The sequence below is a fragment of the Lathyrus oleraceus genome, chromosome 2, assembly GCF_024323335.1.
Source record: "Lathyrus oleraceus cultivar Zhongwan6 chromosome 2, CAAS_Psat_ZW6_1.0, whole genome shotgun sequence".
NCBI classification, from domain to species: Eukaryota; Viridiplantae; Streptophyta; class Magnoliopsida; order Fabales; family Fabaceae; genus Lathyrus; species Lathyrus oleraceus.
The window spans coordinates 190702856-190774944 of record NC_066580.1 but is presented as its reverse complement, the minus strand read 5'-3'; the positions used below and the strand labels follow the sequence as shown (position 1 = coordinate 190774944).

Below are 72089 nucleotides of genomic sequence, written 5' to 3'. Positions count from 1 at the left end.
TGTTTCGGACACCTATTGTAGTTCATTCCCCTTACTGACCACCTAAGATAAAAAAAAAGGAGTGAAAAATATTATTTACTGTTAATTTAAATAATAGATATAATTAACAAAATGGTAAATAGTAAAGTGGTAGACTTACTTGGTTGCAAAGGGGAACGCGAATGGACGCTCATTTTCTGGGGCGAGCGACGACATCCTAGACCACCCCCAAGCTTGAAGCAAATAAGCACATGAAAAAAAAGTACAGGTATTCTTTTTTGCATTTTTACACAATGCACTATATAGATGGGCCAACACAGCTGAACCCCAACTATAAGTGTTTACCTTATTGATGTTGCGTAATAAAGGTAAATACATTATATTCACAGAATTACCTGTACTTTCTGGAAACAAAAAGTTACCAAATAAAATCATAATATAACCCCGAGCTTTTATTATCTTCTCATACTCGATTGAATCTTCAGACAGTACTATACTGTTATAATATTGTCTAAGGTATTTTAAATTTATACCTTGCCCCCTTGCTTGACTGGATGTGTCTCCCTCAGGTTCGTCGTCTAACAAAGGGGCACCCAGTAATTCATTGCATATGTCGTTGACATGGTTAACTTTCCCATTGACTGCCTTTCCATCTATACGAAGACCCAACAGCATGTACACGTCCTCAAGTGTAACGGTACACTCACCAATCGGAAGGTGAAATGTGTGGGTCTCGGGTCTCCACCTCTCCAACAAAGCTAGGATGAACTTGTAGTCCACCGAGTACGAAACAATGTTTAGGAGATTTCCAAATCCACATCCTCTAATATATGGTTCTATTAAAGGATCGTGGGGTACATATTCATGTACACGACATCTAAACCGCTTCGGATCCTAATAACAAAAAAACAAAAATACAATTAGTAGAAGAAATACATTCTAAAAGAGATTTGAAAGGTATAACACAAAGAACACAGAGATATTACAAGTAATCCATAAATAGTAACTAAAAGAGAGAGATAACATACAAATGTCGAGATATTCTCGATTGTGCCTCTGTGTTCATCGCCCATAGTTAACAAAGACATGATTCGATTTTGCAAAGCTTAAGTTTGTTAGATGAAAGAAATGTGGTAGAAGGAAAGAGTGTGATGAAGATGGTTTGATAATGTTGATATGAGAGGGTATTTATAGATGAATAAATGAGTAGGTTTAGAAACTATAATGAATTATGATTGGTTGCATGCAAAGGCATATGAGGTTAAAAACCTAGTGAATGACAAAAAACAAAAGACAAATGAATGACACAAAGTGAATGACTAAAATGGCATAGCATGGAAGGAAATCACGCAAAGTGAATGACAAAAGTAGCATAAGGGAATCTAGTAGGCGCATGTGAAGAAATCACATGCAATAGGAGGATGAGCCCTTCCTAATGGCGCCTACATGTGATTTTTCACATGCAAGGAAGGGGCGCCCTTCCTCTAGGCGCCTTAGTGTAAGGCTTAGGAAGAGGCGCCCTTCCTAATGGCGCCTATGCATTATTTAAGGAAGAGGCGCCCAAACCATTGGCGCCTATGTTTTTGCCAAGGGAATGGGCGCCTATGTTCAGTGTTAGGTCACAGAATAAATTAGGGCACAGAGATTCTTGATTCTCTCTGTATTGAGTATTCTTTTCACTCTTCCCTCTGCAATCTTTTCACTCTTCCCTCTGCGTGGAAGTACAGTCAAGTCTGTTTTCAGTCTTTCCTTTGCGTGCAAGTATAGTCAAGTATGTACAGACTATTATGAATTTATTAATGCATTGGCCAAGTATTTATGTTGTGCGGTTGAACAAGATTTACAAATCATTTAGTTCAATTCCATTCAACACAATGTCTTCCACACAACAATATATGATCAGTGCACATGTTGACGGTGAAATATTTGATCATCAGTTGTTCGGTTTTTGTTTTCGAGACACACAGGTGACTCGTTTTACAATAAATCGGCGATCAAATTTTTCACACCTAAAACAAAGAATAGAAAAGAAGTTGCAGTCCAATAATGTCGGTCAGATCATCTATAAAAATCCAGTTTGTTTTGCAGATAACCAGGTAAAATTCTATCAGAGGAAGATTCGAGATGATGATGATGTTCAACATATGTTTGGCAGTCACGAACAATGCGGTTATAACGATATAGAGTTGTATATATTACCACATCAACAACAGGAGTCCCAGTATATTAATCAGTCACAAGTGTTTTGTGAGACTGATGACGAACAAGTTGAGGTGAATGTTCTCGACGATGAAGAAGAGGAACCTGAGATCATCGTTGATTCGATGGTGAACGCTGAAGAGGAAGAGGAGGCAATACCAGTAGGTCATGTATATTGCCCACCCCAACACATGACAAGGTTAAATTTGGGTTCGGATGAACCTTCGAGAGATGTATGGTACAATCCTTACGTGCAAATGCAAGGATCTCTGAAACAAGGAGACACATTTCGCACAAAAGAGGAATGTGTAAAAGCCATAAAAAAATTACACATGGAACTATCAGCAGATTTCAGAGTTGACAGAACTGACGCATTGAGGTATAAAATTTATTGTCCGAATGAGCACTGTCTTTTTAAGTTGTCAGCTTCGTACAGGAAGAGGAAGGAGTCTTGGGAGATTGGATCAATGGGTCCAGATCACACATGCATCCTGACCAACCCAATGCAGGATCATCGTAAATTAAGCTCCCAACTAATATGCGATGAAATATTGTCTGTCATTGCCGATAATCCGTCTTTAAAGGTGAGTACAATAATCTCGCATATTAGGGCAGAGTACAACTACACACCATCATATAGGAAGGCATGGATAGCTAGAACAAAAGCTGTTGAAAAAGTGTTTGGCAATTGGGAGGAATCTTACAAACAACTTCCAAAATACATGTTCGCTCTAAAACACTATGCTCCCGGTACAATTTTCAAGATGGAAACATTGCCCGCATATACACCAAATGGTATATGTGCTGTTGGAAATAGAATATTTCACCGTCTATTTGGGCGTATCAACCGTGTATCACAGGTTTTTCTTTCTGTAAACCAATTATACAAATTGATGGTACATGGTTGTATGGAAAATACAAAGGAACGTTATTGATGGCAGTGGCACAAGATGGGAACAGCAATATTTTTCCGATCGCCTTTGCCTTAGTTGAAGGGGAGACAGCTGAGGGATGGAGTTTTTTCCTAAGAAATCTCCGATTGCACGTAGCACCTCAACCTAACTTGTGTTTGATCTCTGATAGACACCCCTCAATCATCAGTGCATATAATAACATTGACAATGGCTGACAAAATCCTCTTTCGACGCATGTGTTTTGTATTAGACATATTGCTCAGAATTTCATGCGAGAAATCAAAGATAAGACGTTGCGTAAGAAGGTTGTCAATGCAGGTTACGCATTGACGGAACCTTCTTTCAAACACTACCGCGACGAAATAAGATTGTCGAACGAAGATGCGGTTAGGTGGATTGATAGTATTCCGTTGGAGAAGTGGACTAGGGCATACGACGGCGGACAACGTTGGGCCCACATGACAACAAATCTTGTGGAATCAATGAACTCTGTCTTCAAAGGAATTCGTAACCTACCAATAACCGCTTTGGTCCAAGCTACATATTTCAGGCTTGGGGCGTTGTTTGAAACCAGACGCTCAAAATGGAGTTCCGTGTTGCAATCTAAACAGTTGTTTAGTGATGCTTCAATGAAATTCATCAAACATGAAGCTGCCAAAGCAAACACACACGTGGTTATGGTATTTGACCGAACAAAAGGTTGGTTTAGTGTTGCCGAGTCCATGGATCACAATGAGGGCATGCCAATGGGACAGTACAGAGTTGAATTAGATAGAGGTTGGTGCGACTGTGGAAGGTTCCAAGCCTTTCGTACCCCCTGCTCCTATGTCATAGCGGCGTGCTCAAAGGTTCGAAGAGATCCATCCTACTTGCTATCTGAAGTTTACAAAGTCGCCAGCCTTTCAAATGTTTATAAAATTAGTTTTTCAGTAGTGGCAAAAGAGGATTATTGGCCAGAATATCAAGGGGACATCATCTGGCACAACGAAGTTATGCGAAGGAAGAAAAAGGGTCTCCCTAACAGCACCCGAATTCGAACCGAAATGGATACGGCGAACAAAATGGTTAGACTATGTAGTTCATGCCGTCAACCAGGTCACAATCGTAATAACTGTCCTAGTGTTAGAACTAGCACAACCAGATAAATTCAGATGTACGTCTATTGCTATATATGGAAACTTAAATTTATTTCAAAGTACCTCTGTTGCAATATATGGAAAATTAATTTTACTTCATAGTAGACGGCTTTGACGAAAAGACAGTTGTTCATAAAAAATAACACAAACAATTAAAACAACTAGAATACAAAAACTATGCGATTACAACCATCAAAACAATTTTGAACATGTACTGCATCATCCTACGAGCGTCTTGGTCGGTCTTAATATCCACCCATTCACGCACTTCTCCGCTTTGGTTGAACGTGGACACAAGCCATTGTATTCTTCTAATCCGTTCACCCTCTCCAATTTCTCCCTCTAACCAACTATACAACGTCCGATTAAGACGTTCAAAAGTATCTGTGTTCCAAAGTCGAACCTGTATCGGAGCCGCAACGGCAAAAAATATTACATCAGCATTTCGTTTTTGAATATATCTAGACATTGTTAAAACAAAGAAAATTAAAAATGGTGGTTGCACTAGACTAGAAGATGAGTTTGAGTGAAAATATAAACTGAGAGATGAATTTGACTGAAAATTTGTATACAAGGTGATCGTATTTATAGAGGCGATAAATCAGACACAGAAGAGACACAGAAGGGGCACCTAAAAAAACACACAAAAGGCACCTAAAAAAAACCCTAGGGCACACACACAGGCGCCAACCCTAGGGGCGCCTCCCTTAGTGGGAGGCTAAGGCGCCAACCCTAGGGGCGCCTCCCTTAAGGGGCACACAAGGGCGCCAACCCTAGGGGCGCCTCCCTTATGGGGGCTTTAACTAGGGCGCCTACCCCTTTGGCGCCTCCCTTTAAGGCTCCAAAAAATTTTAAGGGATGCGCCAACTCCTCCGGCGCATCCCTTATAAAACATGGTTATTTTGGGAAATTTTTTGAAAACCCGGTTATTATCGTATTTTATTTCGAAAACATGGTTATTTTAAAAAAAAAATCGTTAGGTTCTTCATCTTGACTCGGTAATCTTCCATTTTCATTTATCCTTTTTTGGTGCTATGTATCTCAGATTTGAGATAAGTAATTTGTGACCTTCTGTGAGCACCAGCTAGACTTTGAGCTTCCTCCCAAAGTTTCATTGAGGTTACACAGTGTAATTGTATTAGATCTAGAGCCTTCAAGACTTAAAAGCTATGATGCCAAGATAGAAAACTGTGTAGTTGTATATTGATTGTATTGCATAATATGATGGACATTCACACATATATATAATGATAGCTTGGTCAACAAGATTTCAGAATCAAGATAATAATAATTGTTATATCCCAATATAGAAATTATTAATGTTAGGCTAATAATGACTTGTTAATTACAATAAAATACAATCAATTCCATTGTGATATGATTCAAATATCAAGGGATTATGTCTAACTATACCAGTTGTTATTTGTATTTTTAGCCAAAATAAATTGATCCATTATGAAATATCTTATCATTTTATATTTTTTATAACATTTAAAAAATCCAAAATTTTATTATTTAATTAAAAAATAATTAAACACTCGTATTAAAATGTATAATAGTTTAAAGAAGATTAAAATGAAAATTCATTGAAATAAAATAGTCATCTAATCCATTTATTTTTCTAATTATAAATAAATAACTAAAAATAAGCAATTTAGAAATATTGATAGGTGGATGTTTTTTTATGTAAAATTATTGCTAAACCATAATATTTTAATATCAATTATAAGGTAAATTATAATAAGATAATTTTTTTAGTACCATGAATTTAAGATAGAAATCAGTATCTTTAATACAAATTGTTTAAAATTTAAATTTATTTTAAAATAAAATAAAATATGAAAGTGAAGTGGCATCAAATTGACATGTTTGATTGATTAAGGATACAACCACATGTACCCAATAAAATTCAACTGTACGGAGTCTTCGTCTAATAATAATGATTTAGGGATAAACTACTTTTTTAAGTACCACCCTAATCCGCGAAGCAAAACATTATAAAATACAACAAACAATAAAGAAATATTGTTGTTTCAATCAAACTTGAATCGTTGTTTGTCCTCAAGTAACTTGCCTGCAACTACATATTTCAATAGAAAATAAGTCGCGCAATAATAATTAAACATCATCATATGACTTTTTCGTTACCTAAGCATCGTTCTAGTTTCCAACTCCCATCCGTCAAATTCGTAAAATATCCTCAAACATTGACGAGTACTCAACCTATCTCTTAGCTCACTTTGACTCACTCAATGGATAGAGTTATATCTCGATCAACATGCAAAATAAATTATGTGTAGCTTGATCATGTTCTAATATAATTCATCACGGAAATCACAACACACACATTTGAGGTCTTTTTAGGTTGTATCTTGGTTTATGTTCGGGTAGGATATTTTTAGGAAGGTAGGTTTAACTATTTGGAGTTAGGTGTCTAGTTCTCATTCTATCATCATACCCCTTTTGTTCCTTCTTGACGGTACTAGAGATTTGGTCATGATTATGCACTTTTATATTCTTTTACTCTCTTTTTTAAGAAGGGTCTTTTTCCACTTCTTATTTTCTCAAAAAAATTTAATTTTGACCAATTTTCTCTAGTACACCAACCCCAAAATTAAACTTTGCTCACTTCCAAGAGTAATCTCAAACTTAATCTTTTTCATACACTTTAGGAACTATATTTCTACCTACCTCCAAAGAGAGGATGGAAAGAAAATATCTTTCAAGTCATATGACTAAGAATTTTAGGCTATGTCACTGAAAGAAAGGCTAAGCTCAAAGTGGTTGACAAATGGATATTCCTATTACTACATGGTGGTTTAAAAAGGCTCAAAGTTATAAATAAAGAAATGCCTTAGTGCGTGTTAGTCAAACCAGATGAACTTAACCGAAAATAGATCAAACAGATAAAACAATAATGCATGATACATTCAAAAAGAAATAAAAATGAACACTAGAATTTATTTGGCTCAAACTTTACTAGATTAAGATGAGGTATCTGATGGTTGAGTACAAGTCCTTTGATTTTTTTCTCATCGTTTTCCTTCAAGTTGCAATTTCCTATTTTGATGATCAAGTTCCATTTGGATCATTTGTTCAATGCTAAAGTGCTAACTTGCAAACCTGAAGAAAAAAAGCAGCTACAAACTTGTTTATTAAAGACAAACATAAATTTATTTGGGAACCAAGTATTGTAGCTAATACTCTAGATTGACTTGAGAGATTGACTTGTTGGGCGTAAAAGGGAAACGTGGAAATTAATAAAAATTTAGAAAACTCCAAATTAACATGTCATTGGAACTGAAAAAGTCTTGCACGTCTTGCATAGTGATGTTGAAGTATTGGTTTTATTTGGTCCATTATATCCTCGTCTGATTGATGCTAATGCTCTAGAGGAGCGGCTTCGCTTTGGATCCATTCCCTGAAATAACAACAAAAACACTAGAAAGTGCAAAGAAATTCGAAAAAACAATAATAGGATTATAGAGAGTTTTTTGTCTCTCTTTCTTCTTTCAATCCCTTTCTCAAGTCTTTCTCCTACAACTTCTAAATGTGACATTCTACAAAACAAAAACAATTAATTGAAATAAATTTAAATTTAAATTTTTTAAATGAAATAAAAATTTATCTGATGGGTTGTCTCCCATTAATAGCTTCTTTAAGGTTATAAGCTTGACCTTTCAATTTTTGTGTTAGGGCGACAAATATAATACGAAAAACACATCATCCTTCTTCTTCCTTTTGTTTGGTGGGAATTTCATTATTTTCATAATTTGAAGGGTTTTCTTCCATATTTTCTATAGCTTGATAACATTGAACAAGGCATAAATCCCATTCAATACTTCATCTATTTATCCTCTTTTGTCAACCTTGTTGCTAGGTGTAGGATTGTTCTTTTGTTGAAGATCTTGTAGTTGGACATCTAAGACTAAACGAATTATTGAAATTTAAGCTTCATCCAAAACGAGATAATCTTCATCTTGCCTTCTGGATCTTTTCCCACATATCTTTTTCACATATATTGCTTTTATTCTTTCTTCTATTTCTTTATCAAGTGTTGTTCACTTTTCTTTTTCTTTCTATTTTCCAACTACTCATTCATCGACTACCTTGCATTCCTGTTTGAATTCTCGTTCAATTTCCTGATCTCTATGACTATTTACATTATTTCCATTGAAATCCCCACTAGATCTAAGTTTTAATGCTAATTGGCTCAATACTTGACCAAATTACATCTCTAAGTTGTCGAAGGAAGCTTCCAAGCCTTTCGCAAGGTTTCTTGCTGCCTGTTGATTTTTTGGAAATTGAGTTGAGTAATCTTTATGAACTGGATCAAGGTTTCCTCTAATCAAGATGATGAATCCTCCCCCCATAATTGCTCAGTATAGACGTAAGGTTCTGGTTTAAAATAATTCCCCACAAGCTTTTGAATTAGAGTTTCAGCCTTGTAGCGGTGCATTCGTGACCATCAAGCTATGGAAAAACCCAACGTCAATTGAAAGATCAAAGTCGTCACCGCGCCTTATTTATTTCCAAAGGAAAGGGGAAAAGTATGAACAAAACCCAAAGATAAGAAGTTTTTCAAATCAAACTAATAAAATATCAGAGATTATAGGTAAGTGGGTTGGTTACACAGAGGGAAGGTATTATCACCCAAAGTATCCTAGGTACTCTTAGGGAGCCCTTTTTTGTGTGAAAGTGTTTTAGTTGAAAAGATGTTTGATAAAAATGGAACGGAAGGATGAGAAAATAATTCATTTATTATATTTTTGTGTTTGACAAGACCTTAGGTCTTATGCCTGTGTACCAACATAAAAATGAGGGATAAAAACCCCGTAATTCGTGGTAAAAATTTCAAAGAAATTGGTGGATTGATTTTAACAAAGGTTTAAAAGAAAAGGGCACAAAATGGCCAAGAGATTTAAATGAAGTTGTTAATTCCTTTTTTTGTCTTTTTGAAATTAAAGTCAATATGGCTAAGTTTATTCACAAGTTTGATTAAGAAAAGTTTGAAAATTCATTGGCATGAGGCCAAAGTTTCTACTCATTAAAACATGTCTAAGTTGAAAACACAACCAAAGAAGGTTTTGAAAAGAGGGAGAGATTTTGAAATTTAAGAAGTGGGAGGAGATGAAGGGACTACCCTAGACAAAAATTAAAAGTTAAGAGTTGAAAAGATCTGACCAATGGGAAGCAACCCACAAGACAAGAATGTCATATAGAAACCCATTTCCTTTGGACTTTTGAGCAAGAAATAAGCATAAGCAACATCCAAGCAAATAATAATGAAGACCAAGGCATCAAATAAAGATAGTCATAATATCCAAGCAAGCACTCTAATAACGAGCAGTCTTCAATGTCTTAAAATGTATCAGATGAAATATTTCCTTGCCAAACTCACAGAAACAATCATCAAACATCAATCAAAATTACAACATAACAATTAAGCACAGAGACAAAGTGACAGAAGAACCCAAAAGAAATCCCCAGGCTTGCATCAGATGAAAGGCACTGTCAAAGATAGCTTAGTCTCAAAATAGTGGCATTGGCCAAGTCCTTCAGAGTATAGGGAATGTTGCCTACTTCTAAGTCCAAGAGTCTAGATCAAGCTCAGGATAGAGGTCCATCCAACAGTCCACCAACATATTTTTTTAGGGTCTTTGTTGTTTATTAAGTATTTTAAGGTCCTAAGACCACAAACATAGCAAAATTGCAAGCACACAATATATACAACCACAAATGATATGGCTCAAGTGAGCAAAAATAAAAATGACTGAAACATAAACATCTTGCATGAAATGTTAATGGCATTAAATGATAAAATTACTTGAATTTAAATTGCATTAAGTAAATGACTTGAAAGTAAAGTAATGTTAATAAGAGGCCAGTGAAGTGTTAGTCAAAGATTTTTAATTGTTTAAGTCATTCCTTGGAGAAGACTCAACCGTCCATTCACAAGTATGAAGACCTAAACCAAGACATCATCTGTGAGAAAGGCTCCAACTTGGATAAATCAACAAGTATGCCACTGGCTCTCACAAATGGAAAAAAGGTCAAGTCTTCACACAATGCCATGAAGAATGGGAGACTTACAATCTCACTTACAAGAATGCTATGCCTTTTGGGATAGATTTAGCTCTATGTTAAGCAATCGTAATTGAACTTATGTAGAAGTATCAACTACCTGAGGTCGAGAAATGATAATATTGGTGTTAATGCATGTTAGAGACATGGTACAAATAACCAAGCTCCTAAAACATACGACACACAAAAATAAAGTAGGAGGGGTCTATCTCAGTCAAGCTCATGTTGATTCATCTGACACAAGGTCATTGATGAATCAACTAGCATTTGACTTGTAGAGAATTCATTTGTCAATGAATGGATTGGGGAAGAATAGGGATGAAGATGAAGAAGGGAGGAGAAATAGAAACCCAAATTGATCACCGGAGGAATTTTATATGATAAATATTACCCATTCATCTTGAGGGATGAAATGTACATTTCATCAACCCCCTAAATTCAATAGTATTAATCAAATGGAAGTTCAAGTCAACCACGAGCAAGGCCAAACATAAAGTCAAACATCACAAAGTCAGTCAAATGGCTCAACAATACTTTTAAACAATTAAACAATTAAAAATCAAATTTAAAATGAATTAAAATACATTTTTAAATGGACAAAACCTCAAATCCATTCAAATCACCAAATAAATGGCCAAGAGATTTATCCTAGGTCAAACAAGGTCAAACGACCTTAGAAAAAAATTTGAGATTTTTTGGAAAGTCAGAAGTATTTTAAAATATTTAAAAATAAGTCAAAAATCAATGAGTTCACAAAAAATATCAAAGTTAATCCAAAAAAATATTTTAATTCAAAATATGGAAGAGGAAAATATTTAAATATTTTTGTTGAAAGTCCCATATTTTTTTGATTAAAAATGAATTTTATATGAATTAATCAAAATAGAAGGATTTAAAATAAAATCAGAAATTATAAAATAAATGGAAAAAAAGGGTCATCAAATCTCCCTCATTAATTGAGGTGGCAGATCTGATGGCCACATGTGTGAAATCAAGCATAGACCAAAGTCAAAGCGCTGCAAACGTGGTAACCAGAATGGATGATCAAGATTAGAACATGGGATCATGGTCAAAGGGAGGGGAGAGTGCCAACACACCACCGGAGCTAGGGCTTCGGTCATCAACCTTCATGAAAATAAAAAGTGCATACACTAATTTGAAGAGAAAAACACCAGGAATCCAAATTTGCCCTCAAAATTCTCCAATTCTCACTATATTGAAAGATACATGGATTTGAAAATTGAGGAGTATGAACAGAGTTGCTTCGATTTAACCTCAAAGCAACTCAATCTTGTTACCTACATTGGCAGGTCTTCAGACAACCAAAGATCAAGCAAAATGGAGGAGAATTGAGGGAGAATCGAAGAAGAGAAAATCTGAAAATTCACCTTCGGTTTGCTTCAATTGAGCTCGATCTTACTTCTAAATTGCCTTGGCTTGCCTCTAACAACTTGCAGGAAGTGAAATGGATGATCAAAGGGCTTGGACTCTTGGAGTTTCAATTCCAAAACAGAATGAGAATTGAAACTCGATTTCAAGAGAAATCCTCAAGATTATCCTTTCAATGGAGGTTAGGGAAGATGTAGGTCGAAGCTTGGGCAGAAGGGTCCTTATTATGAGTTCAAGGACCATGTATTTATAGGCTACCAATTACTTTCCACAATATTTCAAAATTTTGTCGAAAATAGTAATGCCATGTTGCATGCTTGCATGGGCGTGCACAAGGCCCATGGAATGATGCCAATGGGTCCAAATTCACATCCAAATGGTGATGAACAATAACATGGAACAATGCAATGTTGATTTGAAAATTGGTCATGAAATCTTCCAAATGGGAGCAACTTTGTTGTTGATCTTGGACTCTTTGGAAAATTAGCATGAAGGGGAGCAAATTTGTTGTTGAAACTTTTTCCATTTGTAGCTTAGATCATGATGAAGTTTGAGGTGGAAGTTGGAGAAATCAAACATAGTTGAAAATTTTCTAAGTTAAAAGTCAAATGACCCCTTTTTCCACCTTCAATAGCTTTTGCTATGAGCCTCAAATGAATATGGTTCATTCTTCAAAGTTATAGTTCTTTCATTTATCTTCAATATGGGCATAAATTTGACACCATTTGGATCTAGAATGATGGAGTTATGGATTTTAGAAGTTGAGGAAAATTGCTTGTTCAATGGTGATGAGCCAAAATGACCTATAATGTTTCCTCTTGGTACATGCCCTTGCAAGTAGAATTTGACATTTCTCAAAGAAGAAAAGTTGGATAAGACATATTGAAATTAATCATGGAACTTGGATGGCCTTTATATCATAAAACTTGAGCAAGTTATGGTTCTTGGAAGTTGACCTTCTATCTAGGGCACATACAAAATGACCTATAATCCTACACCATAAAACATGACTTTCCAAGCAAAATTAGCTCTTGATTCCAACATGAAAGTTTTTTGGAATGTTAGAAATAGTAAATTTTCTCTTGGAATCATTTTCATATGACAAAAATTGTAGGAGATAGGGTCTAGGGAACCCCATATTTGACCAATTAACTTTCTCTGGTCAACCTCTTTGAACCAACTTGCAAACTTGAATTTCTTTTGATCTTTGGGGCTTATGGAGGATCATATATGCATAAGAAACTTACTGAGGAAATCACATAAGATACCTAGATGAATTAGGGTTTCCAAGGCAAACAAGCTTCAAACTCTTGATGAATTCTTGATCAAATTAACAAATAAAGTACATGAGGATCCATATATGATGCATATAACCATGGTGAACCTTTATTTGATTGATTTGTTGCATTGAGGGTCTTAAACCCTAAATGTGAACTTGGTGAGGCACAAATGGACACACACATTACCTACAAAAGAAACAAAGCTACAGTAGACATATTTTTGGTATTTTGGTTAGTAAACAATAGAAAACAAAATATGATACAATCAAATATGCTTGGTGATCTCTCATAATGTAAACTCAATGAATGAGGGGTAAGGAGGATACAAAGGTGTGATCTCAAAGTCAATGCAAATGATGAGATAACATGAGGATCTTAGGGTCAAAATTGGGGTCTTACAGGCTCCATGTTCCTTTGTATAAGCAATGAACTTTACTAAAGTAACAAATAGTTCCTCTTGCATGATTGTATTGACCTTGCATCCAAACGAAAAGAAAAATACCTTAGTAGAACTACATTAGATAAAAAAATCAACAAAAATAAAACTAATAAGAAAAAGAAATAGAAAATAAATATTAAGAAGAAATAAAAATAAACTATTTACAAATGAAAATATTTACAATTGAAAACAAAATTAAAAATTAAAAAAAAAAACTAAACGTTGCACAAGCACCGCCTTGTTGAAACTATCAAGAGTCCCTAGCAACGGTGCCAAAAACATGATGAATTCTCGGCAAGTGTACCGATAATTTCAAAGTATAATTAAGATCGAATCCACAAGGATTGCCTTTGAACAGGACAAAGTTTGTGCAATATGTAGAAGATTGTAAAAAAAAAGGGTTGGGTTTGCAATGCGAAAAGTAAACAAGTGTTTAAACAGAAATACGGAAGCGGTCAGGTTGTATTTAGAATCCCTTATTTCTATATTGTTGATGTTTGATATCTTACATGAATGATCTCATAACTATGATCCAATGACGAATTAACAAAACCGTTATAACTGGTCTCTCGTGAAATAACTCACTAATCACTACTTGAAGCTTCCTCTCCCTAGTTCACCAACGTAAGCTGGATTAGGCGATGCAAAGAACATTATTAAGTTATCTCTAGTTCTAGGGTTTATTGTTTGCTAATGTTTGTTTGCCTAATTATTTATTTCTTGATTTTATGATTTAACTTATTTATTTATAGAGGAAATTATTAAGCTATTTTTTTTAGAAAGATTTAATCATAAACGGGAAAAAGAGATTTTTTTATTATTGTACTCGTCAGAGTGTCACAACTTTGTGCCTACGTGTCTCAAGTTTAATAGAGAATCAAAGTACCGTAGTTCGTCTAATTTTGAAAAAATTCCGACGCAACGGGGCGGATAAAAATTTGTGTTGAGAAAATGTCTCAATGCACAAGGACAGAGAAAATAAGATTTAGGTGTGTGGGGATTGATTTTAGGTTTATTTGTTGATTGATAAGGTGTAACACCAGTCAATCAATTTATTTTACAAAAAAAATATATATCTTTAATTTAATTTAGAAAATAAGCTATATACATATTTATTACTTGTTATTTCTAATTAAAGCCTATTTTTTGTATTGTTTTTTCATATTATATTGATAATAAGAAAAGGTAAATTAATTTAAAGTTAACCTAATGAAATTACAAAAACTAATGGGATATAAATGGGCATGTTTTTTGCATTTTTGAATATTTAATTATGAAGAAAAAATTATTTTAAAATGGATTTAGAAAAAAAATCAAATTAGACCTAATTAAAAAAATTAATCTTAGTATAAACAAAAATATGAAAGCTATTATTTATGTTTTTTTCCTTTTGAGTTTTTTAAAACTAAATATAAATGAACTATTTTTATCTTATGAGTCATCAAATTATTAAACTATTTTATTATTTTTCTTAATTTAATTAACCTTAAATTACTCTAATTAAACTAATTAATCCTAATCCTAAATGAACTAAATATTAAAATAGAAGAATTAAATAAAACATAAAAGAAAAAATAGAAAATAAACTAAAAACAACTCAGGGGTGTATGATTAGTTAAAAGATAATGGGCCAAGTAATTTGAGGGGTGTAAGAAGCAATGAAGGCAAGGCCCAAGACATTCTGAGTTAATGCCCTAGCCAGAGGTCCACGAGAAAGTCAAAGGTTGACTCCTCTCCACGGGCGTTGGATCTGGTTGATTGAGATCAAAGCAGATCTTAGGATATGCGTTGGATCTGCATACTAGCTACAACAATCAAGATCAATAGCTCATGTGGATAGACAACTAAGGTGCACGTTATGCATATGGACATGGGATGAGTCAAATTCAACATATCACGTGGCCATCAAGGGGCCACATGTTGATAGATCATGCGTGTAGTGGAGGGGGTATTAAAGTTTAATCCCTTCAAAAAAATTCATTTCTCATTTCTCTTCTCTCTCTAATTCTTTCTTCTCTCCTCTCCCCTCTCCAATCTCTACTCTCTCTCTTCACCATACCCTTTCCGGCCTCCCTAAGCCACCCTTAGCTACCCTAGGAACCACCTTGAAACCCATGTTTCTTATAGAACTTCAACCGGAAACTTCAAACATTCATCGTCCCCATCCCAGAAACCCTTAATACAAAGAACCCTAACCCTATTTACAAGAACCCCTTCAACTATGAACCCTAACCCTATTAACAAGAACCATAACTCTAAACTACAAACCCAGAAGAACCCTAGGCATGAACCCTAACAATGTTCATCCCAACCTCCGAACCCTAACCTCAATTTTCTAGAAAACCTTTAAATCAACCCTAAACACAATAAAAACCACAGCAAACCATAGATTGTAACCTCCTAATCCATAATAAAACATTAGAAACAACAAATCAAACCAAAATTTCAAAGTCCTAAATTCATAAACTGAACCTTAACTCTATTCACAATAACATAATCCAAAAGTGAACATCAGCATAAGTTTCGATCACAAGTAAGCAACAACAAAGAAAAGTAGAGGTCAATATCCACCAACCTATAGAGAGGAGGATCTCTCTAGTAAGGTAAAATTTTCAATTTAACTTCGTCTGTTTCTTTATTTGCTTATTTGTTTCCTCTTCCTTCTAACTTTTTTCTTTTCTTTTTCGTACGAGGTTAAATGGGACTTGGCTCAATTTCTTAGGGTTTCGATGTAAAAACCCTAAGTATTAGATTCTTAAGAGCTTTGGTGGAGGTTGGGATCGCAACAACAACTTTAGGGTTATTCCTTTTTTTCTTATGATTATTCTTAGATTACTTATAGTTTAGAATTAGGTTTAGAAATTTAATATGATTAATGTATTTTAGGAAGAATTTGAAGTAATTAATGTTTTTGATTTTTAGGGTTTCTGATGCAAATGTAGCAGTTATGTATCTCGTTTGATTCTTATGTAATTTTGTTTATGTTAATGCATCTGTAATTAAAATTGGAAATATTTGATATTATTTTTTAATTTTTTTTCTTTATTTGATCCATCTACACATCATACCTAGCGTGAATTAGGGTTTCTGAAAGAGAGTGGACAATTGGGCTTTGATTAACTTGGCACAAAGTTTGATCAAGTTCATCATGAACATTAATAATTCTAAAATAGCAATAATAATCATTTAATTGGTTAATCAATAATAATAAAAACTGAATATAACTTAATAATCTGAATTTTTTTTTAAAATAACCATGTTTTCGAAATAAAATACGATAATAATCGGGTTTTCAAAAAATTTCCCAAAATAACCATGTTTTATAAGGGATGCGCCGGAGGAGTTGGCGCATCCCTTAAAAAATTTTGGAGCCTTAAAGGGAGGCGCCAAAGGGGTAGGCGCCCTAGTTAAAGCCCCCATAAGGGAGGCGCCCCTAGGGTTGGCGGCCTTGTGTGCCCCTTAAGGGAGGCGCCCCTAGGGTTGGCGCCTTAGCCTCCCACTAAGGGAGGCGCCCCTAGGGTTGGCGCCTTAGCCTCCCACTTTTCTAATTTTTTTTTTTTAATTATAATTATTTATAATATTTTTTTTTAATATTTCATATTAATTATTTAATATTAATTATTTAATACGTAATAAATAAAAATAAAAATAAAATGACTTCATTAAATATATAATAAATAAATGATTACATTAGAATGACCAAAACCCTAATGACCCGCCCGATTATAACGTCCCCCGGTTCCACATCCCGGTGCGTTAGGTTGTCTCCGAGGTCTCCCACGATTTTCTTGAGGTGTTTGTGGTCTTTGGGTGCTGACCTGATCGAGCGATGGCTGGTTGGAAGGTCCGGCAGAGGTTCCGGCGGTATTCGAAAGATGTGTCATCATTTGCTCCCAATACCCGGAGGGGCTGTGGCCAACGGCGCTTCCGTAATGGAGTTCGGTGCCCATGTCATCGTAGTTAGGGCGTTGGGGTTGGGTGAATTGGGTGAATTGGGGATGGTATAGTTGCCCAAATTGGGTCATTGAGTCGTTTTGAAAACGAAGCAATGGTTCTTGGGGCGTACTATAGTTAAACAGTGGTTGGGTGTTAAATGGTGGGGGGCTACGATGACGTGACTCATATGAATCATCGGGGGAGTAGACGGTTGTGGTTGTGGGGTTTGGTTCTTGGTTTTGTGTTTGGGTGGGTGGTATGAAGGGATTGCGACGTTGGATGGTTCGTTGTTGGGTGGTTGGCATGAACGGGTTGCGATGTTAGGTGTTTGGTTGGTTTGAGTATGTGGTCGGTTGATGTTGTGTGGTTGGTTGTTGGGTTTGGGTGGGTTCACATTGGTGTTGGGTGGTGAATTGATGTGGGACATACGATGATGAAGCAAGTTGGCGCGGATCTATCAAATACCGCGGCTCAAATACGAATTGCTGAGTTGTTACAGACCTAAACCATGCCATATATTGTTGAGTCGGTCTTACACCTTGGATGACTGGTTCGTTGAGGATGTGTTGTCGTCGATTTCTCCATTGACGACACATGTCTTTTGCAAAGTCTCTCCAGTCCGAAAAATCCCACTGTGCATCGACCCTTTTTTTATGCCAATTCCCCAAACATGTGGGAGACTCTGGGATATGTTGTACCATTCCGAACTGCAGTTTGACCCTGTCACTTTGGTGCATTTCAACTGTAGTGAATCGGATAATTGGTGTCTTCGCTGTCCAAACTGCAGCATCGTCATGGTTCACATCATGATCCAGACCCAGATATGGCCTCCATACAAACTGGAAAAAAATAACAAATCGTTAGATGAGAAATAATTTGAGAACTATTTTAAGATTAACTATAGTTTGGTAGGAGTATTACATCATCATGTCCAATGTGATCCAATAGATTTCGATAGACTACAATAGCGTGTTTCGGACACCTATTGTAGTTCATTCCCCTTACTGACCACCTAAGATAAAAAAAAGGAGTGAAAAATATTATTTACTGTTAATTTAAATAATAGATATAATTAACAAAATGGTAAATAGTAAAGTGGTAGACTTACTTGGTTGCAAAGGGGAACGCGAATGGACGCTCATTTTCTGGGGCGAGCGACGGCATCCTAGACCACCCCCAAGCTTGAAGCAAATAAGCACATGAAAAAAAAGTACAGGTATTCTTTTTTGCATTTTTACACAATGCACTATATAGATGGGCCAACACAGCTGAACCCCAACTATAAGTGTTTACCTTATTAATGTTGCGTAATAAAGGTAAATACATTATATTCACAGAATTACCTGTACTTTCTGGAAACAAAAAGTTACCAAATAAAATCATAATATAACACCGAGCTTTTATTATCTTCTCATACTCGGTTGAATCTTCAGACAGTACTATACTGTTATAATATTGTCTAAGGTATTTTAAATTTATACCTTGCCCCCTTGCTTGACTGGATGTGTCTCCCTCAGGTTCGTCGTCTAACAAAGGGGCACCCAGTAATTCATTGCATATGTCGTTGACATGGTTAACTTTCCCATTGACTGCCTTTCCATCTATACGAAGACCCAACAGCATGTACACGTCCTCAAGTGTGACGGTACACTCACCAATCGGAAGGTGAAATGTGTGGGTCTCGGGTCTCCACCTCTCCAACAAATCTAGGATGAACTTGTAGTCCACCGAGTACGAAACAATGTTTAGGAGATTTCCAAATCCACATCCTCTAATATATGGTTCTATTAAAGGATCGTGGGCTACATATTCATGTACACGACATCTAAACCGCTTCGGATCCTAATAACAAAAAAACAAAAATACAATTAGTAGAAGAAATACATTCTAAAGAAATATGTACAAGATGTAATCCATAAATAGAAACTAAAAAGAAAGAGATTTGAAAGGTATAACACAAATAACACAGAGATATTACAAGTAATCCATAAATAGTAACTAAAAGAGAGAGATAACATACAAATGTCGAGATATTCTCGATTGTGCCTCTGTGTTCATCGCCCATAGCTAACAAAGACATGATTCGATTTTGCAAAGCTTAAGTTTGTTAGATGAAAGAAATGTGGTAGAAGGAAAGAGTGTGATGAAGATGGTTTGATAATGTTGATATGAGAGGGTATTTATAGATGAATAAATAAGTAGGTTTAGAAACTATAATGAATTATGATTGGTTGCATGCAAAGGCATATGAGGTTAAAAACCTAGTGAATGACAAAAGACAAAAGACAATTGAATGACACAAAGTGAATGACTAAAATGGCATAGCATGGAAGGGAATCACGCAAAGTGAATGACAAAAGTAGCATAAGGGAATCTAGTAGGCGCATGTGAAGAAATCACATGCAATAGGAGGAGGAGCCCTTCCTAATGGCGCCTACATGTGATTTTTCACATGCAAGGAAGGGGCGCCCTTCCTCTAGGCGCCTTAGTGTAAGGCTTAGGAAGAGGCGCCCTTCCTAATGGCGCCTATGCATTATTTAAGGAAGAGGCGCCCAAACCATTGGCGCCTATGTTTTTGCCAAGGGAATGGGCGCCTATGTTCAGTGTTAGGTCACAGAATAAATTAGGGCACAGAGATTCTTGATTCTCTCTGTATTGAGTATTCTTTTCACTCTTCCCTCTGCAATCTTTTCACTCTTCCCTCTGCGTGGAAGTACAGTCAAGTCTGTTTTCAGTCTTTCCTTTGCGTGCAAGTATAGTCAAGTCTGTACAGACTATTATGAATTTATTAATGCATTGGCCAAGTATTTATGTTGTGCGGTTGAACAAGATTTACAAATCATTTAGTTCAATTCCATTCAACACAATGTCTTCCACACAACAATATATGATCAGTGCACATGTTGACGGTGAAATATTTGATCATCAGGTTTTCGGTTTTTGTTTTCGAGACACACAGGTGACTCGTTTTACAATAAATCGGCGATCAAATTTTTCACACCTAAAACAAAGAATAGAAAAGAAGTTGCAGTCCAATAATGTCGGTCAGATCATCTATAAAAATCCAGTTTGTTTTGCAGATAACCAGGTAAAATTCTATCAGAGGAAGATTCGAGATGATGATGATGTTCAACATATGTTTGGCAGTCACGAACAATCCGGTTATAACGATATAGAGTTGTATATATTACCACATCAACAACAGGAGTCCCAGTACATTAATCAGTCACAAGTGTTTTGTGAGACTGATGACGAACAAGTTGAGGTGAATGTTCTCGACGATGAAGAAGAGGAACCTGAGATCATCGTTGATTCGATGGTGAACGCTGAAGAGGAAGAGGAGGTAATACCAGTAGGTCATGTATATTGCCCACCCCAACACATGACAAGGTTAAATTTGGGTTCGGATGAACCTTCGGGAGATGTATGGTACAATCCTTACGTGCAAATGCAAGGATCTCTGAAACAAGGAGACACATTTCGCACAAAAGAGGAATGTGTAAAAGCCATAAAAAAATTCCACATGGAACTATCAGCAGATTTCAGAGTTGACAGAACTGACGCATTGAGGTATAAAATTTATTGTCCGAATGAGCACTGTCTTTTTAAGTTGTCAGCTTCGTACAGGAAGAGGAAGGAGTCTTGGGAGATTGGATCAATGGGTCCAGATCACACATGCATCCTAACCAACCCAATGCAGGATCATCGTAAATTAAGCTCCCAACTAATATGCGATGAAATATTGTCTGTCATTGCCGATAATCCGTCTTTAAAGGTGAGTACAATAATCTCGCATATTAGGGCAGAGTACAACTACACACCATCATATAGGAAGGCATGGATAGCTAGAACAAAAGCTGTTGAAAAAGTGTTTGGCAATTGGGAGGAATCTTACAAACAACTTCCAAAATACATGTTCGCTCTAAAACACTATGCTCCCGGTACAATTTTCAAGATGGAAACATTGCCCGCATATACACCAAATGGTACATGTGCTGTTGGAAATAGAATATTTCACCGTCTATTTTGGGCGTATCAACCGTGTATCACAGGTTTTTCTTTCTATAAACCAATTATACAAATTGATGGTACATGGTTGTATGGAAAATACAAAGGAACGTTATTGATGGCAGTGGCACAAGATGGGAACAGCAATATTTTTCCGATCGCCTTTGCCTTAGTTGAAGGGGAGACAGCTGAGGGATGGAGTTTTTTCCTAAGAAATCTCCGATTGCACGTAGCACCTCAACCTAACTTGTGTTTGATCTCTGATAGACACCCCTCAATCATCAGTGCATATAATAACATTGACAATGGCTGGCAAAATCCTCTTTCGACGCATGTGTTTTGTATTAGACATATTGCTCAGAATTTCATGCGAGAAATCAAAGATAAGACGTTGCGTAAGAAGGTTGTCAATGCAGGTTACGCATTGACGGAACCTTCTTTCAAACACTACCGCGACGAAATAAGATTGTCGAACGAAGATGCGGTTCGGTGGATTGATAGTATTCCGTTGGAGAAATGGACTAGGGCATACGACGGAGGACAACGTTGGGGCCACATGACAACAAATCTTGTGGAATCAATGAACTCTGTCTTCAAAGGAATTCGTAACCTACCAATAACCGCTTTGGTCCAAGCTACATATTTCAGGCTTGGGGCGTTGTTTGAAACCAGACGCTCAAAATAGAGTTCCGTGTTGCAATCTGAACAGTTGTTTAGTGATGCTTCAATGAAATTCATCAAACATGAAGCTGCCAAAGCAAACACACACGTGGTTACGGTATTTGACCGAACAAAAGGTTGGTTTAGTGTTGCCGAGTCCATGGATCACAATGAGGGCATGCCAATGGGACAGTACAGAGTTGAATTAGATAGAGGTTGGTGCGACTGCGGAAGGTTCCAAGCCTTCCGTACCCCCTGCTCCCATGTCATAGCGGCGTGCTCAAAGGTTCGAAGAGATCCATCCTACTTGCTATCTGAAGTTTACAAAGTCGCCAGCCTTTCAAATGTTTATAAAATTAGTTTTTCAGTAGTGGCAAAAGAGGATTATTGGCCAGAATATCAAGGGGACATCATCTGGCACAACGAAGTTATGCGAAGGAAGAAAAAGGGTCGCCCTAACAGCACCCGAATTCGAACCGAAATGGATACGGCGAACAAAATGGTTAGACTATGTAGTTCATGCCGTCAACCAGGTCACAATCGTAATAACTGTCCTAGTGTTAGAACTAGCACAACCAGATAAATTCAGATGTACGTCTATTGCTATATATGGAAACTTAAATTTATTTCAAAGTATCTCTGTTGCAATATATGGAAAATTAATTTTACTTCATAGTAGACGGCTTTGACGAAAAGACAGTTGTTCATAAAAAATAACACAAACAATTAAAACAACTAGAATACAAAAACTATGCAATTACAACCATCAAAACAATTTTGAACATGTACTGCATCATCCTACGAGCGTCTTGGTCGGTCTTAATATCCACCCATTCACGCACTTCTCCGCTTTGGTTGAACGTGGACACAAGCCATTGTATTCTTCTAATCCGTTCACCCTCTCCAATTTCTCCCTCTAACCAACTATACAACGTCCGATTAAGACGTTCAAAAGTATCTGTGTTCCAAAGTCGAACCTGTATCGGAGCCGCAACGGTAGAAAATATTACATCAGCATTTCGTTTTTGAATATATCTAGACATTGTTAAAACAAAGAAAATTAAAAATGGTGGTTGCACTAGACTAGAAGATGAGTTTGAGTGAAAATATAAACTGAGAGATGAATTTGACTGAAAATTTGTATACAAGGTGATCGTATTTATAGAGGCGATAAATCAGACACACAAGACACACAGAAGGGGCACCTAAAAAAACACACAAAAGGCACCTAAAAAAAACCCTAGGGCACACATGCGCCAACCCTAGGGGCGCCTCCCTTAGTGGGAGGCTAAGGCGCCAACCCTAGGGGCGCCTCCCTTAAGGGGCACACAAGGGCGTCAACCCTATGGGCGCCTCCCTTATGGGGGCTTTAACTAGGGCGCCTACCCCTTTGGCACCTCCCTTTAAGGCTCCAAAAATTTTTAAGGGATGCGCCAACTCCTCCGGCGCATCCCTTAAAAAACATGGTTATTTTGGGAAATTTTTTGAAAAACCGGTTATTATCGTATTTTATTTCGAAAACATGGTTATTTTAAAAAAAAATTCTAATAATCTATTCTAATAATAATAATAATACTTACAATCTAATATACCTACTAATTCATATTATAATATATAAACAACTAGGGGTGGCAATTTGACCCATTAAGAGAAAATCCATCCCATCCATCCAATGGATTTTTTTATCTAATTTTAAAAAAATATTTTTTTTCAAATATTAAATTTTTTTATAAAAAATAAAAAATATTTTTTTTTTGAAAAAAAATCTATTTTTTTTTCGAAAAAAAATCTTTTTTTTTTGAAAATACAAAAAATCGATTTTTTTCAAAAATTTAAAAATAAAAAAAATCTTATTTTTAAATTAGAAAACTGATATTGTTTTTTTACGAATATAAAAAAAATTATTTTTAAATTATTTTTTTTTACGAATATAAAAAAAAAATTAATATTAATTTTTTCAAAAATACAAAAATATATTTATTTTTTTAAAAAAAACTGATATTGTTTTATTAAAAAAAAGTAAAAAACTTTTTTAAAAAAATAAATTTTAAAGGAAAAAAAAATGGATGGATGGATATCCATCCACTAAAAATATGATAATGGATGGATTGGATGGATTTTTATTCTTAATGGATGGATTGGATGGATTTTTATTCTTAATGGATGGATTGGATTGGATATTTTTAAAAAACTTTTAGTGAATTGTTAATGGATAATGGATTGTTTTGATCCATCCATTAACGATCCAATCCATATCCATCCAATCCATCCATTTTGCCACCCCTATAAACAGCAACCTAATAATAATAATCATAAAAATCAAATAAATTCTAAGAAACAAAAATTTCCTAATGGTATTTGAATGCTAACTTAAATTTTAACCATTTATTCTAATTAACTTAATTAAGAAACTAATAATCTAAATATTACGTTAAACTCCTAATAATACAATAAGACTTAATCAAAAATAGCAACACAATCTTTTAGCATAAGAAATAAATTTTTAGAAGATGATAAAAAAGTTAAAATGGTCGTCCTTTGACTTTTTAGGTCATCAGAGTTGACCAGATGACATGAATAAGAGACTTTGATAGATTCAAACCCTATATTATAACTCAACTAGGTTGTGTATGACCCCAGATGCTCTAGGTTGTGTATGACCCCAGATGCTCAGACATACCCTAATCAGATGGATAAAAAAAGATTGTCAAAATTTGGGGTATGACAGACGGTACTAAGAATTTGGTCCTTATTATGAACTTTTATATTCTTTTACTTTTTTTTTTTGAAGAAGGGTCTTTTTCCACTTCTTATTTTCTCAATAATTTTGGATTTTGACCAATTTTCTCTAGTACCCCAAACCCAAACTTAAACTTTACTCACTTTCAAGAGTAACCCCAAACTTAATCTTTTCCATACACTTTATGAACTAAATTTCTATATACCTCCAAAAAGATGGTGGAAAGAAAATATCTTTCAAGTCATATAGCTAAGAATTTTAGGCTACATTACCGAAAGAAAGGCTAAGCTCAAAATAGTTAACACATGGATATTCCTATTAATACATGGTGGTTTAAAAAGGCTCAAAGTTATAAATAAAGAACTGCCTCAGGGTGTGTCTGTCAAACCAGATGGACTTAATCGAAAATAGATTAAGCCATATAAAATAATAATGCATAGACACACTTAAAAAGAAAGAAAATTTAATATTAAAATTTATTTGACTCAAACTTTACTAGATGGGGTATCTAAAGGTTGAGTACAAGTCCTTTGATTCTTTTCTCATTCTTTGCCTTCAAGTTGCAAGTTGTTATTCTGATGATCAAGTTTCTTTTGGATCATTTATTCAATACTAAAGTATTAAACTTGCAAATCTAAAAAAAACATATATAAACTTTTTTATTAAAGACAAACATAATTTTATTGATATAAAGGGGAACTAAGTATTATAGCTAATAGAGATTTACAAAATGATCCATCTTTCGTGAGGTAGATCCTTGCTTTTTCGTTCCTCATAACTTATAAACTTTCTCGATATTCCTTTCTTTGTTGTTGTCTTGGAAATTCCTGACTCTCCCTTCCTTGGACTTGTGTGTTATTATCTTGTCTTGCTATTTTTATCTAAATTTGTATGTGATGTCCTTGAATTTTTGTTCATGAGTATTTGTGAACTATATATGTCTCAATTTCAGCCATAATATATGTCTAGGCTCTCTTGATTTTGAACTATATATGTCTCAGTCTCATCCACGGTTTACTAGAAGCTACAAAGTAGAGCTTCAAGAAACCAATATATTTTCTACCAAAATTGAGATTGTTGGTTTGTTTTATTCATTTATTTCAAATTATTAACATATTAGTGTCATGTCCATTATCCCTATTATATATGTACATCAGATAACAGATCAAACTATCATCAGATAGTAGTTGATGCTTCTTGTTAGTTAACAATGTTTTCACATCCTGTAATATGTGGTTGATTGTAGGAAAGAACATCCTTCACATTTTCTGATTTCTACAAATTTGCTAAAGTGGTTTTCCTTCAATGTGGTCGTAGAGACTTGTCATTGAAGTGTGGAGTCATGCCTCAAATTTAGATATCATTTTGTTTCTCTCTCTTGCTTCTGTTTAGATATCATTTTGTTATATGTAACAAACAAATATTATGGAGGAATGCTATTGACCAAACATATAAAAATAACTATCAAGCGTGTTTAATCTTATTATCTTAAATATAATTCTTACACGTATTTATTACATAGAAAAATCTAAACCTAAATCAAAATGATGTCTCTTCGCTACGAGAAAAAAAGAGACCAGAAGGAGCACCATCTTGTAATAATGCCAATCTCACAATAGGTTCACCACCTTCATCAGAAGTTAGAACACCATTACCATGATTCATATCTGTTTTCACATAACCAGGACAAATAGCATTTATGCAGAAACAAGGATACTTATTCGCCATAATTCTCGTGTAGGCATTAAGACCAACTTTTGAAACAATATATGCAGAATTTGCCAAAGGCCAACCTTCACTTTCTAGTGAACCCTCCTTATAATCCTTAAGAAATCCATTCAAAGTTTCATCTATTTTTTCTTCGGTTAAATTTTGGAAATCACTTAGTACTTCTTTCGGCCGTCCATTCGACATAATCTGTAAAAAAGAAAAGTAAAATGAAAATAAATAAATCTTCATATAAAAAAGAGTTTCCTGTTTAGTATACCATACATACCTCCAACCTTCCCATAGATGAAGAAACATTAACAATGTTTGGGGAGGTGGAACATTGAAGAAGGGGAATAAGAGCTTTGGTAAATTCTTTGGTTCCATAATAGTTTGTTCTAAGGCTTTTCTCAGCTAATACAGAGTTTTCAGAAAATATTTTTGTCCAATCAACTTGGCTAGGATCTACCTGCACAATCCATTATTGATAGTTATTTCACTTATATCAATGCACAAGGGCTGGAGGGAATTAGGGATATTCATGGTACAATTCAGTCATAAAACAAACCAAATCATAGTAAAAAAATCATCTGAATCGAACTGAACTATTTTTGCTTATCCAGAAATGAACTAAAATTATTGATTTGGTATACCGGATCGAAATTTCAAGCAATACAAAATCATTCAAAGTTTTTTTTTCAAACAAAACCATTTTTTAGAATTTTTCATTTTTAGTTTCGGTTTGGTTTCAGTTTCGATTCAATTTAATTGTCATCTGTTTCAATTCTTGAACATTTTGTACATCATAGATTCGGTTCACTAACCAAATATATCATTTTGGTGATTTTAACTAGTGTTTGTTTCGATTCGAGAATTTGGTTCGGTTTTACGATTTTTATATAAGTCCTAGAGGAACCGTACCACAACACCTAAGGAAGCCAAAGCCTTTCCATCTATATGTGCTCCTACAATTGCAGCATTGTTTACCAAGATATCCAGCTTACCAAACTGGTTTGTAATGAATTCTATAAATGATCCAATGCTTGCAGAATCTGTAACATCAAGTTGATGAAATACCACTTCACCAGAAAGTGAAAGCTCTTTCAATTTCTCAACAGCTTCAAGACCCTTTTTCTCATCTCTTGCTGCCAACACAACTTTGATGCCATTAGAAGCCAATTGTTTGCATATTGAAAATCCAATTCCTCTATTACCTCCCGTTACAACTGCAAGCCTACAAACCAGACAAACAAATTATGTTAAAAAATTGAATGTTAAAACTTGTGGTACCTTTTTGTTGAAGAAATTGAAGCAAAGAAAATTAGCACTACCTTTTTGTTGCTTCTTCCATTAGTCTCTGAATATTGAAATTTATCTTTAAACTTATAAATAAATTTTACATAATAGTATTAAGTATTATGTTTTCAGAGATTATTGGAATACTCTAAAACAACTTAAATATGATTATGCACACTATAAGAAAAAGTAACATAGTTTACACATAATAATTAACTTTCAGGTATGGCTTTAAGATAAGCCAATAAGATAATTTTTTAATGTTGAACTGTCAAAAATGGTTAATAAAGGTATAATGTTTTTAAACAATCAATGGTGTTACATAGAATAAATAATGGTGGTTACATTTTTATATAAATAAAGAATAATACTAAATGAATTGAAAACCCTTATTTAAAAAAAACAAAAAGTAATATAAAAAATGTTATGAATAATAGGTTAGTAAATGTCTATTTATTTAATTGATTTATAATTTTTTTACAAAATAACTTATGATTTAAAATAGAAATAACACTATTGTGTGTCTGTTTGGTCTAACTTTTTTAAGTGTAAAAACTAATTTATAACAAAAAAGAAATTCAAAATTAAAATTTAAACTTGTATCGGAAGAATTCCAGTTTGTCCAAGAGAAGAAAAATAAAGGTAAGGCAAGGTAGTTCGAGGCGAGTACATAGTTAACCCCTTTCGCCACCCAAAGTTGAGGGTGAAACCACCTCTTATCACAATGTGCGTCTATTGGTCGTAACATTACCCTTTGGCCACAACACTCGCCCTATGTTGGGTTTTGGTCAAACCACCCATCTTCCATGAGAATAACATGGGATTAAACGTGTCTTTGAGGTATTAACGACATATGAGTTTAGTAAAAAAGAAATAGCCATGTTACCCAAAAAATAAGGATATTGGCAATTTCACGCTCTTAAGAGGGGGAAAGTAAAGACTTCATAGATCATAGGGTTCCTGACCCAATAACCCTATATAAATACCTAAATTACGAGGTTGAATAGAAGATTCAACTGACTCATAAATCACATAGATATAAAGTTTCTCACCATCCTTGCGTGAGCTTGCTCTAACATTAACAACCCTAAAACCCTCGGATAACCCTAAACCATTAAAGGTTGTCACTCATACACTTTTAGTTAGTACAAAGTTGTTTGATAATTTTTTAGGTCTAGGCTAACTCCCATAGAGGACCTCAAGTAGGTCAAAATTTGATCTTCAGACTATCAAGTCACCAAACTAGGCACATCCTTATCTGATTCTAAGGAGGAGGAGTTGGTTGCTCTAGTAAGAAGGAACATGAACTTATTGGCGCCCTCCGACATGCTAGGGACAGATACCAAGGCGGTTTCCCATCGCCTCACATTCGATTCCCTAGTAAATTCAATATCTCAGAGAAAGCATAATGTGGGCGAGGGAAAGAGGGTGACCATTTATGAAGAGGTTCAGAAACTGAGAAGCATCGACTTTATAACTGAGGTTAAGTACCTGCCCGGACTCACTAACGTGATCCTGGTTTGGAAATCATCAAATAAGTGGTGTATGTGCGTATGTGTATAGTCAATAAGTGATCCAAGATGATAAAGATTATGGATAGAAAGGATGAAAGTCAATTAGTAACTACTTAGTTTTGATGATGAAAACACTTGAAGTCAAGCAACTGGTGAAGATATCTTAAGCGACCAAATATATAGAAGATGGTTTAGTCAAGTTATCCTCCCGAATAAAGCAAGACATTTGTTTAAAGTCAACATTATAGTCCAACGAATTTAAAGTGAAGATTAAGGTTTCAAGAAGCATCGATGGTTTAAGCTTTTAAACTCTCAAATGATGGAAATCAACATGGAGATATCTCAAGCCTCATCAAAAAGATTCAAGACTCTTTGTGATGCTAAAGTAAAAGGTAATGATGCCAAGACTTGAAGCTTTAGAGTGTGAAAGAGAGGAAGTGTGAAAACTCGTTCGACTGTGTCCTTATGAGTGATAAATGTATTGTAAAGACACATGAGTATTTTTGGAAACATTATGGATAAATTACACACACAGAAACACACAAACATACACACACAGACACACAGACAAGCGCGCACACACACACACACACGCGCGCACATACTAAAAACCCTAGAGAAGCCTCTCATTTTTTAAATTAAATCACCAAAATTTGTTTTTGAGGCCTACCAGTTTGATTAAGAAGCGTTCAATTGATTATGCAACTTTTTATCACGGTCTAATTGGTTAGATCTTTGGCCTAATTGACTAGATGATGCTTAATTGAGTCTACAATCGATTGAGACAGTCTTTTAATGATTGGTAACGACTCTATATCTAAACCTTCCATTTTAGACATCAATAATAGATTATTTGAGGTTCCTAATCGATTAATGATAGACCACAAGTATACGACTATATCAATATAGTATAAAAAATCACTGTATCCATAGATCCCAAATAACAAGTACCGTTATCTATTGCTTTTATGTGTATCTAAGGCTACAAGAAAACTAGATTTTGTGCAAAAAAGAGAAAATAACAATTTTAATTCAATATTAAATAATAGACCGAAAAAATGATTCTTATTTACCAATTTTACTGATACAAATTGCATCACCTAATCATAACAAGAATTATGTTTTATATAAAAAAATACTAAACTAGTGGTAACACCCACTTACGTTGGCGCGTCACCAGACCTTAAATCCGCAAAATACCGACTTTCGTAAGATAAATTTTAAGTCTAAAATTATTTTACAAACTGAAAAAATAATTTCTCGATTAATTTAGAGATGATTTCACAACGTCTGAGTTAAAAGTTTGAATTTCAAGGTTGGATATTGTTTCCGCCCTTTCGACGCATTAATGGTATCTCGACGCTTCCACTTTCATCGCAAGACTTTTCTTTTCAAAATGGAGATTACAAAAGATCATTTTAATACTCGTTACAATTAAATAACTAAGAGATTCACGTAGATTTTATCGATGAAATAATCTTCATGTTTCAGACTCTAAAATAGATTACTCACACACGGTAAATATGGAAATAAAGCCTGCATATAATGAATTCATGATAAAAATAAGTAAAGAATTGACTTGAAAGCAATAAATATTTCTCTTGAAATTAAGTTTTCTATGAATGGAGACTTTGATCCAAACATACAGCAGGGGAGAATTGAAATAACAAGAGGAAACTAACCATGAAACTTGACACTTGCATAAAATTAAAACAAAATTTTTAAGGTAAATTTAGTGAAAATGTGCTTGGATGCCTTTGCAATGAGTTAATGCCTATTTATAGTGAATTTTGCACTCCAAATGCTCCATGAATCGTGTAAAATCGTGGGTGAAACATGGAGAAGTATGTTGAATGGCAACTGAAAACGCAGAAAATTCTAGGATTGGACATCGTGACGGGTGTCATGGTGCATGAAGGTCTGCCTGCCATGACGTGTGATTTTAGATTTTGAACTTTGGATCCATGACCGATGTCACCGTGGCTGACGGCCCATGCATCATGGGTTCTTCAACTTTTTTTTCTTTTTTTTCCATGTTGAGCCATGACAGTCTTCCTGCTTGGGTCATGGCGGGTGTCATGCCCACCCGTCATGCAAATTGATTCCTTCTTTATATTGATTTTTTCATCATTTCTCTCTGAAATCAATACCGATCGTTTAGTGCCTACAATTCAAAGTAAAATGCCAACTTATTACAACTAAAGGAATTTAAAATGAAACTGTAAATACTAAAATCGAGCTAATTAACACAGTAAAAACGTTTGTTATCGAACTCCCCGACACTTGAACCATTGCTTGTCCTCAAACAACTTTGTTTTTGATTCGCTGTCATACGCAGGTCAAAAAATGAATAAATAAAGTGTAGTATAAGAAAGCAACACTCGGTTTGTATTGCATGGAGTTTAAGTTAATTTAACCAAAGGAAAGAAACAAAAAAAAGGGGGTTTTAGATTTTCGGACAATTGAAAATAAAGAAAATGATTACAGTTATGGTCAACGGATTAATATGCTGGTTCAATAACTACAGACTTATCATCGGTTATTATATCACCAATTGCTAGAAAAAAATTAGGGTTTGTGGCGATTATTTTTGGGTATTGCGGTGGTTTTGACTGTCGCAAAATATGGATTACGATAGTTTCTCAACTATTGTAAAAGTTTGTGTTGCAACCTATATGTGCGACGATTATAATAACCATTGCTCCAACTGTTGTAATACATAACTACGGTTATCTTACCACCTCTATAGAAAAACTGCGACGATTCTGAAATGCTGTAAAAATAAATCTTAAATAACTTAAAAATTCAAGATTACCACTGTTTGAAACCACCACAAAGTTTGAAACTATTTTTAAAAATATTAATCTACTTCAAATTTCAATAAATATAGTTTTATAAATATTAAATTACATCCTTAATTAAAATTATAAACTAAATCATAAATTAAAATATAAATTTCACATTCATATAAAATAACTTGATAAAACATAAATAAACGATATAAAAGAATTAAGAATTAACTTATATACTTTACATGTTATATAAAGTAGCATTATACCTAAAATTTAGTTATTTTTTAATAATAAACTACCTAGACTATAAAAAAAATCATGAAAAAACCAAGCTTTAGATATGACTTAACAGTTCTAAATCACAAAATTAAAATAGACGGCTACGAGTTCCATGTAAAACTAAAGGTTGATCTATTGAATTCGGTTTCTTTTCTTTTCAATTATTCTTTATGAGTTAATTTGATATTTTATATAATAAAGTATATATAAAATATCAAAATATTACATGTAAGGAAATAATATAGTATATATAAAGTTTATTTATTTAATGTAGAAAATAAGATATAACAATTTATATCTATAAACTATTTATTTATGATATTGTTTTAAAAAATATATGTAATATAATAACTATAATTACAAATATCATTAAAGTATAACAAATGATATTAAAATATTAATTTTCAAAAAGGTTTGTATTTTTTTATGATTAAATGTTAGCCTTTATTTTAAAGAAAATCTAAAATATTTGTTATTCATTAATACACAATTTATTTTATGAAAAAAAACCAAATTTATCATATTTCTTTTTAATCTGATACTCACCATAAGAATTTGAGTTAATGTTCAAAATGATGGTGTCAAACTGTAATTACTTAACACATCAAATCTTCTGTCAATATTGTGTTGTCTTATAAAAATTGATTCAATCAGTTAAATAAGATATTTTATAAATTTATTTAAAAGTATCATAAATTTGATGGAAAAATCACAAATGATATTGTGACATGATAAACGAAAAAAGAAAATACTTATCTTCTTCCACTAAAAATTTAATATTACTAAATTTTTATTTAAAATCTAATAACTAAAAAAAATATTTATTTAGTTTTTAATCCAAATTATCTTAAAATAATTGAGATATTTTAAATTTAAATTATCCAAAAAAATGACAATTAATGTTTAATTAATTTTTAAATCAAAGTATTTTAAAATAATCGAGATAATATTGATTTAAATGCTTTAAAATTGCTATAATAATAAATTATTTATCAAATAATTTTTTATGAATTTATTTTAAATATTAAAATTATACTCAATTATAATTTATTATTTTTTAAAATGTGAAGAAACACTTAAAATAATTTGTTTTTATCATTTTAAATATTAATGCTGTTTTATCTTTTCAAGTTAACTTTATAATTTAGAAATTGAAAAATTGTTTTATAGTAATTTAAAAGTAAGTGTTCAAAGTAATTGTTAACCTATTTTTTTTTTAAAAGTCTACCGTGGATTCAAATATTTTTATAATCGACATGTTTTGTTGGTAAATTCTTAGGCATCCATGATAAGTAGTTGGGTACGAGTATCTTAATTGATTTAAAATAATAATTTATTTTTAAATAAAATATATATAAAAAATGATATGATTTGAATGTGATAATAATATCAATCGAGGGACAGAGCCACATTGGTTACAATGTAGGCAGGGACGAAGCTACACTAAGGGATGTGTAGACTCCGGCCTCTATTTGGTTTTCAAGTAAAAAGAATACCCTATATATACACTATATAATAAATATCTAAAGAGAAAACGTACCAATTAATTAAGTTTGTTAATTTTTATATTTTGACTCCGTCCCATAATGTAGGCATATGCTCCCATTTCATTTTATCTTCTACTTAATATCTTGTGTTTGTAATGTTAATACATATGAATATTAATAATACAATATACAATCATTGAAGTCACATATATCTCCACTCTCTTTTGCTATTTTTATTTATTTAAATTTCTTTAGAAAAAATATATCATTAATAACATAAATATATGTTTTTATTTTGTTTTTCTTTTACCTAATTTTGCACCTAAATTTTATATATTTTTATTTACTACTTTTAAATATAAAATATAATATTCTAATTAATAAATTATTTCAAATATTTATTTTATTTTCTTAATTTAAAAAGAGATTAATTGAAATACACTGTCAGTGTAAAAGGATTTTACACCATCAGTTAATTATAGACGTTGGATATTAAAAGAAGTTTGACTTTCATTTTAAAAATCTATAAAGTAATACAAACGGGTGATGGTGACGAACCGACGGTGTAAAACTTTTTACACTGACAGTGTATAGTAATTAATCTCATTTAAAAATAAGAAAACTCAAAATAATCAATAAATTTATATGTGAATATGCCCCTACCCATCAATTTTTCTAACTCCGTCCCTGAATACCACCCAATTAAATTCAAGTATACCGGAGTGTTCACATTTTTTATATACGAGAAAAATTATAATATATTTAAATTAATAATTTGATTATACATTTTTAAATTCAAATATTTTAATTAAGTGAATTAAAATATTCTTATTACTCTAAAATTTAAACAATTTCTACTCTCTTAGACCATGTTTTTAGAATTTTTTTATCAAAATAACCCAAATTTTCAAAAAAAAATCCAAAATAACTCATGAATTGACATCTGCTCTCTAACATAAAGAGGTGGCGTCAATTGGATTGACTTCTGCACCTAATGCTTCCAATCCAATTGACGCCTATGTGTTATTTTTAAACGCAACCGTTAATTGGATTGACTCTAATGTGTATTGTGTAATTTTTTTTTGGTTAATAATTGACATGTTATATAAAAGTTGAAATCGAAAATAGTAATATTAATATTAGGTTGCATTTACATGCGAAAACCAAAAATACTACTCGTTAACCTGGATGACCGAATCGACCTTCGGTTCCACATCCCCTAGCTACCCTAACGTGTGACCCTAACCCACGTTGTTGATTCCCACAGGTGTTTGAGGATTTGAGGACCCAGGAACACCACCACCATCAACAACAGATTTCCTAAGAAGTTCAGACAATTCCACGTAGTCTTATGTATGCAATGAATGGTTACATCCATAACTGAGTTCGTGACCCATGCTAGAGTAGTTGGGGTGTGTTTGAGAAATTGGGGTGCGGCGGGGCCAATTGAAGGGTGACATTAGTGTGAATGATTCGTTGGAGAAATGTTGAAATGTGGGGTAGTGGTGTTTAGTAGGCATCTGGTTGTTGCATGTTTTGGTTTTGTGATGGTTGGGCTTCTTGGCTATAGTATGAGGGACGTTTGGTGTTAAATGATTACTGAGTCTTTTGGCTATGACAACTATGGTAGGGTGATGTCTTGAGGGCATATCGATGTTGGGTGTCTTGATAATGATCTTCTTGTTGGCGGTGGTACGAGGGTATGCTCTTGGTATTGTGGTTGTGTGTTTCACATGTTAAAGTCATATATATGTCTGTTTGTGGGTGGGTAATCTTATTGAGTATGGGTTGTGAGTAACTAGTCTGGTAATTTTGTGGGGGTTAGATGTTGAAGCTTCTGGGGTGTAAATGACTTGGCGTGGGGTCGTACAGGTTCATATCCTCATGGAGAAACTCAAATCCAACCGATCTGTACCAAGTCATATAATTACGAGTTGATTATTCTTCGGTTGACATCATAGCCTCAGTTAAGACATGGTCAATTTGGTGCTTCCATTTTTTACTAGCATTGATCCACGCAGTGCTACCGATGTTCTAGAAGAGCATCTCCATCAGAGGCTTCTCTCGAATGAATCACTTTCCCTTGGCAGCGACGAAGACGAATCATGTTTGCAATATTACAAGATAATGAGAAAGAGATGTGGAAAAATGAATGTCCATATCCTCTTTTTATACCAAAAATTACACCATACACACGGGTGTCAATCCAATTGAGAACTGCATTGTTTGAAAATTAATCTAAAATATGAATTATTTTGAAAAACTGGATTATTTAGATAAAAAAAGTTATTTTTTAAAAAATAAATTGTTTGGATAAAAAATTTATTTCAGAATTTTATTTTACTTTTTAAAACATAGTAGTACTACGAGTATGTCTTTTCCCCTCTAACCCTTCGCCACGTTTTCGCATAAAAACATAATTGTAAAGTACAAAGATGCGCGGTGTGCACCCCACCATCCCTCCCTCTTTTCCATATTTTCTTCTAGTATCTACTCCTAGTCCTATACACACACACTCTAAAAGAGAAAAAGCTCCAAACTTTCTACCACCCCACCAAAAAAGTTGAAGATTAGAGTCCATTTTACTCAAAATTAACTCCTTTTTAGGAAACCCATTTGAGTTTTAATTCGTGTATGCTAACTCATTAGTTAGAAACTCAAGCTGAGTTTTTCTTTTCCTCTTCTGTGTTCTTTTGCGCATGGCGGTTTGTGTGCTTCTTTGGCTATTACTAGCCAAAGGTCTTGTCTTGGAAACTGCAATTGCTACCACATTTTCATCAAGGATCATTCACAGGTTTTCTGATGAAGCAAAATTTCATCTGGCTTCTAGGAACAATGGTGATGCAAAGCTTCAATCATGGCCTAAAAGGAACAGCTCTGAGTATTTTAGGCTGCTTCTGAACAGCGACATTACTCGTCAAAGGATGAAACTTGGATCGCAGTATGAATCACTTTACCCTTCTGAGGGAAGACAAACTTTCTTCTTTGGCGATGACTTTGCTCGGTGAGTATATGTTTGTGCATGTTTAGGTTCCTCACAAAATGCTTAGGAATATAAAGTTTGAGTTTTTTCTTTTCCATTATTATTATTTATATATACACTAGGTTCAAAAAAAGTGAGATAATCGTCACCCTAGTAGTCTGTTTTTTTGTAGAAATGAGTTACAGTCAACCCACACATTCTAAAGTATCATAGCCTAGTTTTAGATTTCTTGGACTACATGCTATCACTTTTCCGCAAACGAGCCACCCACCATTTATTTGCATGGAGGGAGTGGGTCAAGAGTCATACATCGAACATTGTATGATGATCTAAACATGTGCTTATAAGTTGATTTTGTAGAGATGAATTATGTTACATTCTAATAATATCCTATAATGTCCAAATCCATTCATACCTTAGGGGTCATTTTGGAAATGCATGGATTGAAGTCATATGAAGGTTTCTTTTTTTGTACAAGATCAGAATAACTAATATTTATTTGATCAAATGACTAGAAATATGCATAAAGTTGATGCTGAAGAAGGTTGTAAATGAGGTGTTTGGCCTAATTCTGTATGGAATTTCAGGTTGCATTACACATGGATTGATATAGGGACTCCAAATGTTTCATTTCTTGTTGCATTAGACACCGGTAGTGATCAGCTTTGGGTTCCTTGTGATTGCATAGAATGTGCTCCTTTGTCGGCTGATAATTACAATGTGTTGGTATGTGGATGCCACAAACTTCATTTGCCTTTATCTCTCAAACATTTTCCATTTCTCTATGTCATTATGTTATTATGAAGAGCTTCATGATACTCCATTCAGTTCAAGCATTCCTTTAATCAAAGGCCCCTTATATTTAGGGACAAAGAATATACTATAGTTTTTCTTGTTTGAACTTCTTTAATAAGAATGGTAGTAGATTTAGCAGTTTTCAATGATTGATTGACAGATGCTCCCTCGTATATGGGAACATCTCTGATGCAGGATAGGGATTTCAATCAGTATAGTCCATCATTGTCAAGCACCAGCAGACATCTACCTTGCAGTCATCAGTTGTGTAGTCCAAATTCCAGTTGCAAACATTCTAAGGATCCTTGTCCTTATTTTGCTGATTACCCCTTAGATGATAATACATCAAGTTCTGGATTTCTTATTGAAGACAAACTACATTTGGTATCCGATAATGCAACAAAGAATTCTGTTCAAGCCTCTATCATTTTTGGGTATGTCTAGTATTGTCTAATGTTATCATATTATTTTGTTCATTCAGAGTTCTCATATGTTGAGAAATATTACAAGCCATGAGTTTGATTTGCCTCAGTTCCAGTGGTGAAGATAATTAGTTTTTATGAGTGCAGTTGTGGTAGGAAACAAGGTGGAGACTTTTTAGCAGGAGCTGCTCCTAATGGTTTGTTGGGGCTAGGACCTGGAAGCATTTCAGTCCCAAGTTTGCTGGCAAAGGCAGGACTTATTCAGAATTCTTTCTCACTTTGTTTAAATGAAAATGGTTCGGGGAGAATTCTCTTTGGTGATCAAGGAGATGTCACCCAACAACGATCTACTCCTTTCTTGCCTGTATACGGGAAATTGTATGTTATGTTTTTATAATCCTTTTTCTGTTGCCTTATGTTTATAGTCACATCTAAACATGTTCCTAGCCTTCTTGATTTGTCTCGTATGTTAATTGGTTGAGTTGCTGCAGTATTGCCTATGTTGTTGGGGTAGAGAGTTTCTGTGTTGCGAGTTTTTGTCTCAAAGAAACTGGATTTGAAGCACTTATTGACACTGGGACATCTTTCACTTATCTTCCTAAGGGTGTTTTTGAAAAAGTTGCGGCAGAGGTAATTCTTTTAAGGCTGAATTACAATTTTAGTCCATCTAGCATGTGCTATGTGTAATTTTGGCCCCTCTAGTTATTTTCAAGCTCCCTCGAGTTTTAATTATTTCAATTAAGTCCCTTCATTCCTTTTTCATTTGTTTAAAACCCTCACATTCTCATAATCTATCAATTAAATTCACAATTTGAATTTCACATAAACTTAGAAACCCCAATCTCAAATTCTATCAAGGTATTAAACTTCAAACTTTATTTAATATTCCAAATCCATCATGGATTCCTAAATATTTTAATAAAAAGGAAATTTATAAGGATTTCTTAATTTTTAAAATAGCAGGACTAAATTTGCTTGAAAAAAAATAGAAGAATCAGAACCACGCATAGCTCAAACTACATGGACCAATAGTGTAATTAGGCCTTCTTCTCATTGCAGTGTAGTGGTTTTTCATCATGCATAAACATGGCTAATAATAATTTGTGTTTAGTACAGTTTGATAAACAAGTACATGCAACCCGGGTAATCGCTCCACAATTCCAATCAGATTACTGCTATAATGCTAGGTTAGATACGGAATGATTTGGCATTTAGCCTTACAGGATTCTTACATTTCATTATAACTCAGCTGTTTTTCACATGACAACAGTTCACACAAGTTGATTAACATTCCACCGATGAAGCTCACTTTCTCTAAGAATCAATCTTTTATAATTCAAAACCCAATAGTTTCTATCGGTCAGGTAATCTAACTCCCAACTTACTCTCATGTCCTTTTATATATATATTTTTTAATTTTGATTATATACAAACTAGTTGTGCAGGGTCCTAGTACCTTTTGTTTGGCTGTATTACAATCTGATGTTGATGACTACATTACCATTGGACGTGAGTATACCCACTGCATACCGTACATCAAACACAATCTCATTTCCTCCCTCCACTCAGTTTCCTAATTCTTTTCCCTTTTCATATTCTTTTAATGATTTATATTTCTTCTCTATTATTCTGCCCAAGAAACAAGTCTGAGAGCACATGCATGTTTGCTGACAATGATTGTCTTTAATTGACATTTTTTTTTGTTTCAGAAAACTTCTTAATGGGCTATCATATGGTCTTTGATAGGGAGAATCTAAGCTTTGGCTGGTCTAGATCCGATTGTGAGTATTTCTCTCGCTTTAAAAAATTCATTGGTGAACATTTTCCCTGCTTATTTAGTATGAATTCTTATTGAATTATTAATTTGTCGTGCCTTTTGCCAAAGGGAAAATTATAGCCTTTCATGTTAGTTTTTTTCTTTTAATATTTATTTAGTATTATGGTATTACCTTATACGTTAAATGTCCTCTATAGATTATTCATTTGTTTCTGTTTCAAGCAAACTAGGACACTGAAATAGTAGTATCGGCATAGTTCTATAATTTCCTGTCCTGTGTTGTGATCGTGTTTTTCATGGTAATTTCTGCTTGATGCTAATTGTTAAAATGCAGGTCAAGATAGCAGCATGAGAGACACGACAAATTTTACATCACCATCCAGCGGTGGATCACCAGCATCTATACCAGCCAATCAGCAGCAGCATGTCCCCAATAATGCTCGTGCTGTACCACCTGCCGTTGCTGAAAAGACACCCTCCAAACCCTCTGCAGCCACACCCGGATTTAACTCTTGGCATTTGTTAAATTCATCATCATTGATATTTCTTTTGTTCTGGTTATTATCTGGTTAATTCTACTAAATTTTAATCTACTTGTAAATTTTTCTTCTATACAGACTAGATTTTATGGGTTTTTTTGGTTCAGTTTTGTAGTCTCTGTTGTATGTATTGGTGTTGGTTAATTACTTTTTATTTTCAATGTTCTGTATGTTATTCTGTTAGATTAATCTTTTTGATTAAACTTACAAGAAGGGGCTAAGTATTAGTCAAATAAACCCATTGCCAAATCGGTTCCATTAGTACAAGTGGCCATGGTAGTGTGCAACCGTAAACTATTCCTGGTCACAAGTTGTCCAAATGGTGATTGAGTTAGATGGCAAACCTGCTCACTGAAAGCCGTCAACATTCCCATCTTCCTTCCTGTTCCGACCTCACTTGCAGGAGAGCCTCATTAAAAAATTTCTTTATTTATTTTCTTTACTGAGTTTTGTTTGTTTGATATATTTGGCCTTATTTTATGTGTTGCGGGTTCTTATATTTACCCCTCTTGTATTGCTTTGTTTTTGTAGTGATCTATTTTTTCATTTGTTTTGTTTTGTAATGTATGTCGATTTAAACTCAAGACATGAATCAAATTGGAATTGAAGATGTCATCTCACACTTCAATAAATAACGTATTAGTTTGTGTCACTAACACTCAAACCAAATGTGTAATATGAGTACGAGCAAAACAATATATCTGAATTATCCAACACTTTTTTAAGAGATTAGGTATAGGATTGTATTCACCAGCCATAAAATCAGCACAGCCAATGTGAGATTCATATGAGTATGATCGATTTACAACAGGAAATATCTTGAAATCAAATAACAAACCATCATTGTTCTAACTTCGTTAAATTTCTATGTTCAATACATACCAGAATCTTGAAGTGATCTGCAGTATTCTGATATCTTTGAGGAGTTTCTAACCTGTTCCCATATTTTGGCTGAACTTTTTAGCCATTCACGCTCAGACACGGGTCTCATGAAGGATGGTCGCTTCACGGATAAAATCTTACAAACAGACAGGTAAACATATCACAATGAGTCCTAAATTCTATAGCTTAATAAAACTAATTGCCCTGCAAGAAAGGATGCAATATATAGCGACAAGAAAAACTTAATAAATCGTGAAGTATTTGTGGGATATTCATTCGCATGTGTGTTGTGTGCATGGAGACAGAAAGATACCTGATCTCCTATTTTCCGTAGAGCAGAAATGTAACTCTGAGCTCTGGGATTTTCCTCTTTTCCTTTAAAAGGGATCGAAAACAAATTTAGCACGTTAGAATCCATGTCCCCATTGTGAACCATAGAAGATGAAACTTGCTCATTAGAATGGTTTCCAGTAGTTTTTCTAACAAAAGAGGATGTTTTGAAATACTGCATGAGCGCCTTCCTCAGCAGCAAAATATTTTTAGGAGTCAACTCTTGATCTCTTAGTCTGTATAAGTGAACATAAAGTAAAGGTGAGTGCTTCATTATACATCAACCTTATTTCAATTAGGTAATGAAGTGGATACATACAATGCTAAACAGTGTAAAATTATAAATGGATAATATATGAAAGTACTTATCATGAAACACCGAGGTTGGACATTATAGTGCACAAAGTTCTTTCTAAGGATTCTGACTCCGAAGAAAGCATATACAATACACAATTCCAGTATTCTCTTTAACATCACGTGGCTTTGTTTTTGGGTCTCTTTTGCAATTAATTTTCTTTTTCCAATAATCCGAACTACCATCCACAAATTCTTCTGTAAATATATTCGGGCAAAAAGAAATTTCTTACTTCGTGTGTACAAAAACAGGAGTAGCCATGTATTCCCTTTCAGAAACTTTGCTATCTTTCTCAAGCTCTGAGCTAGAGCTTTGTGAAAGGGATGAAGACAGTAAGGATGGGTCTGAAATTTCATTCTTCAGTAAGTCAGCCTACATTACAACAAGCACAACATGATTATTTCTTTTCAATGCATCAATAGGTTTAACAACATGATGTTTATTAATGAGTTAACTGTCTGCACAAGATGTGCAAGACAAGGGTGCCCAGAAACAGCTTTCCAGATAAATTGTAGAGAATAATAAGATGTTACAAGCAGTTGCCATTTAACAACATCATGCATGTGCCAAAACAAGAAGATAAAATGATCCGGAAACAGATACTGAATCACTTGATGTTTTTTGCACTTAAAAATTAGTTGACAGAATAACAAGATCAAATTGCCGAGTTGACAGAAAAATATGATGTTTAAGACTGACAAATGGCAATGACTTCCAAGACACAACACATCCAATAAAGTTTGCAACTATTCACCGAAATGATCATTGTGAATAATGAATGGATCTTAAACCACTTGATTTCATATAGGCAAGAAAGTAAGAGAAGGCCTTGATCTATTAGCCCAATTCCTTAAGCAAAAATTGAGCTCAGAAGAAGATACCCATCAAATGCATTAAATAATAAAAGATGAAACCAATAGGCACAACAGTTTTTGAGATGACTGCATACTTCAGCATAACATGAAACCATCACACAGGCATTAACCACAACATTGAAGCATCTGCAAGAATCACAAACAAACTTAGAGCAATGCACATACCGTTGACATCAAATGCCACAACTCGTCATCATGGACTCCCTCCGACACCACCAGCAGAATATGACATGTGGATGCTAGAAAAACAGCAAGCTAGAAAGATTCTTTTTAGCATCCCAAATTGATCGAACACATCGGTCGGGAATAAGTTAAAAATAGGACAATTGTGATCATGATAGGAAGTTTATACCCAGAATTATATTTTTATTGAAAAGTATTCTCTGTTTGGGAGTCACTGTTTACCTGAATAGCCATAACCTCATGAGCCAATTGAGCTGACAAAGATTCTCCTTCTCCACTCATCACCGAAATTGTTGAAGACCCATCAGGTTCCATCATCTCAACTAAAACAGAAGCACTGAATACAGGCTACAAATACAAGGAATCAAATGAATATACAAATAAGAAAATGAAGAAAACATTTTGAGCAATGAAGTTATCATGGTTAAAACCTGTGTATCAAGAAGAATAACACGTTCAGCAGATATCCTTGGTTCAATGCCATTAGAACAATGCCTCGCCATAGCTCTGTCCTCTATAGATTGTATGACAAAAGGTGGTAGCATATCTACTCCATGCTCAAATATCAATCAAATCAAAGTTAACAAATATTCAAATAAATGTAAACATTAAAATAGAATAAAGACTCATTCTAGTCCTTAAGAAAAAAAATGCATAACCTAGTTTACTCCTTAGAAAAAGTCCACAAATTATTATAAGAATTTCAAAATCATGATGCATTAGCCTATTGAAGGACACATTAATAGTGACTCTATCGCTATAATTTAACAGAATTTCAAAAAAAAAAATCTATATTCTTCTGCAATACACTATTTAATACTAAATGTTGAAAATAGTAGCTATAGAGACACTATAGCACAATTACTACTTCATATAATTTGAACAAACTGCTATTTTCTTCCACCATAGAACACTATTTTAAAGTTGTTAATTCTAACCAAGGTTTTAAACGGTCGCAGTCACCTTTTGCGATTTTGGTCCGTACAGATGCGACAACGCTGATTGTGGTCGTCGGAGTGTGAATCAACCACAATTTATTTGTTGAGAGATAGTTTTGTAATGTGACTTTTTCCTCTTCTACTAAAACGAATATATGCTCTAAAATCATTTGTGAGTAAAGAAACTAAACTAACCCGCAGAACTTGAATCAAAAGCATAAAGTTCATTCATTATAGTGGACTTGCCAGCTCCAGGTCCACCAATCACTCCAATCACAGTGAAGTCCGTATTCTCAGTCAAAAACTACACCATTACGAAAATCGAAAATCCAATTGCGGTTAATTTTATTTTTCAATCTCGTTTTCAGTTGATAAACTTCGAATTGAATACTTTTTAATTGAAAGAATTATGAAGCAGAGAGTTCATACAGGAAGAAAACGATCGGGTTGGAAATTCCAAGAATCGGAGAGAAGGTTGAGGGATATGGCGAAAGGGATACTGGAGCGGTGCTGCGTGGTATCTTCTTCTCCAGATTCGCCGCGGATAATTTTTCCGGCAATGGGAGCTCCGGCGACGAGTCCGGAGTTTGCAAGAAAGACCGTTGGAGAAGGAGAGGGGTCAGGTCCCGCCATTTTTTCGTTTTTAGTTCCTAATTTGAAATTTGTGATTGCAATTTGCAAGAAAGAATGTGAAGAAACGGTTTAACCGCAAAAATTTAAGAAATGTAAGTAAAATAAACCACACGATTTTATTTTAGCAAGAAATCGAACAAAAGAAATGAGAATTTTTTTTTTAAATATCCAAAAATTTCAAAAAAATTTCAAAAATATCCAATTTTTCAAAATAATTACACAAATGGCCAAAATTGGCCATTTTTTACCCTTAGGCGCCACCCTAGTTGGCGCCTACCCTTAATGGGGAGGGCAAGTCGCCACTAGGGGTGGCGCCTATGCCCAAATCCATTTTTTTTTTTTTTTTTTTTTTTTTTAATGTTTTTTTTAATGTTTTTTTTTTTTTTAATTTTTTTTTATTTATAAATTTATGTTTTTTATTAAGTATATTAATTTATGTTCACACATATATTTTGTCTAAATTTTTTTATTTATATATATATATATATATTAATTTATATATATATATTAATTTTATATATATATATATATTAATATAATTTATAAGTAATTAATATTATTTGTAAATTTTTGGAAAAAAAATTAATTTATATATGTATAAAGATATGATAGACAATATTTTTAAAGATAAAGATAAAGATATAAAGATAATAAACAGAAAATATTTTTATTTAAATAATAAACAAGGCAAATATTACAAAGATATGATTAATCACATATGATGCGGTCCCTTGTACGATCCGCACGGGGGAGGTCTAGTTACTCGCCTAGACGGTTCACGTGGTGGTGGTGCTTCCCTATTACCACCCCTTGCCCTAACGCGCCCCCTTGCCGCTTGCCGTTGTGGTTCGGTCGAAGTCCCTTCAGTGCTGTAGGAAAGACGGGTCCCCTCTGCGCCCTCGAAGCTTTGTCTCGGTGGGACAAACTGACTACTGCTGGGTGCGCCCTCGAATTGTGGTCTTTGGTAGTTTAGGGTTGAATCGGGTTGGCCAAAGTGCAATGTTTGTTGTGGTGTGTAGTAGTCCTGTTGGTAGTCCTCTTGTATACCCGTGTCGGGGCTAGGTGGAGGACTGGAAGAGCTTGGGAAATTGCCGTGTTGGAATTGTTGGGATTGGTGGAAGTAGGGGGATTGATATTGTGGTAGGTGTTGGGACTGTTGATGGTGGTGGGAATGTTGAGTTTGTTGTTGGTAGTCTTCATGGTATTGGGATTGAGTTTGTGGTATGTATTGTTGATTTGGTTGGGGGGTGGACATGTGTTGTGGTTGTTGTTGTTGGTAATATGGTGGTGGTGGTTGTTGTTGGTAATAAGGTGGTGGTGGTTGTTGTTGGTAAAATGGTTGTGGTGGTTGTTGTTGGTAATAAGGTGGTGGTTGTTGTTGTTGGGAATACTGTGGTGGTTGTTGTTGTTGGAAATATGGCTGTTGCATCCGGGGATCGTCCAAATAGAACGGGTCAGACACAATCATTTCTGGATTGGTATTTGCTCTATACCATTCCACATATTCCCTTGTCGGCTTCATTTCGTTGGGCGCCACCGGAAATTGTAGAACATAGTGGGCACGGTCTTTCCACATTTTTCGAAACTCCTTAGCAAATTCCTTCCAATTTTGGGCATACCACTGGTGGCTGACTTTTTTTAGATGCCAAGGTTCCATGGACATTGGGGGGCCTGGGATGTCTTGATGCATTCCGAATTGAAGCTTGACACGGTCACTTTGGTGCATCTCCACAGTGGTGAACCGCATTATGGCCGTTTTTGCTGTCCAAACAGCTGCATCTTCGGGGTTTGGTTGATGTTCCAATCCCAAATATGGCCTCCAAATAAACTGCAAAGAAAAAAGTAAATATGTTATTTATCGATAATGCATGACATTAATAAATCAGTTAGAAGTTGAGTGATTTAGTGGTAATACATCCTGTGCTCGGAGACGATCCAACAGTTGACGATAAAATATAATTTTATTTTTGGGGGTAAGACTGTAATCCAGTCCGGTTGTAATGAACCTAAACAAAAAAAGATAAATAATATTAGTTACAAATATTTATAGAATAAATATACAAAATGAAATAAGATCATAAATTTACCTAGTTGCGTAGGGGAAGGAGTAGTCATTAGGATTTTCTGGGGCTAGCCTCGGCAATCTCCACCACCCCCATGTTTGAAGCAAAAAAGAACATCCAGAAAATGTACAGTGCTCATTTTGTGCATTTTTACACAAAGAGCTATATAGGAATGCTAATACTGCAGAACCCCAACTATATGTGCTTATTCTATCAATGTCCCCGAGCAAACTCAAGTACATAAAATTTATGCTATTTCCCGTCCCTTCGGGAAATAGCAAGTTCCCAAACAATAGCATAATGTAAACCCGGGTTTTTATGACTTTTTCTTGTTCGGAGGATTCCTCAGTCAAAGTTATGGAGTCGTGGTACAATTGTAGGCTAGATAATTTAATACCCTGACCCCTTGCTTTGGCAGACCCCTCACCCTCGACCAGATCTACCCCCAACATTTCAACACATATTTGGTTAGGCTGTTGAACATTTCCGGTGACAGGCTTACCATCTATTCTAAGACCTAAAAGCATGTACACGTCCTCTAATGTGACGGTACATTCACCAGTTGGTAGGTGAAAGGTGTGTGTCTCAGGTCTCCAACGTTCACACAGAGCCAAAATGAATTTGGCATCAATGGTGGCATTTACGACATGCATTACATGACCGAAACCCGCACGCTCTATGTAAGGTACGCACCATGGGTCTGGATAAGGCATTGGGTGTGAACGTTGACGAAATTTCTTGGGATCCTTTAAAAACAAACAATATAAAAAATTATTATATTGGACTTTTAAAAAACTAACTACAAACATACGAAAGAGGCAATGTTCAAGAAAAACTTACGAATGAGGCAATGTTTGCCCTAGTTCCTCTGTGTTCTTGGCCCATGGTAAGAAGCGACATGACTGCAATGTAGGAAGAAGCTTGGTGGATGAGAAGTTTCGCCTGAGTTCTCTGAATAAAAGTGTTAGTGGTAGATGAAAACTTGCAAGAATGACCCTCTATTTATACTCTTTTTCAAGTAAACTGAATATGCAAAAATGTGACAAGTGTAAGGCATGCGTGGTAGTGTTGGCATGCATTGGTGGAATCTGATGATGCAGAAACGTGACAAGTGTGAGGCATGCGTGGGAATCTTGCAGAATAGGTGCAGACTACGTGGCAGTGTTGGCATGCATAGGTGCAGACTAGGTGGGAGTTGTCTTGTCTTGGGGAAGACTTGGTGGAATCTGATGATGCAGAAACGTGACAAGTGTGAGGCATGCGTGGGAATCTTGCAGAATAGGTGCAGACTACGTGGCAGTGTTGGCATGCATAGTGTCAGATGAGAAGTTAAGTGTCACAGAGATAGTAGAATCCAATTTTAGCTTTGATATCCCCCAATAATTTATTTAACGGTTGAAATTTGACTTTCAAATATTTATTATTGTGGTGTACGCGTGCACTTTCAAATATTTTTCAAAAAGAAAAACAAATAATTATATTGTAATTAAATTATTTTATGTTTTATTACAACTTTAAATTGAATACTTCATTTAGTTACGCCATACTAATTGGCGTATATGTGTTATAAAAGTAGAAAAAGTCCAAAACACCTGCATGGGATAGGTTGGAATGCATTAGTACAGACTAGGTGGGAGTGTTGCATTCAAGGGTGTGACACGTGTAAGGCATGCGTGGGAATCTCTGAGACTTGGTGGTGAAGACTTGATGGGGAACAGGCATGCATGGGAATCTCTGAGACTATGTTCAGGCTAGGTGGATAGGTTGGAATGCATTAGTACAGACTAGGTGGGAGTGTTGCATTCAAGGGTGTGACACGTGTAAGGCATGCGTGGGAATCTCTGAGACTTGGTGGTGAAGACTTGATGGGGAACAGGCATGCATGGGAATCTCTGAGACTATGTTCAGGCTAGGTGGATAGGTTGGAATGCATTAGTACAGACTAGGTGGGAGTGTTGCATTCAAGGGTGTGACACGTGTAAGGCATGCGTGGGAATCTCTGAGACTTGGTGGTGAAGACTTGATGGGGAACAGGCATGCATGGGAATCTCTGAGACTATGTTCAGGCTAGGTGGATAGGTTGGAATGCATTAGTACAGACTAGGTGGGAGTGTTGCATTCAAGGGTGTGACACGTGTAAGGCATGCGTGGGAATCTCTGAGACTTGGTGGTGAAGACTTGATGGGGAACAGGCATGCATGGGAATCTCTGAGACTATGTTCAGGCTAGGTGGATAGGTTGGAATGCATTAGTACAGACTAGGTGGGAGTGTTGCATTCAAGGGTGTGACACGTGTAAGGCATGCGTGGGAATCTCTGAGACTTGGTGGTGAAGACTTGATGGGGAACAGGCATGCATGGGAATCTCTGAGGTATTCACAATATCTTCACAGCAATCTTCACACACATATCTTCACAGCAATCTTCAGTAAGATTCTTGCAGTATAAATATTCACACACATTTTCGCAAAGGTATTCACAATATCTTCACAGCAATCTTCACAAAACCTTGAAAATATCTTCACAAAACCTTCACAAAACCCTCACAAAACCTTCACAAAACCTTCACAAAACCTTCACAAAACCTTCACAATGTCTTCACAAAACATGTCATCTTCTTCACAATACAAAGTCAAAGCTCACGTCAACGGTGAGACTTATGAATGTGATAAGTCTGGCTTCCTATTTAGAAACACCGAATGCACTCGGTTTTGTCTAAATAGAGGAGCTGACTTCTCTTATCTGAAAAGGAAGATTGAGTCCAAACTAAGACAACCAGTGTCCCAAATTTTTTATCAACAACCTTTTTTTTCAGAAAACAACTCTGTCAAGTTTTATAAGTCATTGATTCAAAATGACATGGAGACACAATACATGCTTCGTAACCATGAGTACTCTGGTTACGACTACATAGTGTTGTACATTGTGTTGGAACAACCTCAACCAACTCAGAATATTCAATCACAGGTTATTGATCCTGTGATTGATGACGAACAAGATGCTGAGCACCACGTTGAAGACGATGTGGTTGATGATGCTGAAGACGTGGTTGATGACTTGGTGAACCGTCATTCTGAAGACGAAGACCAACCTCAAATACCTATAGCGCAACGCTACTCACCTCCTGCGCACTTCACAACACTTAACTTGGGCGAGGATGAGCCCTCATCAGATATGTTCTACAACCCATATATGAGGTCTGATGAGGACTTAAAGAAGGGTGACCAATTTCGGACCAAGGAAGAGTGTCTGTTAGCAATAAAGAACTGGCACTTGAAAAATTGTGTTGACTACGATGTTATCAAATCAAATCCGGAAAGATACGTTATTGAATGCAAAAATCCGGAGTGTGGATATAGGTTGATGGCATCGTACAAGAAGAAGCATAACGCGTGGGTGATAGGGTCAATATCTCAAGCTCACATTTGCGTCAACACCAACATGGCACAGGATCATCGCAAACTTAGCCATGACATGATCTGCCATTCCATATTACCTCTAGTTGAGGCTGACCCGTCACTGAAGGTCAAAACAATTATCTCCCATTGTGTGGCTGTTTTCAAATATACACCGTCATACAGAAAGGCTTGGTTAGCAAAAACCAAGGCAATTGAACTGGTGTACGGTAACTGGGAGGAATCATACAAACAACTACCACGCTACCTGGCTGCACTACGATTGTATTCACCTGGGACGGTTACTATAATGGAGACTTTGCCTGCACAATCCCCTGACGGAACTCGTCTAGAAGGTAATGGAATTTTCCATAGACTTTTCTGGGCATTCCGTCCATGCATCATCGGGTTCACATTCTGCAAACCACTTGTTCAAGTCGATGGAACTTGGCTGTATGGGAAATACAAAGGATCGTTACTGATGGCGGTCGCACAAGATGGCAATTCAAATATTTTCCCAATAGCCTTTGCATTGGTGGAAGGAGAAACGGCAGCTGGTTGGAGTTTCTTCCTTAAGAATCTTCGAACGCACGTGACTCCACAAGCTGGCATCTGCGTTATTTCTGACAGGCACGCCTCAATAGACAGTGCATACAATAATCCAGCAAATGGCTGGCATGACCCCCCGTCTACCCATGTCTACTGCATCAGGCATATTGCACAAAATTTTATGCGGGAGTTCAAGGATAACTTTTTGAAGCAACATTTGATAAACGCGGGGTACGCATTAAACCAGCCTGGATTCCAATACTATCGCCGGGAAATAGTGTTGGCAAATTCTGATGCAGGGAGGTGGATTGATAATATCGACAGAGCGAAGTGGACTAGATCGTACGACGATGGGGTGAGGTGGGGCCACATGACAACAAATCTTGTGGAATCAATGAACGGCGTGTTTAAGGGCATACGTAACCTCCCGGTAACCGCATTGGTGAGTGCGACCTATTTTCGGATGGCAACGTTGTTCGTAACAAGGGGCAGGCGCTGGAATGAAGTGTTTCAGACGAGTCAGGTTTATAGTGAAGCCTGCATGAAGTTTATGAGGCAGGAATCCGCCAAAGCCAGCAGCCATCGGGTTACGGAGTTCGACCGCCATGGCCACACTTTCAGTGTCAAGGAAACAATTGACCACAACCAAGGGCTGCCCAGACAAGAGTATAGGGTCCTAATACCAGACCGTTGGTGCGACTGTGGTCAATTTCAGGCGTATCGTATGCCTTGTTCCCATGTCATTGCAGCGTGTTCACACAGCCACTTCGATGCATTATCGCTAGTGTCTCCAATCTACAAAGTTGCAACATTGCTCAATGTATACGACAATCCCTTTCCGGTGGTAGCATTGGAGGCGTATTGGCCAGAGTATGACGGGGAAATTGTTTGGCACAACGAATCAATGCGGCGGAATAAAAGTGGTCGCCCAAATAGCAGGCGCATTAGAACTGAAATGGACGTCGCAGAGAAAATGCAGAGGAAGTGTAGCATATGTAGACAACTAGGGCATAATAAGAACAAATGTCCATATCGTGGATCTAGTTCCACAACTTAGTTTTCACTTTCATAAATCTGTGTACCAAAATCATTTTAAATTAAAGTTTAATTTTTATTCCAAATAGAAGATGACACTTGAACAACAAACACAAACATCTAACATTACAACACCAATTACTAAAACAAAAACAAATACTGGAACAAAAACAAGTACTAAAACAAGAACAAGTACTAGAACAATAACAAATACAACAACAACATGACAAACAACCATTAAAATCTAAGAAATTACAACAGTTAACACTATGTCGTCTGATCCATGCATCATTTGGATGCAATCAATGTCGCTTTCAACTTCAACCCACCAGCGTATCGTTTCTCCAGTTTCAAATGAGAACCTTGTTCTAAGCCTCTGAATCCTTCTGATGACTTCACCAGGTTGGTAATCTCCCTCTAACCAAGACATCAAGGACCTTTTTAGTTGGTCCAACGAACGGATGTTCCAAAATTTCATCTCCATTGGGGGTTTCAAAGGCGAGAAAATAACATGCCCATCCCTTTTTAAGATTACTGGTTCAGGATCCGGGCGCCTTGATGATGTTCGCTGCCATGACGACGGTCTTGGGGATGCCATGAACTCAACTTGATACAGAAGGTGGTAGGAAACAGTGTTGAAGAAAATGCAAGGAAATAACACTTTATTTATAGGAAAAGATCTGGGTTGTACACCAGTCTACCTAACCCTAATTCTCCCAAAAATTTATAAATAATATTATTTAGTTATAAATTAAATTAATATATATATAAATTAATATATATATATATATATATATATATATATCTTGTAAATAAATATTTATATATATTAATTAATATATATATATATATATAAATTAATATATATATATATATATCTTGTAATAATTTTATTTATATATAAGTGTTAATATAAATTAATATAATTTATAAAAAAAATATATTTATCAAATATCTAATATTTAAAAAAAAAAAATTAAAAAAAAAAATTAATAAAACATTTAAAAAAAAAAAAAAAAAAAAAAAAAAAAAAAGGGATTGGGCATAGGCGCCACCCCTAGTGGCGACTTGCCCTACCCATTAAGGGTAGGCGCCAACTAGGGTGGCGCCTATGTACACAATTAGGGCAAATTTTGCCCATTTGTGTAATTTTTTTGAAAAATGGGTTAATTTTGAAATTTTTTTAAAAATTCTGGATATTTAAAAAAAAAATTCAAGAAATGAGAGAATTATAAAAAAAATTGTTTATAGTCTTTTTTGTGAGTCAATTTGTTTTTGGATATTAAATACTCCCTCCGGTCTCATATGTAAGAAAAAAAAAAAAAACTCACCCTTTAAGAAAGTGGCTATATATTCATTTAAGTAATGAAAAATATACATTTTTTTCCATATTTACCCTTATTTATTAATTTAGAAATAAATTAATATTTTTATTATAACCATTTAATGGTTAGTCAATTTTTATTAATACCATTTAATGGTTAGTCATTTAGTGGTTATATATTCCACTTACTCTTATTAAAATTTCCTGTAGAAATTTGTCCCGCCTAAAAACAACACTTCTTAGTCCATTTACTGTATTCTCCACCCGCCTAAATTTCCATGGTCTCGTCCTGTAGAAATTTAACATTTTCATAGTGAGTTCTATAAATACTAAAGCTTTTGGTTCTCATTTTCACAGCCAAAATTTTACATTTCCTGTATCATTATCTTTTGGTTCTCATAAAAATGCCTCTTAATATTGATCTAAACACTCCATATATTGATCATGAAATGATGGAATGCAACATAGCACCATCCATTAATCTAAATGATCCTTCTTCAAGTAATTTTAACTTGTCTTTTAAGGACCTACATGGTAGTTCATCAAATGAAGAATACATGGAAGAAGCTAATATGTTCAATTGTGAAAATGATTTTGAACATGGTTTTTTTAATATTAATGAGGACATTGATGTTGATGCTTTATATTCAAATGAAGTTCATGTCATGGAAGAAGGTAATATGCTCTAATACTTTTATGTTAGATAATTTTTGAACAACTTAATTAATTTTTTTCACTTTTAATACTGTTTTATAAAATTGCAGAGAGTGAATTTATTCCAAATGAAGAAGATGGAGAGGAGACTGAATTTAATCAATATGAAAGTGATGGAGAAACTGAAAGTATTGCAGCTAGCACTACGCCAAATAAGGGAAAAGAGGGCGCTTATTTTGGCCTATAACAACGCTTTTAAGCGCCCTCTAATCTGGCGCTGGCATAGGTAAAGACAGCGCTTTGTTCTCCTGGAGAAAGCGCTGTCTAAAGTGGCCACATTATAGTGCGCTTTAAGAAAAAAGCGCCCTCTGGAGTGGTCCATAAAGGGACACCTTAGAGGGCGCTTTCTGGAAAAAGCGCCCTCTAAAGTTGTCAGTGTAAAGTGTTTAGAGGGCGCTTTCTGGAAAAAACGCCCTCTAAAGTTGTCAATGTAAAGTGTTTAGAGGGCGCTTTCAGGAAGAAGCGCCCTCTAAAGTTGTCATTATAAAGTGTTTAGAGGGCGCTTTCAGGAAAAAACGCCCTCTAAAGTTGTCAATGTAAAGTGTTTAGAGGGCGCTTTCAGGAAAAAGCGCCCTCTAAAGTTGTCAATGTAAAGTGTTTAGAGGGCGCTTTCTGGACAAAGCGCCCTCTAAAGTGTTAGTTATTTTAAAAAAATTTGTTTGAAAAACAGTGGATATATATTTAATTGGTAACCTGTTCGCATGCTGCAAAAGTGTAAAATTCATATTGATTTCATCCTTTAATCCAATGTTATACACCATTAATCCATTGACATATACAACATGAATCCATTTATATACAACATTAATCCTCCATATATACAACATTAATATATGATTCTTTGATCAACAATATACAACAACATATTCTCAAAGTACTACAATTAAGAGAATAAAACATAGCAACCAACACCCAGTGACCACTGTATCCAAAAGCTGTCTAGTAGTTCTAACCAATACTAAACAAAAACGCCCATCCACCCATGGTGGCAAACATGTTCTGTATATCCAAAAGCTGTCTAGTAGTTCTATCGCACATCCATACAAAATAAGGCTCAACCAAAACAACAAATGGCAGCATAAGTAGTCCCCTGCAAAAAGAACACGTCCAAATGCAAATAACACAGAACTGTCAAAAGGCGATTGAGCAACAAATAGTAAACAATGGCATAAAGTTAAATGACATAGCTAATATTACCTGAATTCCTGCATGGCTGTTAAGGTAAAAATCAAATTCCCTAGGGTGACAAACGTTGGTGTCTACCACGGTTCCTTTGACAATTTAGAACAACAAAATCAGCAAAACGTGATAAATTCAAATGATAATATATACCAGCTGCGTTGAGAAATATATTGAAAAAACCTGGCATAATATTTCCACTTCTATCGGTCTCTTTGGGGTTGACAGGAAAGAGACGGGTGTGATGTCTCTTTTGGACCACTACAAAAGTAACTTTAGGTAGATACCCATCCTCTATTGAGACACAAGCCTGATGAAAAAAATTAAAAATTAAACGCAGAGAATTTAGTGGTGTATTTTATGAACGACAAAGTAACAAGAAATCAACTTTGAGAAGTCCTAAATTCTGCCTACAATACAGGGCTGCAAAGTTGATGCAACAAAAAACATATAACAATATATGGTAAGTACCTGTATCTCCGACCATATTTTTTCTTTGCCAACCTTCAAGTCCGGACTTCTCCAATTATCACATGTAATCGGAATATGTTGTCGAACAAGGAAACCAATGTAACTTGCCAACATTGAACCCTTATCTTTTGAAGATAGAATTGATATATGTTTAGATGGACATGTTCCATTGTCGTAGAGGGATACTTTCAAATATCCAGCATCATCATCTACGCGAATGAGGCTTGACGACAATAGAGCATCTCCATCTAAACAAATATCCAGCATCATCATTTTACCTGTAAAAAAGAAAACAATTAAAATCAGATGACAAATGTAAAAACAATTAAAATCATAAAAGTCATTTTACCTGTAATAAAGAAAACAATTAAAATCATTTGACCTGTACCTTTTTCACTAAGTTCTCTTTCTTTTCTTGGTTGGAATATGTTCTACATGTCTCTTAACAACACGGACGGTTGGATTGATCCAAATACCCTCATTATGATCATTTCTAATATATGAATCATTTGATATAATATTCTCATCTTGATCATTTCTGGTAAACGATTCAATCTCAACATCAATATCACCTTGATCTCCAGTGTTTTCATCAATTACTTTGTTGGAAAAAAGAACTATAGACCATTTCGTACTTTTCGGATCATTGACATAGAACACTTGTCTAGCTTGAGAGGCTAGAATAAAAGACTCATCTTTGTATCCCACCCTATTAAGATCCACTTGCAAAAATCCTGACTTATCCATTCGAATGCCGTTATTATTTTCAACCCACTTGCAACCAAATATAGGAATCTGAAACTTCTCATAATCAAACACCCAAATGCGCTCGATAACACCAAAATACGACAGATTTGCAAATTTGGGGTTTAAGTCCTTCACACTTGATATGTGCATTGCTTCAGCTACCACGGTGACACCACTATTCTGCATAGTACTTTTATCATCTTGTTCTTTGGTATAAAATGTGTATCCATTAATCGCGTATGCGCTATAAGAAAAAACATGGAAACTTGGACCATATGCTAAGCATCTCAACCTTTCTGTTATTGAAGCGGGATCTGAATAATACTTTGAATAAATATGATCCTTAAACCAAGGTATAAAACATCGATTGTGCTCTCGTACTATCCAATTTTCATTTCTATTGGGATTTAAACCTCGGAGAACATCCTTGTGAATTTCAACATACGGCTCAACCTCATTCTCATTGTGCAGAACATACAAATGCACTTGATCCCGTTCGACCCTTGATACTGCCACGATTTTATTTCCAATTAGATTTTTTCCTTCTTTCTTTTCGACAAGCTGAGACTTGGGGAGTCCGATTGACTGAACATTAGACAAATATTCAGTACAAAACTCAATCGCTTCTTCAACAATGTATCTTTCAACCATACAACCTTCTGGTCGACTTCGGTTCTTCACGTACCCTTTTAATATTTTCATATAACGTTCAACAGGGTACATCCATCTCATATAAGCTGGTCCACACAATTGTGTCTCTTTCACAAGATGAACAACTAGATGTACCATTATGTCAAAAAATGATGGAGGAAAAAACATTTCAAGCTCACACAAAGTAATAACGATTTCTTTTTGCAACATTGGTAAGATCGCAGGATTGATCACCTTACTGCAAATTGACTTGAAGAAAGAACACAACTTAGTTATAGAGCTTCTTACTTTTTCTGGAAGAATAGAACGTATACCTATTGGGAGAAAATGTTCCATTATAACATGGCAATCATGGGTCTTTAAACTCTTTAACTTGAGGTCTTTCATAGACACAAGTCTTCTAATATCTGAAGAGTACCCTTCTAGAACTTTAACTTCACTTAGAAACTTACACAATGTTTTTTTCTCCTTTCTAGATAGAGTATAAGCAGCAGGCGGTAGATATGTTCGTTTTCCTTTCTTCAAGGGTCCTAATTCAGTTCTTATTCCCATCGCTATCAAGTCCTTTCTTGCCTTAAGGCCATCCTTAGACTTTCCTTGTATATTGAGTAACGTGCCAATAACACTTTCAAATACATTTTTTTCAATATGCATAACATCAAGAAAATGTCTCACATACAAGGACTTCCAATACGGCAATTCAAAAAAAACTGACCTCTTCTTCCACCCACTTTTGACAAGTGTGTGGGCAAAAGGCTTGCCAAACTGAGTATCCAAATCTTTCACCTTTTCAAAAATTTGATCACCCGTCAATATAGGTGGAGCTCTGCCTTGTTCTGTCTCTCCATTGAACGCCTTTCTCCATCCACGGTAGTGATGATTTGAATTTAAGAATCTCCGATGACCGAGAAAGACATTCTTCTGACCAAACTCCAAGCGCTTCCAATCTGTTTTATCTTCACAAACAGGACACGCACATTGACCTTTTATGCTATACCCTGATAGATTTCCGTATGCTGGAAAATCATTAATTGTGCCAAACAACATCGCCCTCAAGTTGAAACTTTCTTTCCTATATCCATCATAAACCTCCACACCGGTCTCCCACAAAATCTTTAAATCTTCGATTAAGGGCTTCAAGTACATGTCTATGTCATTCCCTGGTTGTTGAGGTCCAGAAATCAACATAGACAACATCATGTACTTACGCTTCATACATAGCCATGGAGGTAGGTTATAAATCATAATAATCACAGGCCATGTACTGTGTGAGATACTCTGGATACCGTGTGGGTTCATTCCATCAGTAGATAATGCCAAGCGAAGGTTTCTTGATTCTTCTCCAAATTCAGGATAATCATTATCAATTTTCAACCACTGTGGTGAATCTGCCGGATGTCGATACTTTCCATCTATAATTCTTTCATCTGTATGCCAGGTCAAGTGTCTTGAATCGGTTTCACTACGAAACATGCGTCTAAATCTCGGAATAACAGGAAAATACCACAAGACCTTTGCTGGAGACAACTTGTTCTTATATCGCGAGACACCGCATTTAGGACACTCATTTAACGATGCATACTCATTTCGAAACAAAACGCAATCGTTTGGACATGCATGTATCTTATCATAGCTCATGCCAATAGAGCACAACATCTTTTTGGTCTCATATGTTCGATTGGGAAGAACATTATCCTCAGGAAGCATATCTTTCAAAAGGGCTAATAACTCTGTGAAACTTTTATCCGACCACCCATTGCCCGCCTTTAAGTTGTACAACTTTAATACCGCAGACAATCTTGTGAATTTAGTGCAACCATCATACAAAGGTTTCTCTGCATCACTTACCAACCTCTCAAACATTTCGGGACAATCCTTAAGATCTCCTTCAAGTGCTTCTGCAATCTCTTCAACTCGATCACAATCGTATGTATCTGCGCCACTATAGTTTGAGGCATAGGTCGTACTATCCCCCGGTTCAACATTCTCGTTACTTTTCTCACCATGCAAATTCCAACATGTATAACTTCGATCAATTCCATGCCTCATTAGATGCGATGTCAACTGAACTGCGTCAACCCGTTTCCCATAACAACAACCCAAGCAAGGACATATCATTCTACTGGGGTCTTCGGCGTGCGCAACGGCAAACTTAACGAATTCTGATACCCCATTCTCGTACTCTCTCGACAATCGATTGGAAGACATCCATGTATTATCCATTACTAATTAGAATAAATAAAAAACAATTTCAGAAGAGTTCAAACACATTCGGACCTAGGTTTCTAATGATACTGGTGTTGACACAAAATCAGATGTTCATAGGTCGTATAACCCATTGCATCCGCAATCATGGTCACTAAAAACCAACCGTCAATTTCCTAGTGCATCCGCTATCATGGTCGAAACAAACGTAGAAGGAGGAAACGCGCAGTAATAAGGTAAAATAGAAATTGGGCAAAGCTAAAACAAAGCAATAACATAAAACAGTAATTGGGAAAAGCGTGTACCTTTGATTGGTAGAAGGAGGAAACACGCATGTAGATCTAACAGAGGTGGAAGGAAAACGCCTCAGAACCCTAACATGAAAAAGAACGCTAATAACAGATAGTGAAATAACAAAACGCGCAGTATGTTATAATTTTAATGTTTACTAAAGGGGACATTAGAGGGCGCTTGTGGAAAAAAAGCGCCCTCTAAAGGGGGCCTAAGAGGGCGCTTATGAAAGCGCTCTCTAAGGCTTTCCAGAAGCGCTTTATAAACTGGAAATGTACATGGACTTAGAGAGCGCTTTTTCAAAAGCGCCCTCTAAGGGTAACCTTAGAGGGCGCTTTCACAAAAGCGCCCTCTATTGTTGTCCCTCCATTTTTTTTTGGCTTCACTTTAGAGGGCGCTTTGTTACAAAAGCGCCCTCTAAAGGGGGCCTAAGAGGGCGCTTCTAAAAGCGCTCTCTAAGGCTTTCCAAAAGCGCTTTATAAACTGGAAATGCACATGGACTTATAGAGCGCTTTTTTAAAAGCGCCCTCTAAGGGTAACCTTAGAGGGCGCTTTCTAGAAAGCGCCCTGTATTGTTGTCCCTCTATCTCCTCCTTATTTTTTCGCTTCACCTTAGAGGGCGCTTTATTACAAAAGCGCCCTCTAAAGTGCGCTGTCTATTCCAGTTGTTCGCTCCTTATTTTTTCTCTTCACTTTAGAGTGCGCTTTTGTAATAAAGCGCCCTCTAAGGGGCGCTGTCTATTCCAGTTTTTGGCGTAGTGTAGTAAGATTTTTTATCATATCATTATATTTTTGTTTGTTCATATCATTACTGTGTCATCTTTTTTTCATATCATATCATTACTTTTTGTTTTCTATTCATTACTACATTGCCATATTTTGTTCATAAATATAAAACATGCATGAGTCATGCATTAGCAACAAACATGAGACATGCATAAATTAATATAAATGGAGTGTCATCATTTGTTTTCTATTCATTACAGAGCCATATTTTGTTTGCCAATAAGAACATGTAGTAACAAACATGAGACAGTAGCAGCGTAGCAACATATACTTGTTTCTTAATTATTTTCAATTTTTTCATGCAGTGTCCACAATGGTTCAACATGAACCTGAAACTTTTAGGAAAAAAAGATCATTTTTAAACAATGATCAACGGAAAATAATTGCTCAATTATTGATAAAGAATAGTTGTGGTGGAAAACTAAAATCCGGAACTGTTATATGGTTGGCATCCAAATACTCGGTATCCATCGATGTTATTTATCGAATTTGGAAGCAAGTATCTCAAACAGGTGATGCGTCTCATAAAAGAACAAAAAATTGTGGTCGGAAAAGAGTTGCGGTAGATATTGAAAAAGTGCGGGATATTTCGTTAGCTAAACGTAGCACTCTTCAGAGCCTCGCATTTGCCTTGGGCATTAGCAAAACAGCATTGTTTAAGTTTGTAAAGGATGGGACTTTGCGTCGGCATTCAAATGCTCTAAAGCCACAAATGAAAGATAGCAATATGAAAGATCGTCTTAGATTTTGCTTGTCCATGCTTGAAGAAACTAGTCTTCCTCATGATCCGGAGTTTAAGTCTATGCATAATATCGTCCACATAGATGAAAAATGGTTCTACATGACCAAAAAATCAGCTAACTACTACCTTCTTGAAAATGAGGATGAGCCATATCGCACATGCAAAAATAAATTTTTTATTGGAAAAGTCATGTTTTTAGTAGCAGTCGCTAGGCCTAGATTTGATGACGGTGATAAGGAGATATTTTCGGGAAAAATTGGCGTCTTTCCTCTTGTTCAAAAAGTTGCAGCAAAAAGGTCAAGTATCAATAGAGCTTCGGGTACACTTGAAACTAAACCGATTACTTCTATCACTAAAGAAGTTAGTCGAAATTTTCTAATCAATAAAGTGTTACCTGCAATTAAAGAAAAATGGCCGAGAGAACATGCAATGGAAACAATTTATATACAACAAGATAATGCTCCGTGTCATGTTTCTATTGACGATGAAGAATTTCGTAAAGCAGCTTCTGAAGGAGGATTTGACATCCGTTTATCTTGTCAACCACCGAATTCTTCTGATTTAAATGTTTTAGATCTGGGTTTTTTCAATGCCATTCAATCATTACAACAAAAGCAAGTTTCAAAATCAGTTGATGAACTCATTGAAGTTGTGCAAAACTCATATGATAATTTTTCTAGCAAACAATCTGACAAAATTTTTCTCACACTTCAATCTTGTATGATTGAAATCATGAAAATTAAAGGATCTAATAATTACCGAATTCCCCATATGAAGAAAGAAGTGTTGCTTAATCGAGGCATACTACCTACGCAACTAAAATGTGACCGAGAGTTAGTTGAAAATACTTTTCAATATTTAAACAATGATAATTAAGGTACGAACTTGTTGGTTTATATAATCGTATTTTCTATAAATTTTTAAATAAAATAGTGTACGCTAATTTTTGTCAAATTTGATTTATTCATTTTTCAGGAGGTTGGTTCTAGATCATGGAATTTACATGGAGAAGGAAATATGAAGAATGCTAGTTAGTTACATTAGACTTATTAGTTTATGTGTTGTACTACCTATTTCATATTATTGATACTGTACATTACAATAAGAAGAAAATATGAAGAATGCTAGTTAGTTTACATTAGACTTACTAGTTAGTTTCATGAAGAATGCATGTTAGTTCCTTACTGATGGCACTGGTACTGCACGTTAGAATTTTTTAACAAATGAAAAATAAAATAGACAATGACATTACTCCAAAAAACCAATAGAAGATGATTAGAAAAATAAACATTAAACATCACAATCATAAAGAAACATAGCAGTACAATTCTTTAACAGTGCAATAGAAACAACAAAGAAACATTAAACATCATAAAAATCCAAATAAGAACACACCTAGTTTAAATAATCTAAGTAAATTTTTATCATATCTTTAACCTCTTCTTTCTTGACACCAAAGTTCAATGCTGGTAATTTGTTCAGATCAAACTCATCCATATCTAAGTATTCAACAATGGTGTTTTCATTTGTTGGAGTTAGAGCATTTTCACTTTCATTCTTTGGAGTGATATTTTCTGCACTTTCATTTGTTGGAGTTTGAATTGTTTCAGGAACTTTATTGTCTTCGATACCTAAATCAAAAGATGGAAACTCATTAGCTAAATGATGTGGGTTTGCCATTTTTAGAGTATAAAAAAAATAGGAAGAACAAGACTCATGGAGTTTTGTACAAGATGATACTGCACCATTTATAATAGGATATGACTTTTCAAAAGCCAATGATAACAAATGCAACGTTTCAGAATAAATGCTCTTTTGGAAGTGTAAAAAGTGGAGTTATTATAGGAATAAACATGAATATTGAAAAACTAAATTTGAGGGTAAAATTGGAATGGTATATTTAATTGTAACCATTGTAATTAATTTTTGCTTATATTTGAGACTCCAATTTTATTTTATTTTTTGCTTACATATGAGACCGGAGGGAGTAACTAATTTTACACCATAAAACATATTAGAGAAGTATAGACCAATATTTTAAAAATTAGATCGGAAGTCGAATTGATGAAATTTTGATTAATGATTTAATTAATTTAATCGATTAAATTTATAATTGAACCGCTTAATAAAAAATTAATAACATCAAACTAAATTTCATAAATATATCATACACACAGACTAAATATTTCAAAAATCAATTAAAAATTTAATACAACAATATTAGCAATACACTTAATAACACAATATAGTTTTACACTTAATTTCAACCTTCATTTAATAATAATTTGAATAAATGAAAGAATTATAATAAATAAATTAAATAAATTCAAACCAAAATTAAAACAATAAAATTTAATACATAAATTAAAATTTAAATGATTACAAATACCTAAATTAAATAAGATAGAATGATCAAAATTAAGTAACATACATAATTGAAGAATAAGTAAATTTGAGTTGCACGACGACAAATAAATTCTAATTGAACATCTATATTGAATTGGATAATGTGATTACGTTTGAAAGAGACGGCTTGATGCTGATGAAGCATGTTTTAAATAAAAACTATAATTGAGTGATAGATTTTAAAAGTTTGTATGATTGTAGAGAAAACAAAGATTTTTATTTTATGAATGAAGAATGTTTTAAGTTTTGATGTTGACATATTAAATATTTTAAAAAAAAAAGTCAATTTGAAGTTTTTTAATTGAACTGAACAATTTTATAAAACGAGCTTCGATTCTTTGGGTTTGAATGGTTTTAGACGGTAAAATCCAACTTTTTTGGTTTTATTCCGATTTTGACATACTAACGACTTTGAAATGTTGGCAGGATCAGATTCAACTTTGATTCTCGGTCCAACCGGTTCGGTCAGGTTTTTAAGACATTAGTTAAGATAATTCAATTTATGATTGTGCAGAGATATTCGATCCGATTGTAAGAGTGTAGGTTAGAATCAACGACATCCCATTTTTTTATTTATTTTAAAAAGATGAGATTTAGGTCACTACTATTATATAGAAATAAAATAAAATAATTTAATTGATAATAGAGAAAAAATAATGAGAAAGATTTTGATAAGTGAAAAATGTGCTAGATTGTGATTAGGGGTGGCAAAACGGGCTCGGTTCGTTAGGCTTGTCCATTTTGCCTACACTTTTATACGAAGAGAGTGCCAAGAGTTTAGACATTCAACCTCTAATGAGCCCGCCATGTCCTGTCCCACTTTTTGTGTGGGCTTTTGCGGGTACGAGCATTAACGTAATTTTATGCATTTTTAGGTTTGAAAGATGTAGTGCCCGCATGCCCCGTTCGCACTTTAGTATGGAGCGGGTTAAGGTTTTAGACTCGCACCCTTAACTATGTGCATCCGCTCTGCCATATTTATTTTGAGGACTTTTATGGAGTGGGTCTAAACGGGGCGAGCGTACCCGTTTGCCACCCCTAATTGTGATATCGTTATCAAGTGCCACATCATCATGGACTATGTCAATACGCCATAATGACATTTATATTTCCAAACAATAATCATGACACACCAATTCATAAACCATCACCATATGAGTTGTAGGTGAAGGCGCAAGAAACATAAGAAATTAGGGGATTTGAATTCGGTTTCAAGTATGACAACTTTTTCTTTCCCAAAACAAACACAAGAATAACAACAACAATAAGAAGAACAATGATAAAAGACACAAGCATTTTATCCTGGTTCACCATTAACTAGGCTACATCTAATCCATCTACCTGAGTGATTTCTCCTTAGATAAGGACTTAATCCAATAATCAAAACTGATTACAAATGCAATGACAACCTGACATTGCTTCCTTAAGATCCTGAACTATCTGGTCGCTTAAGAAATCCTGACGGTCATTGACTCCATAAGATCCTGACCTTCCCGGTCGCTTAAGAATATTTAACCCTCAATAAGTACCTGTCACCGACTTCTCAAAAACCTGACCAACCTGGTTGCTCGAGGAATATAACCAACTACGTTACAACAGTATTGTGTTTATATAGTTTGCTTCTTGATAAGTTGATAACACATAAGATGAAGTTCAAATGAATACACTTACAAGATATACAATGAAAGTTCTAAGTGTTTCTCTCTTTGTTGTGTTGGGGTGTTTGTAGCTTCAACATTTGTGAAGACTCACACACATATCCTTCCACACACACGCCTACATCCACTTCTTTTCATTTCTAAATTTTGAAGGTGAGAAAAATATACACAAGAATGGAGGGGGGGGGGGTTGAGTTGTGTATGTGAAAGTTTACTTCTTTTAGGTTTACCTGTTTCAGAATCTGAGATGTCAAGCTCATATTCTGATCCAAGTAAGAGGCTAAATCAGATCAGAGTCTGACTTCAAAGTTTGTTTCATAACGGAATGCAAATAAGGAGACACACAATATGTATTGGTTCCTCCCAATGTAATAGTAGTCCAATCCCCTTGCAGCATAAGAGATTTTCACTATAATTAGTCAAATTACAATTTTCTCAATCAAACTAGAAAGAGACTTCTACTCAAACCCTCAAGGAAGATACTTCATTGCCTGGAAAATATATTCAGGACTTCCTTCTCAATCCCACAGAAAGAGACTTCATGCTCAATCAAACCCTGAAAGAGACTTCTTACTCTGCCTTTAACATGAGACTTCAATGCTCAATCTAACCAAAAAGAGACTTCTTGCTCTGCCCTCAAGCATGAGACTTCAATGCTCAATCATCAGAAAAAGACTTACTATAAGCACAAAGGTTAGAGTCTTCATATTCTCTTAACAAAAGAGTTTGGTATTAACCTTGTGTTTATATGTGTGCTTCTTAGTTAAACAGATACACAAAGGTTTTACACTCTTGAGCAGAATACAAATTGATTTCTCCTAAGTGTAGAAGAATGACGTCTTCATTCTTCTTCTCTCAAATTTCGTTCTTTCTTGTGCCTTTATGTTCTATAGATTTTCTTGATCATATTCACATATTATTTCTTCAAGTCATATGTGCATATGTCTTACTCTACTCTTACACACTTAGCCCTTCTGGTTACTTTTCCCTTTTTGTGTGTGCTTCATATACTTATGTTTTCTGTGTAACACATCTCTCTCTCAACCTATTTTGTAAACTGATATCACAAATTTATGAACATAGTCACATATTCTTCAACCCCCATTCATTCTGTTATATTCTTGTTGAATGTCTTCAATCTTCTTCTTATGTAGATGATGAGAATAGATCCGTTGAAGATTGAAACTACCCATGATACAAGTAGTCATTGAAGGTCTTTAGCTAGAGTACATAAAGTGAACTATAAACCCAACTAGCATAAAGATATTGAGAGGAGAAGAGTAGAGTTCATAACAATTGGAGAGATAAGATCCTGGCAACATTAGTTTATGCTTGATTAGACATAAAGTAGCATACCGTTGTCACGTGATCTTCTTTAGATAACTTCTGACTGAAGACTTCTTGTAGACATTTGTTGAAGCTTGATTTGAGTCATTGTTATCTTTATACTGAACTTTCTGAATTAGAGGTTTTTTTATAGAATTACTTAAAGTGTGATCATAAGTTAAAGTATATCTTCAGAACCTGGTTGAATTGAGACTTTAGAATCTTGAGTTCATAGGTTCTGAAACTTTCCTTTATCAGAGTCTTGATCAGAACTAATTTGGATGAATACTTTCAGAGTTGTTGAATTGATATAGACAAAATCTCTTTGAAGTAGAATCTTCAAAACTATTGATGAAGCTTATTTAGAAGTTGCAAAGTCATTCCTTATGATATAGTCTTCTTGCTTCAAATGACTCCAGTCTTCATAACCTTTTTTATCTTTTAATTTCAAGTAAGCTTAGTTTGATCATCTGAAAGACTTGAGTTGCCTCTTCAGAGTCTGAAAGCTTGGTTCTAATCCTTCATATTTAGAACAACTTTGCTTCTCTTTAATGATTCTTCTAAGTGACTAACTTAATTTATATCAAGGTTAATGTATTTTGATCCTGCACACTTGAATCACCATTAATAAACCATATTGTTCTTTAAATACTTTGTTGTCAACAAAACCTTTTAAGGGTATTAACAAATCTTGTTAAAAAAATCTCCCCTTTTTTATTATGAAAAAAAATGTATTTAAGAACAATGGTTGTGTAGCGGTGAATTCCTGACCATCAAGCTATGGATAAGCTTAACGTCAATAAAACCAGAGTCGCCACCGCGCTTTTATTGTTTCCAACGGAAAAGGGAAAAGTACGAACAAAACCTAAAGATAAGAAGTTTTCAAATCAAAACTAATAAAATTCCAGAGATTACATGTAAGGGGGTTGGTTACACAGAGGGAAGGTGTTAGCACCCAAAGTGTCCTAGATACTCCTATGGAGCCCTTTTTTGTGTGTATATGTTTTTGGGTATAAAAGATATTCAATAAAATAAAGAGTGTGGGGATGAGAAAAGAATTAATTGATTATATTTTTGTGTTTGACAAGACCTTCGGTCTTGTACCTACGTACCAACACTACGCCAAAAACTGGAATAGACAGCGCACCTTAGAGGGCGCTTTATTACAAAAGCGCACTCTAAAGTGAAGCGAAAAAATAAGGAGCGAACAACTGGAATAGACAGCGCACTTTAGAGGGCGCTTTTGTAATAAAGCGCCCTCTAAGGTGAAGCGAAAAAATAAGGAGGAGATAGAGGGACAACAATACAGGGCGCTTTTTAGAAAGCGCCCTCTAAGGTTACCCTTAGAGGGCGCTTTTAAAAAAGCGCTCTATAAGTCCATGTGCATTTCCAGTTTATAAAGCGCTTTTGGAAAGCCTTAGAGAGCGTTTTCATAAGCGCCCTCTTAGGCCCTCTTTAGAGGGCGCTTTTTTTCCACAAGCGCCCTCTAAGGTCCCCTTTAGTAAACATTAAAATTGTAACATACTGCGCGTTTTGTTATTTCACTCTCTGTTATTTTCGTTCTTTTTCACGTTAGGGTTCTCACTGCTACGATTTTCGCTACTTCTAAGGCGTTCTCCTTCCACCTCTGTTAGATCTACGACGTTTCCTCCTTCTATTAATTCGTTGTTAGCTGTTCGATTTTGACACCATAGGTATTTTTCTAATCTTCATATTACTTGGTTTCTCTTCTGACGTTCGCTATTGTTCATTTTTGGTTTCATTTTTCTTGGTTCATACATTTATTGAGTATTCTCAACAATAATTATTGTGTTGCAATGCTAGCAATGGAGACTAGGCATTATGGGTTAAATTTCACCAACTGTTCCATTTGTTTCTCGATGTAGAAAAAGGAGGCAGCAATATCTAAAACACCTTCTACCAATCAAAGGTACACTATGCAACTTATGAGTGTATTTATTCTAGCATACATAGCGTAGCTAGTAACTTAAGAAGTTTAGGTATGGATGTTATTTGATAGAGTAAATTAGAGTCGACTATTCTTCTGTTAGCTTTCAGTTAAACCATTATACAATTCTACATATATATTTTCTAGTCAATGTTTATCTTTTGTAAAAACTATATGATGATATATAACTATGCTACAAATTAGTGCATACCACTAATGCTTAATGCATGGTTCATACATTCTCATGCTATTGAAGTCAGAGATATCTGAAAATGTTGAGAAACTAACTCAATAAACCAAAATTGTTTTGGTTTTGGGTTGTTGTTGGAGACATGAATGCCCTGCACAAAGACTAACTCAATAAAGCGAAATTGTTTTGTCTCATCCCATTTTTGGTTTCTCTTCTGAAATTGTTTTTTGTTTATTCTAATTAGTAATGGATAATACATGGATGTCTTCCAATCGATTGTCGAGAGAGTACGAGAATGGGGTATCAGAATTCGTTAAGTTTGCCGTTGCGCACGCCGAAGACCCCAGTAGAATGATATGTCCTTGCTTGGGTTGTTGTTATGGGAAACGGGTTGACGCAGTTCAGTTGACATCGCATCTAATGAGGCATGGAATTGATCGAAGTTATACATGTTGGAATTTGCATGGTGAGAGAAGTAACGAGAATGTTGAACCGGGGGATAGTACGACCTATGCCTCAAACTATAGTGGCGCAGATACATACGATTGTGATCGAGTTGAAGAGATTGCAGAAGCACTTGAAGGAGATCTTAAGGATTGTCACGAAATGTTTGAGAGGTTGGTAAGTGATGCAGAGAAACCTTTGTATGATGGTTGCACTAAATTCACAAGGATGTTCTCCGAGGTTTAAATCCCAATAGAAATGAAAATTGGATAGTACGAGAGCACAATCGATGTTTTATACCTTGGTTTAAGGATCATATTTATTCAAAGTATTATTCAGATCCCGCTTCAATAACAGAAAGGTTGAGATGCTTAGCATATGGTCCAAGTTTCCATGTTTTTTCTTATAGCGCATACGCGATTAATGGATACACATTTTATACCAAAGAACAAGATGATAAAAGTACTATGCAGAATAGTGGTGTCACCGTGGTAGCTGAAGCGATGCACATATCAAGTGTGAAGGACTTAATCCCCAAATTTGCAAATCTGTCGTATTTTGGTGTTATCGAGCGCATTTGGGTGTTTGATTATGAGAAGTTTCAGATTCCTATATTTGGTTGCAAGTGGGTTGAAAATAATAACGACATTCGAATGGATAAGTCAGGATTTTTGCAAGTGGATCTTAATAGGGTGGGATACAAAGATGAGTCTTTTATTCTAGCCTCTCAAGCTAGACAAGTGTTCTATGTCAATGATCCGAAAAGTACGAAATGGTCTATAGTTCTTTTTTCCAACAAAGTAATTGATGAAAACACTGGAGATCAAGGTGATATTGATGTTGAGATTGAATCGTTTACCAGATATGATCAAGATGAGAATATTATATCAAATGATTCATATATTAGAAATGATCATAGTGAGGGTATTTGGATCAATCCAACCGTCCGTGTTGTTAAGAGACATGTAGAACATATTCCAACCAAGAAAAGAAAGAGAACTTAGTGAAAAAGGTACAGGTCAAATGATTTTAATTGTTTTCTTTATTACAGGTAAAATGACTTTTATTACAGCAAATCGAGTCAGTTGCATAAAAAAAAAAGGTATAAACACAATTATATGATATTTATGCATAGAAAATGTTAATTCTTGATCTTATACTTCACCTAACTAATTTTATGATATTTTAGGTTCATGCTATTGATATTGAACAAAAAGAGGTTGTTGCTAAGAAGACTGCGGCTAGCAAAAAAAACATACATCTCAGAGATGCTTTTGCTACTTAGTTTTATTTCTTTTTAAGTTATGAATTGGTTGTATATTTAGAATCTTTAGAAGTTAAACGATTATATATCAGTGGATTGTTGTATATGTATGGATTGTTGTATATAAGGCTTGTTGAATGCAATGTGTGAAAAAGGGCTTCAAATTATACAGTTTTAGGTGTACTGCTTCAATATACAGGTTGTCTAAAATTAATAAAAAAATATAGCGCTTTTTAAAAAAAAAATTAAATAACCACCCACTTTAGAGGGCGCTTTCCAAAATAAGCGCCCTCTAAACCCTTTAAATTTCCACTTTAGAGGACGCTTTCCAGTAAAAGCGCCCTCTAAACCCTTAAAAGTTTCCACTTTAGAGGGCGCTTTCTTTAAAAAGCGCCCTCTAAAGTGGCCCTTAAAGGGCTTAAAGAGCCACTTTAGAGAGCGCTTTCACCAGGAAAAAAAGCGATGTCTTTACCTATGCCAGCGCCAGATTAGAGGGCGCTTTAAAGCGCTGTTATAGGCCAAAAAAAGCGCCCTCTTTTCCCTTATTTGGCGTAGTGCAACATAAAATGAGGGATCAAAACCTCGTAGTTCGTGGTAAAAATTTCAAATGAGTTGATGAATTTATTTTAACAAAATTTTAATAAGAAAAGGTACAAAAGTCCAAAAATTTGAATGAGGTTGTTAGTTCTTTTTGTCTTTTGCAATTTAAGGTCAATATGGTTAAGTTTAATTACAAGTTTGATTTAAGAAAATGTATAAAAATTCAATGGCATAAGGCCAAAGTTTCTAATTGTTAAAACATGTCTAAGTTAGAAAACAAGCAAAGAAGATTTATGAAAAGAGGGAGAAATTTTGAAATTTAAGAAGTGGGAGGAGATGAAGAGGCTATCCTAAGCACAAATTTAAAAGTTAAGAGTTGAAAAGATTTGACAAATGGGAAGCAATCCAACAGACAAGAATGTCATATAGAAACCCATTTTCCTTTGGACTTTGACCAAGCAATAAGCAACAGGCAATAAGCAATATCCAGACATCATAAATATCAAGGCATCAAATAAAGATAGTCATATCCAAGCAAGCACTCCAATAGCTAGCAGTCTTCATTATCTTCTAGTGTATCATATGAAATATTCCTTGATCAACTCAGAACAAAACAACAAATATAAACCATAAAAAAAATTAAGCACAAAGACAAATCCTCAAGTCTTGCATCAAATGAAAGTCATTGTCAAAGATAACTCAATCTCAAATGTTGGCATTGACCAAGTCCTTTAGCATAGGGAATGTTGCCTAATTCTAAGTCCAAAAGTTCAGATCAAGTCAAACACTCCACCAAATGTTTTTTAGGGTTTTTATTGTAATTAGATGTTTTAAGGTCCTAAGACCATAAACAAAACCAAAAAGAAAGCAAACAATATATACAATCACAAGATATGTCTCAAATGAGCAAAGTCCCATATTTTTTGGATTAAAAATGGATTTATTATGAATTAAACAAAATAAGGCAATTAAATTAAAAATAAGAAAATATCAAAAATCAAGGGCCATCAGATCTCCCTCATTAATTGAGGTGGCAGATCAGATGGCCAAGCGCGCGCTTCCATCAAACACCTCAATAAACTGCATCATACGCGTGGTATTCAAGAGAAACAACCAGGATTAGAACGTGGATACATGATCAGATGGTCTGGCCAATGCCATCACAACACCGGAGCCCTAGCTCCGGTCATCTTCTCTGGTGGACCTCACCGGATTGGTCCACCATAAAAATGAAAAGTAAGGACATGGTTTTAAAGAAAAAATGCTCAGGAGCTCGAATCTGACCTCCATTTTATCCAATTCCAAGTATATTGGAAGATACATGGATTTGAAACCTGAGGTTCATGATCAAAGTATCTTTTTTTGACCTCAAAGCAACTCAATCTTGTTGCCTACATTGGTAGGACTTCCACAAAGGAAAAATAAAAGAGAATAATGAAGAAACGAGAGATGATCGAAAGCTCAAAGTTCCTAAAAAATCATCTTCGGGTAGCTTGAATATGGCTTGATCTTGATCTGAATTTGCTTGATTCTTCCTCCTCTTGCTTGCAGTTACCAATGGAGATGAAAAAGGCAATGAATCCTTGGAGTTTGAATCTCAAAACAGAAGGT

The 72089-nt window shown here is 35.0% G+C and overlaps 5 protein-coding genes across 6 annotated transcripts; 2 read left to right on the top strand and 3 right to left on the bottom strand.

The window, feature by feature from the left end:
• Window positions 1–26303: 26303 nt before the first annotated feature.
• Window positions 26304–27822, bottom strand: LOC127118818 ((+)-neomenthol dehydrogenase). The gene is made up of 4 exons (XM_051049071.1): window positions 27803–27822; window positions 27393–27705; window positions 26761–26940; window positions 26304–26681 (listed from the first exon to the last, which is right to left on the bottom strand). Exons 1-4 carry the CDS (start codon window positions 27820–27822, stop codon window positions 26304–26306), a joined length of 891 nt encoding a protein of 296 aa, XP_050905028.1.
• An 8463-nt stretch (window positions 27823–36285) lies between these two features.
• Window positions 36286–40516, top strand: LOC127118816 (aspartic proteinase-like protein 1). Of its 2 annotated transcripts, none has more exons than XR_007802364.1 (10): window positions 36286–36843; window positions 37410–37548; window positions 37813–38051; window positions 38187–38417; window positions 38531–38669; window positions 39156–39226; window positions 39310–39403; window positions 39477–39548; window positions 39749–39820; window positions 40151–40173. XR_007802364.1 is itself a non-coding variant. In XM_051049068.1 (10 exons), the coding sequence occupies exons 1-10, from the start codon at window positions 36539–36541 to the stop codon at window positions 40387–40389; spliced, it is 1593 nt and encodes a 530-aa protein (XP_050905025.1). In that variant the 5' UTR covers window positions 36286–36538; the 3' UTR covers window positions 40390–40516. The 2 variants fall into 2 exon arrangements, 1 of the variants encoding a protein (XP_050905025.1); XM_051049068.1 differs by having other exon boundaries at window positions 39485–39548; window positions 40151–40516.
• A 589-nt stretch (window positions 40517–41105) lies between these two features.
• Window positions 41106–44605, bottom strand: LOC127118817 (uncharacterized). Its single transcript, XM_051049070.1, has 8 exons — window positions 44348–44605; window positions 44114–44222; window positions 43412–43527; window positions 43203–43328; window positions 42963–43052; window positions 42155–42294; window positions 41551–41803; window positions 41106–41373 (listed from the first exon to the last, which is right to left on the bottom strand). The coding sequence occupies exons 1-8, from the start codon at window positions 44549–44551 to the stop codon at window positions 41227–41229; spliced, it is 1185 nt and encodes a 394-aa protein (XP_050905027.1). The 5' UTR covers window positions 44552–44605; the 3' UTR covers window positions 41106–41226.
• Window positions 44606–45199: 594 nt separating this feature from the next.
• On the bottom strand, window positions 45200–47840 carry LOC127118815 (serine/threonine-protein phosphatase 7 long form homolog). The gene is made up of 3 exons (XM_051049067.1): window positions 46639–47840; window positions 46467–46557; window positions 45200–46379 (listed from the first exon to the last, which is right to left on the bottom strand). Exons 1-3 carry the CDS (start codon window positions 47421–47423, stop codon window positions 45264–45266), a joined length of 1992 nt encoding a protein of 663 aa, XP_050905024.1. The 5' UTR covers window positions 47424–47840; the 3' UTR covers window positions 45200–45263.
• Window positions 47841–53320: 5480 nt separating this feature from the next.
• LOC127122551 (uncharacterized) lies at window positions 53321–61723 on the top strand. Its single transcript, XM_051052870.1, has 4 exons — window positions 53321–53591; window positions 53681–53758; window positions 60266–61535; window positions 61678–61723. The coding sequence occupies exons 1-4, from the start codon at window positions 53321–53323 to the stop codon at window positions 61721–61723; spliced, it is 1665 nt and encodes a 554-aa protein (XP_050908827.1).
• The last annotated feature ends 10366 nt before the right edge of the window (window positions 61724–72089 follow it).

What these genes read in the sequence shown, in the direction of transcription:
- LOC127122551 (XM_051052870.1), top strand. Translation starts at nt 53,321, where the DNA reads ATGCCTCTTAATATTGATCTAAACACTCCATATATTGATCATGAAATG. An exon ending in AGTTCATGTCATGGAAGAAG is followed by an intron (nt 53,592 to 53,680) that starts GTAATATGCTCT and finishes ATAAAATTGCAG; the next exon opens with AGAGTGAATTTATTCCAAAT. An exon ending in AAGTGATGGAGAAACTGAAA is followed by an intron (nt 53,759 to 60,265) that starts GTATTGCAGCTA and finishes TTTTTCATGCAG; the next exon opens with TGTCCACAATGGTTCAACAT.
- LOC127118815 (XM_051049067.1), bottom strand. Translation starts at nt 47,423, where the DNA reads ATGTTTGTAGTTAGTTTTTTAAAAGTCCAATATAATAATTTTTTATAT. An exon ending in TCCTTCCCCTACGCAACTAG is followed by an intron (nt 46,558 to 46,638) that starts GTAAATTTATGA and finishes TTTTTTGTTTAG; the next exon opens with GTTCATTACAACCGGACTGG. An exon ending in ATCGTCTCCGAGCACAGGAT is followed by an intron (nt 46,380 to 46,466) that starts GTATTACCACTA and finishes TTTTCTTTGCAG; the next exon opens with TTTATTTGGAGGCCATATTT.
- LOC127118817 (XM_051049070.1), bottom strand. Translation starts at nt 44,551, where the DNA reads ATGGCGGGACCTGACCCCTCTCCTTCTCCAACGGTCTTTCTTGCAAAC. An exon ending in TTATTCTTCTTGATACACAG is followed by an intron (nt 43,329 to 43,411) that starts GTTTTAACCATG and finishes TTGTATTTGTAG; the next exon opens with CCTGTATTCAGTGCTTCTGT. An exon ending in TACGGAAAATAGGAGATCAG is followed by an intron (nt 41,374 to 41,550) that starts GTATCTTTCTGT and finishes TCTGTTTGTAAG; the next exon opens with ATTTTATCCGTGAAGCGACC.
- LOC127118818 (XM_051049071.1), bottom strand. Translation starts at nt 27,822, where the DNA reads ATGGAAGAAGCAACAAAAAG. An exon ending in ATGGAAGAAGCAACAAAAAG is followed by an intron (nt 27,706 to 27,802) that starts GTAGTGCTAATT and finishes TCTGGTTTGTAG; the next exon opens with GCTTGCAGTTGTAACGGGAG. An exon ending in CATCTATGGGAAGGTTGGAG is followed by an intron (nt 26,682 to 26,760) that starts GTATGTATGGTA and finishes TCTTTTTTACAG; the next exon opens with ATTATGTCGAATGGACGGCC.
- LOC127118816 (XM_051049068.1), top strand. Translation starts at nt 36,539, where the DNA reads ATGGCGGTTTGTGTGCTTCTTTGGCTATTACTAGCCAAAGGTCTTGTC. An exon ending in TTTGGCGATGACTTTGCTCG is followed by an intron (nt 36,844 to 37,409) that starts GTGAGTATATGT and finishes ATGGAATTTCAG; the next exon opens with GTTGCATTACACATGGATTG. An exon ending in CTGATAATTACAATGTGTTG is followed by an intron (nt 37,549 to 37,812) that starts GTATGTGGATGC and finishes TCTCTGATGCAG; the next exon opens with GATAGGGATTTCAATCAGTA.